The sequence below is a fragment of the Rutidosis leptorrhynchoides genome, chromosome 3 (genome assembly GCF_046630445.1).
Source record: "Rutidosis leptorrhynchoides isolate AG116_Rl617_1_P2 chromosome 3, CSIRO_AGI_Rlap_v1, whole genome shotgun sequence".
In the NCBI taxonomy this organism is placed as follows: Eukaryota; Viridiplantae; Streptophyta; class Magnoliopsida; order Asterales; family Asteraceae; genus Rutidosis; species Rutidosis leptorrhynchoides.
In genome coordinates, this window is record NC_092335.1 from 258,588,961 (window position 1) to 258,661,049 (window position 72,089).

At 33.1% G+C, this 72,089-nt stretch overlaps 2 protein-coding genes and 1 non-coding gene across 5 annotated transcripts; 1 reads left to right on the forward strand and 2 right to left on the reverse strand.

Annotated features, from left to right (window-relative positions):
• Positions 1 to 14,508: 14,508 nt before the first annotated feature.
• LOC139897371 (protein NUCLEAR FUSION DEFECTIVE 6, mitochondrial-like) lies at positions 14,509 to 20,746 on the forward strand. 3 transcript variants are annotated; one of them, XM_071880066.1, is made up of 3 exons: positions 14,509 to 14,717; positions 14,963 to 15,087; positions 20,382 to 20,746. In XM_071880066.1, the coding sequence occupies exons 1-3, from the start codon at positions 14,557 to 14,559 to the stop codon at positions 20,387 to 20,389; spliced, it is 294 nt and encodes a 97-aa protein (XP_071736167.1). In that variant the 5' UTR covers positions 14,509 to 14,556; the 3' UTR covers positions 20,390 to 20,746. The 3 variants fall into 3 exon arrangements, with proteins under 3 accessions (XP_071736167.1, XP_071736168.1, XP_071736166.1); XM_071880067.1 differs by having other exon boundaries at positions 20,468 to 20,745; XM_071880065.1 differs by lacking the exon at positions 20,382 to 20,746 and adding an exon at positions 20,136 to 20,366.
• A 1,504-nt stretch (positions 20,747 to 22,250) lies between these two features.
• On the reverse strand, positions 22,251 to 23,780 carry LOC139897372 (uncharacterized protein At4g28440-like). The gene is made up of 2 exons (XM_071880068.1): positions 23,480 to 23,780; positions 22,251 to 22,732 (listed from the first exon to the last, which is right to left on the reverse strand). The coding sequence occupies exons 1-2, from the start codon at positions 23,775 to 23,777 to the stop codon at positions 22,545 to 22,547; spliced, it is 486 nt and encodes a 161-aa protein (XP_071736169.1). The 5' UTR covers positions 23,778 to 23,780; the 3' UTR covers positions 22,251 to 22,544.
• A 33,454-nt stretch (positions 23,781 to 57,234) lies between these two features.
• Positions 57,235 to 57,341, reverse strand: LOC139903291 (small nucleolar RNA R71). Its single transcript, XR_011778121.1, has one exon. It is a non-coding gene; the product is annotated as a small nucleolar RNA R71 (small nucleolar RNA).
• Positions 57,342 to 72,089: the final 14,748 nt, after the last annotated feature.

Genomic DNA, 72,089 nt, shown 5'->3' on the forward strand with positions numbered 1-72,089 from the left:
TAAGTCTAACATAGTCAAACATCTAAATCTCGTTCCTGCAGTTCCTGTAACCACATACAAACATGGAATGGATAATAATGAGCAATCATTGTGGCCTGTAAACTGTTGTACCTGCAATGGACGTGGGTAGATGTCTAGAGACTTGCATAAAATGCATCAACAGAAGGTGTGAGTTGTAAGGAAATGAAGGAGGAGAATTTATAAGAAAATCTCCGATAGAACAATTAAAATGGACGATCGCATTTAAAGCGGATCCTAATTCCCTTGATTACCGGAGAGTCAAATCTTATTAAGAAGATTTTCTTCAAATCCCTTTAAATCTGGGAATCAATCATATATACGTCAAATGATAAGATGAATCTACACTTACTCATTTCACTCTTCTATGTTAGCTTCATTCGTACTCTTCATATAAATGGATTGTTTATCCAAAGTATTCGCTGATAATAAAACTCTAATTTTCAGCCCGTATGCATCATGAAAACATACTTATTATCATTCACGACCTTTCCACTCAAATTTCGGGACGAAATTTCTTTAACGGGTAGGTACCGTGACAACCCGGAAATTTCCAACCAAATTTAAACTTTAATCTTTATATGTTTCCGACACCGGAAATTTCCAACCAAATTTAAACTTTAATCTTTATATATGTTTCCGACACGATAAGCAATATTTGTTAAGTTAAATTTCAAGAATTTTAAACTATGTTCATACATTCATTCAACCTCGACCAAGTTCCAACGATTCACGAACCATTAAACGAATATGATTATATATGTATATGTGTATATATATATTATAACTTGAAACGTAAACAAAATATTAGATTAAATACTTTATATAATTGTATCTGTTTCAAAATGTTTATCAATGCAATTAGAAGATAAGATCAAATGATTGAATTATCAGATATATTGAATTATGATTACAAGTCTCTGTTGAAAGGCCCACGTTGATTTGAGAAATCTTTCCATTTTAACAATATTCGAAAAATGGTAAAGTGATTTATAAATAAGAACAAATTGTCAATCATTGAGAACTAGACAAAGGATAGTGGAAGATTGAATCTCATAAAGACTCGATTGATCTATTTAGTTTCAAACGTACAAAAACGTTTTCAGTTTAAAAAGAACTTTATTATTAAAACGTATATATCTTTTATAAATATCTAGAACCACTTTTGACAACTCATTACTTAACTAGTATGATAAAGATAACGATATTTATATTTTATTTTATTAAATATATATAACGATTTAAATTAATATTATATATATTTATACGCGTATTATACGTACATAGTTTTATACTTTTACTATACTTAAACTTTACCTTTACTTTATTTTTACTTTACTTTAACTTTAATAATTCACTTTAATAATTCATACTTTAATAATTCACTTTAATAATTCATACTTTAATAATTCACTTTAATAATTCATACTTTAATAATTCACTTTAATAATTCAAAAATCTATTATAAATAGAATTCAATAGGTTTCATTATTTCATAGAAACTTGAAAATATTTTTCTCTAAACTCTCTCAATCGATTTACATATATATATGTACTCCGTATTATTTCAAGATATTATTAGTATACATAAAATATTACGAAGGAGTGCTGTCCGAGTGATTTTGAAATTGTTTTTCGAGTAGGATAGGATTAAGGAAATTATGGGTTATAGCTATGGATGTGATTGATTATGGTTCATGGGTATGCTCGTGAGGTCAATATAGTGTTTATCATTTTTGTTGCGTCTACGTACCTTTCCTGCAATATTGAATCTCAATATTGATACGTGAGTACTCATAATTTAACTTTTACATACTAATAGTGTATCCCTGACTAGTGCTCGAGTATTTAGGATTATGCATGCTTGTACTTTTGATATTGCCCTTAGACAAGTTAGGTTGAATCTTGAATTAGTTACACTTGCGGTTGAGATAAGGTATAAGATATGCATGTCCTTGGAAAGCTAGCGAAAAATTAAGAACTTTTCCTTTAGATATCGAATGGTTTCGATGAATGGATTAGAAGTTATAATCAATTAAATTTTTGATATTTTTATTAAAAATGATTATTATTGTCGTCGTTTTTATCGTCGTTCTAGCTTTATCTTATTATTATCATTATTATTATCTTTATCAATAAAAGGGATTTATCATTAAAAATTATTATTTTTTTTATTATTACTATCGTTATTATCGTTAAAGTTATAATTAGTATTATTATTATTATTATCTAATTATTATTATTATTATTATTATTATTATTAGTATTATTATTATTATTATCATTATTAATATATATATCATTATTTAAAAATGGTTATTATTATTGTTATTATTATTATTACTATATTATCATTAAGATAATTATAATTATTAGTATTATCGTTAATAATGTTATAGTAACTATCATTATTAATATTATTGTAATTAAAACAAATATTTGTAACACCTAATTATTTTGATTACTATTATTATCATTATTATGAACACGATATAAAAGACAATTAAAAGCTATTAAACGAAACGATTAGGAAATAATGATTAAGAGTATCATGATGAAATTAAAATATTATAAGATATTGATTTAGATAAAATTATCGTTCTTATTATTTTTATCATTACTATTATTATTAAAAGTATCATTAGTATTAAAACTATCATTTTAACAAAAATTATCATTTTAATAGAAATGTCATTGTTACTATAAAATATCATTATTATTTTTATTTTAAATAGAATTATTATTTTAAAGATAATATTAAAAATTATCGTAAATATTAAAGTTATCATAATTAGAATTATCGTTTTATCATAATGTCATCTTAGTAATTATAAATATTGATATTTTTATAATAATAATTATTATTACAAAATAATACAACTTTTAATTACTATCATTATAGATATTATTTTATCAAATAAATATGTGATACAAACATATTTTACTACGTGTAATAACTTACTTTAATAATACCTCTCACATTATCTTTATGATATTAAATGAACCCTATAAATTTTATTACTTAATATATATAAAAGTATATTTTATTATATAAATTTAATATAAAATTTTATTTATTAATAAATAAATTATATTATTTACTCTAATAAATCTTTTAAAAATATTTAAAAATATAAAACGACGATATTTAAACTATATATTAATCATGTATAGATTTTTGGAAATTATTTTGAGTCAAATTTACTTTTGTTGACTTTTGCATATTAGTCTCGAGCATTAGGATTGTGGTACACTATGACTTGACCTAATTTGTTAGACAAATATTGACCAACACATAAATATATATAATTAATTTAGGTTCGTGAATCCGAGGCCAACCTTGCACTTGTTCAATGACGTTATATGTATTTTTACTACGAAATACAGTATGGTGAGTTTCATTTGCCTTTTTACCCTTTATATTTTTGGGACTGAGAATACATGCGCTTTTATAAATGTTTGACGAAATAGACACAAGTAATTGAAACTACATTTTATGGTTGAATTATCGAAATCGAATATGCCCCTTTTTATTAAAGTCTGGTAATCTAAGAATTAGGGAACAGACACCCCAATTGACGCGAATCCTAAAGATAGATCTATTGGGCCTAACAAACCCCATCCAAAGTACCGGATGCTTTAGTACTTCGAAATTTATATCATGTCCGAAGGAGGATCCCGGAATGATAGGGGATATTCTTATATGTATCTAGTTAATGTCGGTTACCAGGTGTTCACAATATGAATGATTATTTTTGTCTCTATGCATGGGACGTATATTTATGAGAACTGGAAATGAAATTCTTGTGGTCTATTAAAATGATGGAAATAAATGATTATGATAAACTATTGAACTCACCAACCTTTTGGTTGACACTTTAAAGCATGTTTATTCTCTGGTGTTAAAGAAATCTTCCGCTGTGCATTTACTCATTTTAAAGATATTACTTGGAGTCTTTCATAGCATATTTGGAAGAACGTTGCATTCGAGTCATTGAGTTCATCAAAGATTATTATTAAATCAATTTATAGTTGGATAGTGGATATTATGAAATGGTATGCATGCCTGTCAATTTTCGATGTAAAGAAAGTTTGTCTTTTAAAAACGAATGCAATGTTTGTAAAATGTATCATATAGAGGTCAAATACCTTGCAATGTAATCAACTATTGTGAATCGTTTATAATGTATATGAACGGGTCCTTTCAACCAGTATTCAACGGTTGCACAGTACTTCGTTTCGGTGACTACACTTGGTACGGTGTAGTAAGATTTCATAATAAAGGGAATATACGACGTTGATTAAATGTTAAGTATGGTTATCAAGTGCTCAACAACTTAGAATATTTTTATTAAAACATTTATATATGAAATCTTGTGGTCTATATTTATAACGCTGCCGGCATTAAACCTATATCTCACCAACTTTATGTTGACGTTTTAAGCATGTTTATTCTCAGGTGATAACTAAAAGCTTCCGCTGCAACATGTTGAATTTAAGCAAGATCTTGAGTATGCATATTTGTGTCAAAAATAAAACTGCATATCGGAGAAGTTGTAATGTAAAATACGTTGGAAATCGTGTTGTTATCATCACATGTAAAGTTTGTAAGGCTAAGATTATCGCTAAACGATAATCATTATTATGTTGTTTAAACTTTGTATTTTTAATAAAAGTTATGGTTTGTATTGTAAAAATGAATGCAGTTTTCTTTGAAAAATGTCGCATATAGAGGTCAATACCTCGCGATGAAATCATATGTTATTATATTTGTCCTTATGGTTTAGGACGAGTTATGACAAAAACTAGAACCCCGATGAACTTTATATGTATCGACAACATCCGTATTTTCTAAAATGTAACAATGACCCAGGAACCTCTAAACCACCAGGTTTTTCTAAACCATTATGGAAAACGACGGCTCGTATTAGAGGAACACCATATATTCCTAGAAAATTAGGAAAACGAACCAAGTCCGAAGAAGAAGAAAATAGTGATTCAGATTAGAGGGTTGTAATCATGTTGTGTATTATATGTATTGTAGTGTGCTTGTACTTTTATGTTCTATGTAAAAATTGCTTGTATTGTTTGTTAATTATCTTTTACGAATCTAATCCTTGTCTATTTTACAGTATAAAAACAAAATGGACGTTAAGGGTAGACAACCGAATATTTTAGAAGACCTACCAGAGGATATGATTGAGGAAATTTTGTCTAGAGTCGGTCAGAATTCATCAGCACATTTAGTTATGGCGAAATTAACTTGTCAAACATTTGAAAGACTTTCCAGAAATGCCATAGTTTATAAAAGGCTTTCCTTTGATAGGTGGGGTATATCACATTGGGGAGACCGTAAGTTACGCCGTGTTTTCTTTAAAGCATTAAATGCGGGGAACCCAAATGCAATTTTACGCTATGGGTTAAGAACCTATTTTTGACTCAACATATCCCAACATAGGATTTCGTGAATTAGAAAGAGCTTCTAACATGCAACATAAAGAAGCATGTTATGCTTACGGGTTAGTGATGTTCGCTTCTTACCAAAGTGAGAAAAGAACATCGGATTGAAACTTTTAAATAAAACCTTCCCACAAGTGACGGATTTAGTAGTTGGGGTGAGAAACAAGGTTTTTAGATTATTACGGGGCTGTTAGACATTACAAAACCCTCGTCCTTTTGACGACATTACAACATGCTGCCTAGCCAATGGTCATAACGGTTATTTTCCACAAGACCAATGATGGGAAGTCGTCTTAGTAAAACCAGAATGCATGACTTGTTTCTGGACTTATGAATTACGTGTCTTTATTTCCTTTGCTGAACAACTTGCGTATTAACTAGATTTATCTTCAAAACTGTCCTGTATCATAGTGTACTATATTTCATGTTATATGTAATATAGCGAAGTTGTAAGTTTGAAGAATATTTGTATGTGATATATTATTATAATCAGTTTTTCATATGGAATTGTAGTAGTTGAATTGTATATTAGCTACTAAGTATGAACTTAACGGGTAGGTAGTACCCGAATATAAACTTATAAAACGCTAATATGAAGAAAAAGCTTTTATAAATGAGTTAATATTATGCTACGAAATACTATTGACTACTCTTAATATTGTGTATGATTAACTCGATTCAGTTGGCTATTTTGAAGGAAATGGCACCGACTACTCGACACACCATGAATATGAGCGAAGAGGAATTTCGTACCTTTCTTGTTGCAAACATAGCTGCAGTACAGGCTGCGCTACATACCAACAATAACTGAATCTAGCAATGCAGCTAACGGCGCAAGAAATCGTGTAGGATGCTCCTACAAAGAATTCACTGCCTGCAAACCTTTGGAATTTGATGGAACCGAAGGACCAATTGGATTGAAACGGTGGACCGAGAAAGTCGAATTGGTGTTTTCCATAAGTAAGTGTACTGAAGAGGACAAAGTTAAGTACGCTACGCATACCTTCACAGGTACTGCGTTAACGTGGTGGAACACCTATCTTGAACAGGTAGGACAAAATGCTGCTTACGTACTACCGTGGTCGGCATTCAAGCAATTGATTAACGAGCAGTACCGTCCTAGAAACGAAGTCAATAAACTCAAGGCAGAACTTAGAGAGTTACGAACACAAGGGTTCGACGTTACCACATATGAACGACGATTCACAGAGTTGTGCCTATTGTGTCCGGGAGCATTCGAAGATGAAGAAGAAAAGATCGACGCATTTGTAAAAGGGTTACCAGTAAGGATTCAAGAAGATGTGAGTTCACACGAGCCCGCTTCTATACAGAAGGCAAGTCGAATGGCTCATAAACTCATAAATCAGATTGAGGGAAGAAATAAAGAGCAGGCGGCTGAAGAAGCCAACACGAAACAACTCAAGAGGAAGTGGGAGGAAAACGGTGACAAGAGCCACCAGTACAACAACAACAACAACAACAACAACAACAACAACAACAACAATTACAACTACAATCGCAACAACTATCCCAACAACCGCAACAGTAATCGCAACAATAACCGCAATCCTAACAATAACTACAACAAACATCCCAATAACAACAACAACTACAACAACCGTTTCAACAACAATAACAACCCCAACAACAACCTCAATAACAACAACGGCAACAAAAACCAAAAACAGCCATGTCATACGTGTGAAGAAAATCATCAGGGGTTTTGCACGACATTTTGCAACAGGTGTAAAAGAAATGGTCATAGCGTGACAAAGTGTGAGGTCTACGGACCAAAGTTTAACAGAACTAAAGGAACAAATAATGTCGGAACAAGTAATGCTGAAACGAATAGTGTCGGAGCAAGTAATACCAACGATGTTTGTTATAAATGTGGAAAACCGGGCCACATTATTAGAAATTGCCCGAATCAGGGGAATACTAATGGGCAGGGCTGTGGAAGAGTTTTCAATATTAATGCGGCAGAAGCACAGGAGACCCGGAGCTTGTTACGGGTACGTTTCTTATTGACGATAATTCTGCTTATGTTTTATTTGATTCGGGTGCGGATAGAAGCTATATGAGTAGAGAATTTTGTGCTAAATTAAGTTGCCCATTGACGCCTTTGGATAATAAATTTTTACTCGAATTAGCAAACGGTAAATTAATTTCAGCAGATAATATATGTCGGGAGAGAGAAATTAAACTGGGGGATGAAACGTTTAAAATTGATTTAATACCAGTCGAGTTAGGAAGTTTTGATGTAATAATTGGCATGGACTGGTTGAAAAAGGTGAGAGTAGAGGTTGTTTATTACAAAAATGCGATTCGCATTATGCGTGAAAAAGGAAAACCTTTAATGGTGTACGGAGAAAAGAACAACGTGAAATTAAATCTTATTAGTAGTTTGAAGGCGCAAAAACTAATAAGAAAAGGTTGTTACATCATTCTAGCACACATCGATGAAGTTAAACCTGAAGAAAAGAACATCAGTGATGTTCCCGTCGCAAAAGAGTTTCCCGATGTATTTCCGAAAGAATTACCGGGATTACCCCCACATTGATCCGTTGAATTTCAAATAGACCTTGTACCAGGAGCTGCACCAATAGCTCGTGCTCCATACAGACTCGCACCCAGCAAAATGAAAGAATTACAAAGTCAGTTACAGGAACTTTTAGAGCGTGGTTTCATTCGACCAAGCACATCACCATAGGGAGCTCCTGTTTTGTTTGTCAAGAAGAAAGATGGTACATTTAGGTTGTGTATCGACTACTGAGAGTTGAACAAACTTACCATCAAGAACCGCTACCCACTACCAAGAATCGACGACTTATTTGATCAACTACAAGGCTCGTCTATTTATTCGAAGATCGATTTACGTTCTGGATATCATCAAATGCGGGTGAAGGAGTATGATATTCCAAAGACTGCTTTTAGGACGCGTTACGGTCATTACGAGTTTATGGTTATGCCGTTTGGATTGACTAACGCACCAGCTGTGTTCATGGACCTCATGAACCGAGTGTGTGGGCTATATCTTGATAAGTTTGTCATTGTTTTTATCGATGACATACTTATTTACTCGAAGAATGATTAAGAGCACGAAGAACATTTGAGAAAAGTGCTAGAGTTGCTGAGAAAAGAAAAACTGTACGCTAAGTTTTCAAAGTGTGCATTTTGGTTGGAAGAAGTTAAATTCCTCGGTCACATAGTGAACAAAGAAGGTATTCAGGTGGATCCAGCAAAGACTGAAACCGTTGAAAAGTGGGAAACCCCGAAAACTCCGAAACACATACGCCAATTTTTAGGGCTAGCTGGTTATTACAGGAGATTCATCCAAGATTTTTCTAAAATAGCAAAACCCTTGACTGCATTAACGCATAAAGGGAGGAAATTTGAATGGAAAGATGAACAAGAAAAAGCGTTTCAATTGTTGAAGAAAAAGTTAACTACGGCACCTATATTGTCATTACCTAAAGGGAATGATGATTTTGTGATATATTGTGACGCCTCAAAGAAAGGTCTTGGTTGTGTATTAATGCAACGAATAAAAGTAATTGCTTATGCTTCTAGACAATTGAAGATTCACGAGCAGAATTATACGACGCATGATTTGGAGTTAGGCGCGGTTGTTTTTTGCATTAAAGACTTGGAGGCACTACTTATATGGGGACAAAAGTATTATATATACCGACCACAAAAGTCTTCAACACATATTTAATCAGAAACAACTGAACATGAGGCAGCGCAGATGGATTGAATTGTTGAATGATTACGACTTTGAGATTCGTTACCACTCAGGGAAGGCAAATGTGGTAGCCGACGCCTTGAGCAGAAAGGACAGAGAACCCATTCGTGTAAAATCTATGAATATAATGATTCACACTAACCTTACTACTCAAATAAAGGAGGCGCAACAAGGAGTTTTAAAAGAGGGAAACTTAAAGGATGAAATACCCCAAGGATCGGAGAAGCATCTTAATATTCGGGAAGACGGAACCCGGTATAGGGCTGAAAGAATTTGGGTATCAAAATTTGGAGATATGAGAGAAATGGTACTTAGAGAAGCTCATAAAACCAGATACTCAATACATCCTGGAACGGGGAAGATGTACAAGGATCTCAAGAAACATTTTTGGTGGCCAGGTATGAAAGCCGATGTTGCTAAATACGTAGGGGAATGTTTGACGTGTTCTAAGGTCAAAGCGGAGCATCAGAAACCATCGGGTCTACTTCAACAACCCGAAATCCCAGAATGGAAATGGGAAAACATTACCATGGATTTCATCACTAAATTTCCAAGGACTGCAAGTGGTTTTGATACTATTTGGGTAATAGTTGATCGTCTCACCAAATCAGCACACTTCCTGCCAATAAGAGAAGAAGACAAGATGGAGAAGTTAGTACGACTGTATTTGAAGAAAGTCGTCTCCAGACATGGAATACCAATCTCTATTATCTCTGATAGGGATGGCAGATTTATTTCAAGATTCTGGCAGACATTACAGCAGCATTAGGAACTCGTCTAGACATGAGTACTGCCTATCATCCACACTGATGGGCAGAGCGAAAGGACGATACAAACGCTTGAAGACATGCTACGAGCATGTGTTATTGATTTCGGAAACAGTTAGGATCGACATCTACCGTTAGCAGAATTATCCTACAACAACGGCTACCATTCAAGCATTGAGATGGCACCGTTTGAAGCACTTTATGGTAGAAAGTGCAGGTCTCCAATATGTTGGAGTGAAGTGGGGGATAGACAAATTACGGGTCCGGAGATAATACAAGAAACTACCGAGAAGATCATCCAAATTCAACAACGGTTGAAAACCGCACAAAGTCGACAAAAGAGCTACGCCGATATTAAAAGAAAAGATATAGAATTTGAAATTGGAGAGATGGTCATGCTTAAGGTTGCACCTTGGAAAGGCGTTGTTCGATTTGGTAAACGAGGGAAATTAAATCCAAGGTATATTGGACCATTCAAGATTATTGATCGTGTCGGACCACTAGCTTACCGACTTGAGTTACCTCAACAACTCGCGGCTGTACATAACACTTTCCACGTCTCGAATTTGAAAAAATGTTTTTCTAAAGAAGATCTCACTATTCCGTTAGACGAAATCCAAATCAACGAAAAACTTCAATTCATCGATGAACCCGTCGAAATAATGGATCGTGAGTTTAAAAGACTTAAACAAAACAAGATACCAATTGTTAAGGTTCGATGGAATGCTCGTAGAGGACCCGAGTTCACCTGGGAACAAGAACATCAGATGAAGAAGAAATACCCGCACTTATTTCCAGAAGATACGTCAACACCTCCAACTGCTTAAAATTTCGGGACGAAATTTATTTAACGGGTAGGTACTGTAGTGACCCGAACTTTTCCATGTTATATATATTAAATGAAATTGATATTTACATGATTAAGTGTTTCCAACATGTTAAGCAATCAAACTTGTTAAGACTTGATTAATTGAAATAGGTTTCATATAGACAATTGACCACCCAAGTTGACCGGTGATTCACGAATGTTAAAACTTGTAAAAACTATATGATGACATATATATGATTATATATATAATTAACATGATATTATGATAAGTAAGTATCTCATTAGGTATTTTAACAATGAGTTATATACATAAAATTGTGTTTATTGAATTAAGAAACTCGAAACGATGTATATATAACGATTATCGTTATAACAACGTCTTACTAATTACATATGATATCATATTAAGATATTGTTACACTATGTTTAATAATGATAAATGATAAGTAAACATGTCATTATGTATATTAACAATGAACTACATATGTAAAACAAGACTACTAACTTAAGAATTTCGAAACGAGACATATATGTAACGATTATCGTTGTAACAACATTTAACTGTATATATATCATACTAAGATATATTAATATATCATAATATCATGATAATGTAATAATTTAACATCTTTTTAGATATAATAAACAATAGGTTAACAACATTTAACAAGATCGTTAACCTAAAGGTTTCAAAACAACATTTACATGTAACGACTAACGATGACTTAACGACTCAGTTAAAATGTATATGCATGTAGTGTTTTAATATGTATTCATACACTTTTGAAAGACTTCAAGAAACTTATCAAAATACTTCTACTTAACAAAAATGCTTACAATTACATCCTCGTTCAGTTTCATCAACAATTCTACTCGTATGCACCCGTATTCGTACTCGTACAATACACAGCTTCTAAATGTATGTACTATTGGTATATACACTCCAATGATCAGCTCTTAGCAGTCCATGTGAGTCACCTAACACATGTGGGAACCATCATTTGGCAACTAGCATGAAATATCTCATAAAATTACAAAAATATTAGTAATCATTCATGACTTATTTACATGAAAACAAAATTACATATCCTTTATATCTAATCCATATACCAACGACCAAAAACACCTACAAACACTTTCATTCTTCAATTTTTTTCATCTAATTGATCTCTCTCAAGTTCCATCTTCAAGTTCTAAGTGTTCTTCATAAATTCTACAAGTTCTAGTTTCATAAAATCAAGAATACTTCCAAGTTTACTAGCTCACTTCCAATCTTGTAAAGTGATCATCCAACCTCAATAAATCCTTGTTGTTTACAGTAAGATATCATTCTAAATCAAGGTAATACTCATATACAAACTTTGATTCAATTCCTATAACTATAACTATCTTAATTCGAGTGATAATCTTACTTGAACTTGTTTTCGTGTTATGATTCTACTTCAAGAACTTTCAAGCCATCCAAGATCCTTTGAAGCTAGATCATTTCTTGTCACTTTCAGTAGGTTTACCTACTAAACTTGAGGTAGTAATGATGTTCATAACATCATTCGATTCATACATATAAAACTATCTTATTCGAAGATTTGAACATGTAATCACTAGAACATAGTTTAGTTAATTCTAAACTTGTTCGCAAACAAAAGTTAATCCTTCTAACTTGACTTTTAAAATCAACTAAACACATTTTCTATATCTATATGATATGCTAACTTAATGATTTAAAACCGAAAAACACGAAAAACACCGTAAAACCGGATATACGCCGTCGTAGTAACACCGCGGGCTGTTTTGGGTTAGTTAATTAAAAAACTATGATAAACTTTGATTTAAAAGTTGTTCTTCTGGGAAAATGATTTTTCTTATGAACATGAAACTATATTCAAAAATCATGGGTAAACTCAAAGTGGAAGTATGTTTTTCAAAATGGTCATCTAGACGTCGTTCTTTCGACTGAAATGACTACCTTTACAAAAACGACTTGTAACTTATTTTTCCGACTATAAACCTATACTTTTTATGTTTAGATTCATAAAATAGAGTTCAATATGAAACCATAGCAATTTGATTCACTCAAATCGGATTTAAAACGAAGAAGTTATGGGTAAAACAAGATTGGATATTTTTTGATTGTTGTAGCTACGGGAAATATTGTAACAATTTTATACAAATCACATCCTAGCTAACTTATATTGTATTATACATGTATTCTAATGTAATCTTGGGATACCATAGACACGTGTGCAAATGTTTTGACATATCATATCGACCCATGTATATATATTATTTGGAACAACCATAGACACTCTATATGCAGTAATGTTGGAGTTAGCTATACAGGGTTGAGGTTGATTCCAAAAATATATATACTTTGAGTTGTGATCTAGCCTGAGACGTGTATACACTGGGTCGTGGATTGATTCAAGATAATATATATCGATTTATTTCTGTACATCTAATTGTGGACAACTAGTTGTAGGTTACTAACGAGGACAACTGACTTAATAAACTTAAAACATTAAAACGTATTAAAAATGTTGTAAATATATTTTGAACATACTTTGATATATATGTACATATTTGTTATAGGTTCGTGAATCGACAAGTGGCCAAGTCTTACTTCCCGACGAAGTAAAGATCTGTGAAAGTGAGTTATAGTCCCACTTTTAAAATCTAATATTTTAGGATGAGAATACATGCAGTTTTATAAATGTTTTACGAAATAGACACAAGTAATTGAAACTACATTATATGGGTGAATGATCGAAGCCGAATATGCCCCTTTTGCTTGGTAACCTAAGAATCAGTAAACCGATCTACTAATTGACGCGAATCTTAAAGATAGATCTATTGAGCCTAACGAACCCCATCCAAAGTACCGGATGCTTTAGTACTTCGAATTCGTTTGTATCATGTCCGAAGGATTTCCTGGAATGATAGGGGATATTCTTATATGCATCTTGTTAATGTCGGTTACTAGGTGTTCACCATATGAATGATTTTTATCTCTATGTATGGGATGTATATTGAAATATGAAATCTTGTGGTCTATTATTATGATTTGATAATATATAGGTTAAACCTATAACTCACCAACATTTTTGTTGACGTTTTAAGCATGTTTATTCTCATGTGATTATTAAGAGCTTCCGCTGTTGCATACTAAAATAAGGACAAGATTTGGAGTCCATGCTTGTATGATATTATGTAAAAACTGCATTCAAGAAACTTATTTTTGATGTAATATATTCTTATTGTAAACCATTATGTAATGGACGTGTGTAAACGGTATATTTTAGATTATCATTATTTGATAATCTACGTAATGCTTTTTAAACCTTTATAGATAAAATAAAGGTTATGGTTGTTTTAAAAATGAATGCAGTCTTTGAAAAACGTCTCATATAGAGGTCAAAACCTCGCGACGAAATCAATTAATATGGAACGTTTATAATCAATATGAACGAGACATTTCAAGTGGCATGTTGGGTGATGTGTTAAAATCTGATTGGAAGTTGGGTGAAAAAGAGGATAAAAACTAACTAAAAGGGGGGGAATAATTGCACGCTGCAAACGTTCTACGTGCTGAGTGCCAACACACACCAACACGCGGTGTTGCCAACACACTCCTATCAAGCTGCGATAAATAGGGTCTAAAAATGGTCTAATTTCATTTTGAGGCCAAAAATCACAAAACCCCAACATACAATTTGTTTTCGCCGAACTCGGAACTACACATGGCAGCAGCCGTCGCAGCTAGGTCCGTCTTCCGTGCCTCCACCACCGTCCGTACAGCGGCTTCTAGAATCTCCGCCGGTGCTAAACCTAATACGTCGCCGTCAGCTCGTCCTTCCTTTCGTATCCCCTCACAAAATCCTCTTTCTCACCGCATTTTCAGGTTATTCTATATTTAAAATTCCCACAATTTTTATACACATCAGTATATAAACAAAAATATGTATAGCTAGGTTTTTTGATTAATTAATTGCCAGTTATATAGATTAAAACCTAGGTTTTTAGATTTCGTAGCTACGTTTTGACTGTTTTAGATGCATAACTAATTTAAAAAGACTTTCGTTCAATATATTTCGACATTTTGATGTGAATTACAGTAGTTGTTGTTATCAATGGATGTGAAATTAGGTCACCTGTTGAGATGAGCTGTGTGTCAGTAGAATCAATGCTCCCGTTCCACTCAGCGACTGCCTCTGCATTGCTTACGTCGATGCTCTCGGCTGCTCCTCGTACCTGTGGTTGGACTCTGGAAGGTATATATGATTTACTTCACTTATTAGTGTATCTGTTTTGTTATGCAATGTGCCAATACTCAGTTTTGCCATGTTAAGTTGTATGGAATTATATGTTATGTGACTCTTAAAAGTAGAATATCATAAATGATGAGATTCTAGGTTCTTAGAGTGATGCAAATGATGTTCAAAGAGTAGGATATCTATTTTTTTTTTTTTTTTTTTTTAACAATATTGACAATTGATGGTGATAGGGATGTAATTGAGCTTAGCTACTCGAGCTCGACTTATTAAAAACTCAATTTAAGCTAAACTTAAACAAGCTCAAGTCCGAGATTGAAATTTTTTTGGATATCGTTTAAAACACGATCTAAAGCTTTATATATCTTGCTCGAACAAGCTCGCGAACCTGGAGCAGACTTCTTTTATATACATTAATTATTAATATTATTGATTTATTTTTTTATATTAGTGCCCTTGGGTAGTGGGAGGGATGACTTCTTCTGCACTTGGCCGAAGAGTCTTGAGTTGAGAATCGACTTCCCTCTTATTGTAGAGGAATGATTGTCTGCAGCTCCCACTCACCCATACCTCTCATTTGTGGGATTGAGTATTATTGATGTTGTGTTTATTAATTTTATAATATGATATAATATGATATATATATTTATATTTATATTTATATATTAATAACTATTATATACATAAATGAGTCGAGCCAAGCTAGAACTGTTTTAATATCGAACGAGTTGTGGGCAAGCTCTTTAAATCTCAAACGAGCCTAGGTCAAGCTCGAGCTCATATTTTAAACTAGCCTAGTTCGAGCTCGAGCTCTTTAAATACAAAACTAGTCAAATTTGAGCCTCGACACCTCTACTATACCATGACTTGAGTTAATGAATATTGTATTATGTAGTGTTTTAACTATAGTGTCATTTATTTAGTTGTCGTTCATAATGTAGTAATGATAAAAGAGAGGCAAGTTTTCTTTATATTCAAATCATGTGCTTCTTAAAAAGTATGAACTTTAACGAAGTGGATAATTTGACTTCTAGAAATTATTGATTAAGCTTACAACAACAACAACAACAACAACAGTACCCAATACCACTTGAGTGGTGTATGGGGGAGGTGAGATGTAGACAATCCTTCCCTTATCCGAGAATAAAAACAAGTCATTTCTCCACCCAGAAAAGTAGAGAAAGTCATCCCTCTCTTTATTCGGCGGATAAAGAGATTGCTTCCGAGTGGACCTCCGGCCTTTTTTTTATTTATTTATAAAAAAAAAAAAAAAAAAAAAAAAAAAAAAAAAAAAAAAAAAAATATATATATATATATATATATATATATATATATATATATATATATATATATATAATGCGACGCCATGAAAATGATAGGATCAAAATTTCATGGGTTTAAAAGTCTCCCTGAAAATCAATTTAGGCTCTAAGCGGCTAAAAAATAAAAATACTAATACTAGTACTAGTGTTAGTAAAAAATAGTTAAAAGCAACAGTAATAATATTAATACCACAAATAATATTAATAATTAATATTAACACACCCATAATACAATAATAATAATAATAATAATAATAATAATAATAATAATAATAATAATAATAATAAAAATAATAATAATAAAAGTAATAGTAGTAGTCGTAATAGTACCAGTACTAGTAATACCAAGAGTATTATAGTAGTAGTAACAATAATAAAAATAATACTAATAGTAATAGTAATAATAATAATAATAATAGTAATAATAATAATAATAATAATAATAATAATAATAAAAATAATAGTAATAATAAAAATAATAATAATAAAAATAATAATAATAATAAAAACTTACATAAGTTATTTTACTAAAGGGTGGGAAGAGTATATTTAATGCGAAACGTAATGACCAAACAATCAACAATCGAAAATTGTAAGTTAAGATACGCACAAGTTAAATAAACCCAGAAAAATGGCTACGCCCTTTTTTATTCTATATTGATCAAAACGTAAAACTGAATACAAACGTAAAACCTATGTCCGTTTACATAGATAGATAGGACTAACAATTTTAAATAAGGAAACAAAATAAACTAATGGATATAAATATAAATATAAATATAAATATAAATATAAATATAAATATAAATATAAATTAAATATTAAATATCCTTATTAAATCAGAATCAGAAAATAGATAACTTCCTGCTTGTTTCTCAAGGCTGATCTTAACCATAATCACCATGACCATTACCCAGCCCATAAACTTGCAACCCATCATAATCTTGAAGTCCAGTTTGTTTTGGCCCCATTTGTTAATAGACTCGACACATGCATCATCCCCTCCCCCTTCGGAAAGACTCATCCTCGAGTCAATATCTTCCGTGTTGTCATCCATGAATGCTGTTACAAGTGGCCTGACTTCATCTGCTATTTTGGCAATTGTGTCATTAATTTCAGCCACTACCAGTGTGTCATCTACTATACTTGCTTTAATCTCATTCTCGAACCCGGTACGATTAAGTAACAAGTTTGGTTCCCCTTCACTCTTTCGTCTAGAATCCAATGGAGCAAGGAGATATTAGCACCATCTTTAATGAAACTATAGGTGTTAAGGTATCCGTCATGCTTCGTCTTTCGATCATATTGTGAAGGGCGTCCCAAAAGTAAATGACACGCGTCCATAGGAATAACCTCGCACCAAATCTCGTCATTTTATTTATTCCAATCGAAAAGTTCACCAAGCAACGCCAACGCTTATTAACTATTACATGATTACCTCTTTTGAGCCATGTTAATTGGTATGGTTCCGGATGAGCTTCGGCTGGTAATCCCAGCTGGTCCACCATCTCTGTCGATACCACGTTTTCACAACTCCCGCCGTCGATAATCATAGTGCAAACTTTTCCTTTAGCGGTAACTTTGGTGCGGAAGATATTATTGCGTAACCACATGTAATCATCATTATTATTAACAGATGCACTTAGTGCCCTGCTAACAACAAGTGACTCTCCCTGGTCCGCGTAAATAAACTCTGATCACCCGTCGCATCTTCTTCTGGCTCGGTATCATACACTGGTTCCTCCGTTTTTTCATATATGGTCTCACAGTCCTCTGATTAGGACAATCACGACTAAAGTGTCCCTTACCTTGACACTTAAAACATGTTGGAAGGCGAGGGTTCCCACTCCCTTGTGAAGAAGAAGTATCGTGCCCCTGCTGATCCGGGTTAACCTTATCCGCATGGGTGGCGACTGATTTGCTAGGTGTGGCAGTTTGGTTTCGAAAATAAGGGATCAGACCCTTCCCTTTTTCTTGCAGCTTTTCGACTTTTAACGCCCGCCCACATACATCTGAATAAGTCCAATAAGGTTGAAGGTGCACAACATTTGCGATCTCAGGTTTCAAAACCCCCAAGAAACGTGCAATTGTTTGTTCTTCTTCCTCTTGAATGTCAAAACGCATCCTCAATCGGTGAAATTCATTGATTATTTCTTCCACACTTTGATAATGTTGTCTTAAATTATGATAATCCAAGAAGGCTTGGCGAAAATCCCTTTGCTCATGCTCCAAGGGGTCCTCATAGGCGACAACATGAAGATCCCTTGCGCAGCCTGGGAATGAAGATTGAAATCCTGGAGTTTACGGGATAAATGCATCTAGACGATTTCCTAGATTGGATAAGTACAGTCGAACGAATTTGCGACATGAAGCTTTCTTGGATTATCATAATTTGCGACAAAATAATCAAAGTGTGGAAGAAATAATTAATGAATTCGATCGGTTGAGGATGCGTTGTGACATTCAAGAGGAAGAAGAACAAACAGTTGCTCGTTTTTTGGGAGTTTTGAAATCAGAGATTGATGATGTTGTGCACCTTCAACCATACTATACTTACACAGATGTATGTAGTTTGGCCTTAAAAGTTGATGTAGTTTGGCCTTAAAAGTTGATAAACAGCAAAAAAGGGGAAAGAACAGGTTCCTTTTGTTCGAAGTTCGCCCCTGCCACCCATGCAATCAGGCCCGCGAACAAAGAGAAAACTGAACATTGTAACTCCTCGAATCAGCTAGGCAGTAGCAGCAGGCTCCCGAAGTGTTACAAATGCGGGGGTACAGGGCATTTGTTGCGTGGCTGCCCAAAAATTACGATCAGGGAAGATACCGAAGAGCCTAGGTACGATACTGAGAATGAAGACGAACATGGTAACTACTTTGTGGACGATGACAGCGAAGTGGTATATGCTGATCAAGGTGAAGCACTATTTGTCCACCGATCCCTAAGTGCTTCAATCAATACGACTGAGTGCTTCTTAAAAAGTATCAACTTTAACGAAGTGGATAATTTGACTTCTTGAAAATATTGATTAAGCTGACATAAGTTATGTTACTAAAGGGCGGGAAGAGTATATCCCTTTGTTTCCGGGATTAGGCTATCAGAATGATAGTTGAATTATTTACGTGCCTGCTAGTTGTTTTTTTGTTTGAGATTTGTGCTAATATGATTCTCAAAGTGTCCTTAGACTGCAAATAACGTAATTTCAGCAGTTAAGAGTGAAGCGTTCACTGTTATGGGAAGATCACCTCTGACTAAAACTTATTAAAGTTCTAGGTTGTATTATCAGCTTCCACCAGAGTGATAAATTAGCCTTTTAAGGCTTAAGTCGTGATCCCAAAATTAATGTTTACCAATAATCTTCCGGATTTCTGTTTCCTCACATATGACCTGATAACTGTAGTGGATCTAATCTTCTAGTTATACTCGTCTTTGGTATGCTTTCTAATTCATATAGGTTGCTGGTGCTCTTTGATGGGATACGATGACTTGAAATATGATTGTTTTAAGAACTATTACATAGAAAACCTGCTGTATGTGTGTTAAAGCAATCTTGTATTCTTGTATTATAATTTATAATAATAATAATAATTGAATAACTACTCTTTTTATTAAAAGGAGTTCACTGTATATGCAAGTTTATCCTAGTAGCAAGACCATGTCTTCATGTGTACAATTTGATTAAGTTTATAAATTATAAAAGTATGATGCTGATTCAGTACTTTTAATCAGATCTGAATGACGATGTATGATGACTTGTTGGAAGGATCTGGACCTACAGAAGCAAGTCTGGATTCACTTACGATTTTACCCGAACCTTTAGGATGATAGGATTATAATATGACAATATGTGTTCATCATTAGTAAACTGATGTTTTCTACTTAATGTCATAAGCTTTAACAATAACTCTCTGTATGTTTTCATGCGACTGTGACTACTAGAGATTTATCCTTTGACGTGAACTTTTCTTTGTTTAGGGCTGTGATTGGCTCACTTTCGGCATATGAAGAATTACCATGTTTCTCTATGGTTTTCATTCCAGTACATTGTTTCTTAATTGTAGATGGATGAACTGTGTGCATTTGATTGCTAGCTCTCAAGATGTTAGCAGACATATAATGGTATTTACCGATTATTCTCATCGTTTGTACTTTTGGAAATGTGAAATCTAGTTGTCTTCAGGCCATTAATAATTTTTTCATTAAAGACGTTGATAGTGGTCTCAGTCTTGAACATATAGATCAATTTGTTTTTGATTCAAAATTGATGTGCGGTTAACAATAACTAATGCACAACGATGATGTGGTTTCTTACATATAGTTAGCTGTTATAATTATTGTCTAATGGACCTAAGTTTGTTATAACTGTTAAATATCGGGAAGCACATATGAGAAGGTGAAAGAAATTGTTAGGCTTTTGATAAGGGTGAACTTTACAATTTAATGTCTGTTAGACCATTCTCTACGGTAGAGGTAAATACTGTTGTATTGTGGGAGTGCTTTTTGCTGACGTGACACTGTTGTGGGATGAATGAGATACTATGGTAAATATATTGTTGTGATGTTGTGGGTAAAATATAATTGGTATTGAATTAACTGAAATTATTATATTTAAATAAAAAAAGAAGAAAAAAAAAAGTGATTGGCTTGCTCATCGTTGTAGTTATTGTGGTTTCTTCCCATCACACCACTACATTTTCTTTGATAACTAGCCCATAGTGCAATGGTGCCTCGTTGTGGGTTGCCATATCAACAATGATGCTCATCGTTGTCAAGCATAGGGAAAAGGGGTCTTATGCGAGGTGAAAAGTTTGTTCAATAAACATTTTTGGCAACGGCCAATGTCGCAACTTGTAACATGTTATAGGAAATGGTGTAAGCGGTAATGAAATTATATCAAATGTATGTGTTCGGTTTATTATCATTATTACAAATTTACAAATTATTACAATACGATAAAATGGACTACATTATAGGGGTGTATTTTTTTGCTTATCTAAAAATCTTATGTTGACTAAAACTACACGAAGAAAGACTAGTACGGAGTATCACGTATTTTGTTACTTGTGCAACCAACCAACACCATTTTCCCAAATCGTTCACTTTATCGTTCTTCAACAAATATTTGCAAATATAATTTAGAGTAGGCCATGGTTGTAAAAGTTCACCAACTAGTCCCGACTATGTGCCATGGTTGTAAAAGTTCACCACCTAGTCCCGATACGCCGATTTATATCTAATTTAGTCCGTTCAATGTAGTCAAAGTTGGTCAGAGTTGGCCAAATAAAATAAAGTTGATTGATCAACATTCGACTAGTCTCCAATTTGACCGATTAGTCACTACAAGTTCCTGGCCAATTGGTCTTCAACTAGCGACCTTTACAACCTTAGAGTGCGGACATAAGTAGTCTCGTTCAATGTAGGTGTTGGTAATATTCATGAAAAGCCCAACCAAGTAATTATTTCGACTCTTCGAGAGACCTCACGTAAATCAGATAATTTTCAACGATATTGTTGACAGGTCAAACGTTGTATATGACTTGGTCAATTGACCTTCCATCTACAAAAAACACCAGGTTTAAAAAAAAAATTATGATCCAGTCTAACTTGGCATATATCCAACCAACCTGAGTTAATAAACCAAATGGTTGTGCCACTTAAACAGCTGTTCACCTCTCATGATTCTGGGTTGAAATATTAACCCTAATTCAAAAACTTAAGGCAACATGGATTCTCAACACTACAAAGTAAACGCTATAACAAGAGGTTCAACGCACAACTTTTCTAAAAAATGTAAAATGACTAACAATAGTCAAATGCATTTTGTAACCGAACGAAACAATAGCAAACAATTAAACCAAAACATCGAACAAATTAAAAGACTATTTTTACAGTTACTAGCCACAATACGATATGATAAACCAATATAAGCACGAAGCCGAACAAGGAATCATGATAATTCGAAGGACAATCATTTTTACAAAGGTAATCACTTAGAAGGCCAATGCACTTAGTTCTAATACATGTTAAAATTACATCAACATGAAAAGACTAAACTGACCTTAATAACAGTTGTATATCAAAACCCCACGAGTCAAAAGAAACTTTATACCTCATACCATGCCACCAGGTATTAAGTCATCATTCAGCAACATTCACTAACTCGTACTCCACTAAAGACAAATTGTTATCTTCCTTAACAGTGAAATTTGCAGGATTAGTAACCTCAATACGTCCCCATTTATCAACCGCTAGTCTCATGGACCCTTTGAACATATCAATCTTTGCATTTCGTATTATCACAGTATTTCCGGCCTTCATCAAGTCAACTGAGATACAAACTTAAATATCAGTGCACACAAAAAGAATATAATTACACTAAGAGTAAAATATAGTATCTTGCAGTTGACCACCCTGTAACAAATTATAGAAAACTACAGGCACAAGGTGAAGTGAGTTCGAAGTGTTAAGATAATTACGCAGACAATGACTTCTCTTCAATTGCCATTAAAATGTTCTAAACACCAAACGAGAAATTTTTTTGTTAAAATTTCAACAACATATAGAAAGCACTTTAGAAATATGACAAATGATTGATGCAGGTAATAGTTTTTTTTTTTTCCCCCTTTTTTTATTTGCTAAAGCTAAATTCATGATTTAACTAACAGGTGATACTCCATTTTCTGCTTCTTTTAAACAAAAACAAATACAAAAACCCCATGAAATTACACATATTATTATACAATAACAACAAATGATAAATACCAGTATCACATATGCCTAGAAATGCAATACGTTACATCAAATCTACAATAGCATACATGCGATCAGTTATACGAAATATACAACTTACAAAAACTACACAAACGCTAAATATCACAAATACCTAAAATTTCAAAGTTACACATACTTATTTCATTTTTACAAATTTAAAATCATAGAGAAACTTCCACAGAATAGATTAATCAACCAGAATATAATACTACAATTTAAAACAAATGATTTCCACCGTAACATGTATCACAATTCAATAAAACATCGTAATCACAAACAAGTGTTAGAAGAAAAAGAGAGACCTTGCTCGTTACGAGCAGTAAACAGAATAGTGCCAGTTTCATCACCAATCAAACACTCAGCGATACGAGTATTAGCAGCACCACCAGGCCGACTACTAAACGACGACGTACTACGAGATTTCTTATCCAAAACCGTCGTAGACGACAGTACCTTCACGGCGAGTGTATGACCGTTAGTTCCAGGTTTCAGTTCACCTACTTTCACAAACACCGGCTTTCGTTTCACAACCGGTCTTCCTTCTTGTTCCGTCGGTCGGTTATCTACCTCCGTCGCAGTTGTATCGTTCACTGTCGCCATCTTCGCCGTAATGAATGAAAATTGATTTTGTATTTGCCCTAATTCGTTGATAAACCCTAATCCTGAAATCCTGAAATTGTAATTTGAACTACTTTTTGTTGTCGCGTTTTTGTTGGATGTTAAGTTTGGAGATATTATCAGTTTTAGTACCTCTAGATTTAAAATTTAACAGGTTTATAGTGTTTCAATTCAACCCCTCTCTCGCTCCAACACCAAAGTAGGCCCGGATAGACAAGGGCACGTAAATTTAGAGGTGCAAATAAAACCCGGACCCAAAATGTTCCTAACCTAATACCCGGGTCCATAAAAAATGGGGTATTGAAAACCAGGCGATCCAGGTAGGACTGGGTTTCTGTTTCTGAAATCAACGGGTTAAGCTCGGGTACGTAAGGGTAAATATGATGTGTTAAGTGCTTAGTGTACTGCCTTTACTACCAGCACAAGATAATCCAAAGATTCAAGGTTACTTCTGACCAGCGCAGGATGTATGCAGAACCAGCACGAGCCATCTAAGAAGAACCAGTAAAAATGTATTTTGATGTGTTTGTTTAGAAAATGTGATTAAACAGGACAAAAACAGGAAAAAAGTAGAAAAACGGCCAGAGCCGCCAGCTGGGATTGAAGGAGCCGCCGGCTTGAGTGAAATATTTCATAATGTTCCAGAAAATGAAGCCAAAAATCGAAGAACTTGGAGCTCAAAGCCGCCGGCTAGACTATTTATTACTTGTAAGTGAAGCCTAAGTTAGAGAAAAATTGTAACACCCCGCCAAAAATCGCCATTGATGCGGATGTTAACTATGGTCCCAGTGCTTGGTTTGACTTATAATTAACAGCAGAGTTCTAAAGCGGAAGCAAAATATCTAAGTACCTGAGACAAAACATGCTTAAAGTGTCAACCAAAATGGTTGAGTGAACAACATAGGTTTAATAATCATAATAAGTTTTTAGACCACAAGATTTAATTCAAAATATCAAAATATCAATATGCCATGAGTTATAATATCGAACTAAACATTAACCCCTGACACTGTACGGGTGTCGGCAATCATTATTATGTACCCCCTTGACGATCACGCCAATGTGTAAAGACGTCACTCTCAATAGGCATACTCACAATAATTAAGCTTGCAAAATTTTAATTCCAGCAATTAACGATATTATGGCGGGGATTTGCATGTAAAAATAAATACATGTTTAATAAAAGTCTTACGAAATTGCATATCAAATAGTTTAGGTACTTGTGTCTAAATTGTAAATCATTTAAAAGCAAGCATGTGTCTCACCCCAAAGTTTATAAAACAGTTAAGAAATAGTAGAAAGTGTGACAACCCGAAAATTTCCGATCAAATTTAAACTTAATCTTTAAATGATTTAATGTTTCCGACACGATAAGCAAAGTCTGTAATGTTGAAATCTCAAAAACTTTGAAATTTGTTCATACATTCATTTAACCTCGACCAAATTTCAATAATTCACGAACCATTATATGAACGGATATGATTATATATGTGTATATATATATTATAACTTGGAAATATTAACAAAGTGTTAAACGTATAATACTTTACATGAACGTATTTGCTTCAATATGTTTATCGATGGAATTAGAAGATAATATCAAACGATTGATTTATCAGATACATTGTATGATTACAAGTCTCTGTTGAGAGGTCCACTTTGATTTAGGAAACCATTCTTTTTAACGGTATTCGGAATATTTAGTAAAGTGATTCATAAATAAGAACAAAAGTGTCATTTACAAGACATAGACGAAAATTAGTGGAAGACTAACTTACATAAGAATCAATTAACTTAATTTCAAATGTACGAAAACATTTTTCGATATAATAGAACTAAAATATTAGTGTCTTTGTTTAACTAACGTACGTTGGAATATGAGTTATTAGATATGCGAATAACTTGCAGCGTATATTAAAACATGTTTATGTGTATTAGATATATATGATTTTAAATTAATTAAGTAAACAATTGTAACACTCGCTTATTGATTCGATTAATATTTGGACATGTCAAATAATACGTTAAGAAGTTAAAGTAAACGCTAGTACAAATAAACTATATCTATTTAAGTTTTAGAACGTAAACGTTGTATGGTAAAATATTTTCTAAACGGTTATACTTTGGAAAATAAATATCGTTTGAAAGACTAAATATTATATTACTAAATAAAAATGTCTAATATGGATAAGTTACACTTCTAAAATATATTTTACAAAACGATAGAATATAATATTTTACTCATAAAACGTTTTGATATAAAATAATATCATTAAATATATTTTAATAAACAACGAGACATTGATTTATAGAATCAAATGACCAAAACACTCAAATGATTAAGATATATTTTGAGTGATATAGTTTACTAAATACTCTAAGTCTATATTTTGTAAAGGGTACAAAACGCGAAACATAAAATACCAGTTTTCTCCGCGTACGAAACGTTGTTCGAAAAACCGGAAGCGGGACATGAGTCGAGTGTCATTGTACAAGTCGTTAAAATTAAGTTTACAAGTTAACTGTACACGTAAATATAATATAATATATAATTAATTATATAGATTAAATATTAAATTATATATAATAATAATTAAGAAAGTGTCGGCAGCCAAATGTAATTGAATGTGAGCTGTCTTGTGGAATCATGTGAACGCATGGTTTAATCACTTAATCCCCATGCGATCGAATGGGGGTTAGGTGGTGGTAACATGTTTAAATTCGTTCTATTTCACTGGTTCCAGTTTCATTATATATCTCCCAAGTCTCTCCCTCTCATCTCTTATACTCCGTAATATCTATGTAATTTATTTATTATTATTATTATTATTATTATTATTATTATTATTATTATTATTATTATTATTATTATTATTATTATTATTATTATTATTATTATTATTATTATTATTATTATTATTATTATTATTAATATTATTATTATTATTATTATTATTATTATTATTATTATTATTATTATTATTATTAATATTATTAATAATAATATTATTATTATTATTATTATTATTATTATTATTATTATTATTATTATTATTAATATTAATATTAATATTATTATTAGTAGTATTAGTGTTAGTATAAATACTATTAATTATACATAAAATACTACGACGAGGTCATGAGCGAATTATTTCAAGACGGGTTTTTCGAGTAGGATAGTGCTAAGGAAATTATGGGTTATAGCTATGGAGGTTATGGGTAATGTTCGAGGGCATGCTCGTAAGGACAAACTAGTATTTATCATCTCCGTCGCGTCTATGTACCTTCCTGCAATATTGAATCTCAATATTGATATGTGAGCACTCATAACTTAACTTTTATATATTATTAGTGTATCTCTGACTAGTACTCGAGTAGATATGATTATGCATGCATGCATGTATGTTTAATCTAATCGTTAGATAGTTTTGATGAATCATAAGTTAGTTACATATGCGGTTGAGATAAGATATATGATATGCATGTCTTTGGAAAGCTAGCGAAAAATTAAGAACTTTTCATTTAGATATCGAATGGTTTCGATGAACGTATTAGAAGTTATAGTCAATTGAATTTTTGTATTATTATAAAAAAATGATTATTATTATCGTCGTTATTATCGTCGTTATTATTATTATTATTATTATTATTATTATTATTATTATTATTATTATTATTATTATTATTATTATTATTATTATTATTATTATTATTATCATTATCGTTATTAATAAAAGGTATTATCATTAAAAATTGTTATTTTTATTATTATTACTATCGTTATTATCGTTAAAAGTTATAATTAGTATTATTATTATTATCATTAAAATAGTTATTAGTATTATCATAATATTTATTATCATTAGTATTATTATAATTAAAACTAATATTAGTAACACCTAATTATTATGATTACTATTATTAATATGGACGCGATATAAAAGACGACTAAAAGCTATTAACAAATTGATTAGGAAATAATGAGTATATGTATCATAATGAAATTAAAATCGAAAGGTATTGATTTAGATAAAAATATCGTTTTCATTATTTTTATCATTATTATTATTAAAAGTATTATTAATATTAAAACTATCATTTTTACAAAAATTATTATTTATAGGAATATCATTGTTAATATAAAATATCATTATTATTATCATTTTAGTATTATTATTAATAAAAAAATTATTATTTTATCATAATATCATTTTTAGTAAATATAAATATTGTTATTATTATTAGTAGAATAATAATTATTATTATTATTACAAAATAATACAACTTTTACATACTATTGTTATTATCGATATTATTTTATCAAATAAAAATGTGATACAAAAATATTTTACTACGCGTAATATAATTACTTTAATAATACATATCATATCATTTTATGATATTAAATGAACTTTATAAATTTTATTACTTAAGATATATAAAAGTATATTTTTATTATATAAATTTTAATATAAAATTTTATTTATTAATAAATGAATTATATTATATTATTTACTCTAATAAAATCTGTCGAATATATTAAATATATAAAACGACTATAATTAAACTATATAATAATCATGTATAAATTTTGGAGGTCATTTTGGTCAAGGTGACTTTTGTTGACTTTTGCATGTTAGTCTCGAGCATTAGAATTGTGGTACACTATGACTTGACCTAAATAGTTAGACAGATATTGATCAACATATAAATATATATAATTAATATAGGTTTGTGAATTCGAGGCCAACCTTGTACTTGTTCAATGCCATCATATGCTTAATTACTACGAAATACAATATAGTGAGTTCATTTGATTCCCTTTTACTCTTTACATTTTTGGACTGAGAATATATGCGCTGTTTTTATAAATGCTTTATTAAATGTTTTTGAGATATATTTTTGAACTGAGAATACATGAACTGCTTTTATAAATGATTGTCGATATAGACACAAGTATTCAAAACTACATTCTATGATAGAATTATTTGGATTCAGAGGTTCGATTTCTATGGGATTGTATTATCAACCATCGGTGAGATGATTTTGTCATTGCACTGCGCATTAGCTACCGAAATGGTTCGATTTTGTAGTTAGTAACAGTGAGATGATTTTGCATTGCACTACGCACTAGCTACCGTTTTAGCTACCATCGGTGAGATGATTTTGCATTGCACTACGCACTAGCTATCGATGTATTGTATTTTATTGTATTCGATTTAGTAGTTAGTAACTGTGAGATGATTTTGCATTGCACTACGCACTAGCTACCGTTTTAACTACCCTCGGTGAGATGATTTTGCATTGCACTACGCACTAGCTACAGTTGTAAAATTATATTGTATTAACTACCACGGTGAGATGATTTTGTCATTGCACTACGCATTAGCTACCGTTGGTGAGTTGTTTGAAAGATTCCGGTGTTCTTCATATGAATGATTTTACAGCAGGAGTAGACCTGCACATATTGTTTTCTAAATATGAGTACCTTGTGGTCTATTATACTATTAAAAATGATTATTTATGATAAACTAATGAACTCACCAACCTTTTGATTGACACTTTAAAGCATGTATATTCTCAGGTATTAAAAGAAATCTTCTGCAGTGCATTAGCTCATTTTAAGGATATTACTTGGAGTCATTCATGGCATATTTCGAAAGACGTTGCATTCGAGTCGTTGTGTTCATCAAGATTATTATTAAGTCAATTATAGTTGAATGTATTATGAAATGGTATGCATGCTGTCAATTTTCGATGAAAAGAAAGCTTGTCTTTTAAAAACGAATGCAATGTTTGTAAAATGTATCATATAGAGGTCAAATACCTCTCGATGTAATCATATGTTATTGTATTCGTTCTTATGGATTAGGACAGGTCTTTACATGTGGTATCAGAGCGGTGGTCTTAGCGAACCAGGTCTGTATTAGTGTGTCTAACTGATAGTTGTCAGGATGCATTAGTGAGTCTGGACTTCGACCTTAGTTGCATGTCAAAAGTTTTTGCTTATCATTCTTATCGGAAATTACCTGCCTATCATTCTTAAGTCTAGACACATCTTACTGCATTGATTGCATGAATAGTGTATAGACAAAATCCATATCTTAGCGTATCTGCTAATTCATATCTTAGTGTATCTATTACTGTAAACTTTGCCTGACATATTCCGTAAATTCCTCCGTAATCTACGAAGTCTTTTGCTCTATATATATAGATATTCTATGTAATTAGAATACCATCCGATAGCCGGAAAATCATTCCATATCGAAAAATCCTTTATTCAATTGTACGAAATAGAATTCGTCATTAGTTCAAGTCCCTCGGATTCTGAAATGGAATCCCACTCAAGCTCCGAAAGCAGTGTGACTGGAATGGATCAACCAATCAGCCATCATCTATTCTGGATGAATTGGGGATGGGTTCGTAGCCTCCTCAATCATTGGAGACAAGAAGAAGGTGATCCCTTCCATCCACCACATTGCCCTCTTGGTGAAGAACCTGAAGCACTTACCGGCAAACCTGTTCGAGACACCATTTTTTCTCTCATTTTCAGAGTATCTCGTCACGACAACATATTATCTTACATTTTGGATCTTATTCATCCGCTCGTCCGAACTGCCAATCATCCTGGTGTAACAGAAGAAGTCAACGAGCTTCGCGCTCGGGTAGTGGCTTTGGAGAATATGGTGCAAAGGTTACAAACACCAGCAGCAGCACCAGCAGCACCAGCAGCATAACCAGTACCACCATCAGCAACACCAACAGTACCATCACCACCACCAACAGTAACATCCGCATCCCACACTTCAATATCACAACCTATATCCCACGAGCACCAATGTCATACGCTCTATAGATACCAATGAATACCAACAACAACAAACGATGAAGTATTGATTCATAACTTCATTGGAGAAACACTCCGTGGCGATTAGGTAACCTCCAAAGTCTTAGAGATTAACTATTCTAGCCTTAACCATAAATCAGATGAGTGAACCAAAATGATAGAAGGAAGAGTAGAAACCCTGACAAGAATGGTGCGTGATTTACAAGCTATACTTGTTTTACCAGCAGCATCATCAACACTCGATAACATCACAAGTTCCATCAATTCAAGAATCACCGTGGACATCATTATAAATCAACAACAAGTATGTCATATCAACAAGTTATGAAGTATTAACTCATTTCCACTTAAGGATTTATATTTATATCTTATATATATAAATATTTAAACCATAATAAATCTTTCCGTACTAAGCTATTATGTGTGAATCTTAACTACTTGGTTAATTCATATTACTAATATGCTATGGTGTACATCCTTCGTCCGTGACTCAATCATCGTTAACTACACTCTATGTCTCAATTTCAATAAATTCCAATTCATAATAAATCAAGTGTATTATTCGAATAAATGTTTGATTTTACACTTTCATCATCGATGTACTCGTGACTTTTCAAATAACATCATTCGTACCTTACGAAGTTCACAAGAATTTCACGAACACCAACATCATGCATCATCAAATAACGAAGTATTGATTCATAATTTCAATTTCATTGAAGAAATACTTCGTAAAAGTTATGTAATTTCTAAAGTTTTAGGGATTATTCAATCTAATTTCAACCGTAAATCAAACGAGTTTAATTTAATATTAACTCATTAAATCTATGTTACATCTGAAGAAAATATACACCTATATATTTTCATAAAGACTGTAATAAAATTTTTGTACAAAATATTAACTGTGAAATTTTTTTTAACGGGTAGGTAATACCCGAGAGATATATATAAATTCACAATTAATATGTTACAATCTTCGAATCTGATTCAGCCATCACCAACTATACTCACTACTTTCACAACAATATACATTCGTTTATAAAAATCAAAACAACCATTCTCATCAAAAATTGATTACATATTCTGATTTTGAAATCTCAGAATTCAACTCGAGATATAACCAAAATCATCACTCTTAAATCCTTACATCTTTCAAAGCTATACTTTGACTTCAAAACTGTGCTAGAACATCATGTGTATATTAACGATTACAATCGGTGTTCAAACCCTTCGAACTTCCTTAGGACACTTCAAATAATGAACAATCGAGATGATGATCCAACTAGATGTTACCCACAGTTATGTACCTGAAAAACTCTTGAAACCAAAGTAAAAGTTTAAACACGTATCCGCGTCAGATTCTTTGGCATTTATTAGCAAAAATAACTTTGCGATTCCTTTTCAAAGTAGCCAGTTTTGTCACAGCTCCAGCAAGTCAACTTCGACTTTTCAGTTGAAACATCTTATTATAACCTCGATATATACGTTGCCCTTTCACCATCGTTACCGGGGAACCGTTTATGTTCCACCACATTAGCAATAAACTTACCAACAACTCCACTGATCTTTGATTTTTCCAAAAAATCATTATATTTATCAAAACCCCATCATTTATTCATCTGTATCTTGTAACGAGAATTGCCATGCCAATCATTGGGAATTAGCAATCAGTATTTTGAAAGCTCGCAGCATGTCTACGCCAACAGTTATATGTGTACATATAACGGACTTACATACTTCGAATGTGAAGTTTCTGAGAAACATCCCGAACTACGAAATAGTTCTCGAAATGCTGATGAAGCAGCAAAAACTATAAACGACCTTAATAGTAAAAATTTTGATGATAAAGAATAGTGTGTTGGCAAAGCTCAGAAAAAGAGAAGGTTTGGAACTGGAAAACGGATTGAGCAAAGTATGACGGAGGCTGTGGACAAATCACAAAGACTAAACCTGCCTTCAAAGAATCCAAATGATTCAGTATCTGCTGAAGTCATTAACGAATACCTTAATCCTTACTCTAAAACCCTTGCGGACAATATTCTTCATCATCCTATGATCTTAGATATTCTAAGATATCATCGTATCTTTCATTATAAATATCTTCGATATTTCTGAAGATATCTTCATAACTATTGTTATCCGAAATCATTTACCTCTTTGCGCTATCTATGTTATATCATAAAAGAAACTATTTTAGTTTCTAAATTCTGAAACCTTCGAGTTTAAAGTAAGAATGTTTTAGAAGTAGTGTTGGGAACTAAAGCATGAGTTAGTATAATATAATGACACTTGATCAACGTGATTATATTACCGTAAGTCATGCTGAGTTTCTAATGGAACGTGATGATTCACAGACCAAAACGTCATCATGTGCCCTGTACACAACTCTTACATTCTACCTAACCTCTAAACATATCAAGAAAATATTTTCTTGATGATTCGGTCTTTTCCAAGGTATTCTGGTAATTTGACAAATCAAGATCGTACCATTACAATTTTCTTCTTAGAACATTAACTATGTTCATTCCGAAATTCATATCTGCGAATTCTGGACCATTACAAGCGGCGCTTAATCGCAAGAAGAGGAAACGAAAGAATGAAGTTCCGAAATAGAAATGGGAGTATAAATCGCAGCAAATAGGAGATAGCATTAATTGTGGATGTCAATGATTATAGAAAAACAGAATCAAAGACATCGAAATATAAGGGAAGATATAAAGCCAACAACAACCTAGAAATTACAAACCGTGTATATCGATGCATATAGCAATATAAAGACACGGGAGAACTAAAAACACTATAAAACTAAGAGTATAGTAGAAGTGAATAGATTCTTCTGGCGGCAGATGAAAAAGGAGAATGACAGATATGAAGGTTAGGAGTATATCGAGAACCAGAACTGGATGGAGCATATTGAAAAATGATTCAAAGTACGAATTAAAGGAGTAAGAATAGAAGGTGTGAGTTGTAAGGAAACGAAGGGGGTGGATTTATAGTAAAATATCCGACAAAGCAATCAAAACGGATGATCGCATTTAAAGCGAATCCTAAATTCCTTAATTATCGAAGAATCAAATCTTATTACTAAGATCTTCCCCAAATCCCTTGAACTCTGGAAATCAATCCTGTCTGCGTCAAAAGATATGACGAATCTACACTTACTCATTTCACTCTTTTGTAATAGCTTCACTCGTACTCTTCACAAAATTAAATGGTTTTATCTATATTACTCAATGATGATAAAACTCTAATTTTCAACTTGTATGTGTCATGAAAACATACTTATTGTCAGCCATGACCATCAACAATCAAATTTCGGGACGAAATTTCATTAACGGGTAGGTACTGTGACAACCCGGAAATTTCCGATCAAATTTAAACTTAATCTTTAAATGATTTAATGTTTTCGACACGATAAGCAAAGTCTGTAATGTTGAAATCTCAAAAACTTTGAAATTTGTTCATACATTCATTTAACCTCGACCAAATTCCAATGATTTATGAACCATTATATGAACGGATATGATTATATATATGTGTATATATATTATAACTTGGAAATATTAACAAAGTGTTAAACGTATAATACTTTACATGAACGAATTTGCTTCAATATGTTTATCGATGAAATTAGAAGATAATATCAAATGATTGATTTATCAGATACACTGTTGAGAGGTCCAATTTGATTTAGGAAACCTTTCTTTTTAACGTTATTCGGAATATTTAGTAAAGTGATTCATAAATAAGAACAAAAGTGTCATTTACAAGACTTAGACGAAAATTAGTGGAAGACTAACTTACATAAGAATCAATTGACTTAATTTCAAATGTACGAAAACATTTTTCGATATAATAGAACTAAATTATTAGTGTCTTTGTTTAACTAACGTACGTTGGAATATGAGCTATTAGATATGTGAATAACTTACAGCGTATATTAATATTAGATATATATGATTTTAAATTAATTAAGTAAACAATTGTAACACTCGGTTATTGATTCGATTAATATTTGGACATGTCAAATAATACGTTAAGAAGTTAAAGTAAACGCTAGTACAAATAAACTATATCTATTTAAGTTTTAGAACGAAAACGTTGTATGGTAAAATATTTTCTAGACGGTTATACTTTGAAAAATAAATATCGTTTGAAAAACTAAATATTATATTACTAAATAAAAATGTCTAATATGGATAAGTTACATTTCTAAAATATATTTTACAAAACGATAGAATATAATATTTTACTCATAAAACGTTTTGATATAAAATAATATCATTAAATATATTTTAATAAACAACGAGACATTGATTTATAGAAGCAAATGACCAAAATACTTAAATGATTAAGATATATTTTGAGTGATATAGTTTACTAAATACTCTAAGTCTATATTTTGTAAAAGGTGCAAAACGCGAAACATAAAATACCAGTTTTCTCCGCGTACGAAACGTTGTTCGAAAAACCGGAAGCGGGACATGAGTCGAGTGTCATTGTACAAGTCGTTAAAATTAAGTTTACAAGTTAACTGTACACGTAAATATAATATAATATATTGTGACGACCCGAAAATTTCCGACCTAATTTAAACCTAATCTTTATATGATTCCAACATGATAAGCAAAGTATGTAATGTTGAATCTCAAAATTTTGAAACTATATTCATGTAATCAATTATTCTTTGACCAATCCCGATGATTCACGAACAATTGTTTGAAAATATATATATTATGTAAAAATAAATATAAGTATACATAATAACTTGAATCAATAAAATACAACTAAATCATTTGAATTGAAAATGTAAACTAATTTACAGAATAATTAAAGTGCTATAAAAAATGAACATATATATATATATATATGAATATGAATATGATTTTTATGAATGATTGATGATTATATATATATATATATATATATATATATATATATATATATATATATATATATATATATATATATATATATATATATATATATATAATGTATAAATAATAAATATTCAATAAAAGTTGTTATGTTACATGTAATTTCAAGATAAAGTATAAAGGATATATTAATAATATGACCATTAATTTCTGTATTATTATTAATAGTAACATTAATATTTGTATTACTAATAATATTATATCTAATATATATATATATATATATATATATATATATATATATATATATATATATATATATATATATATATATATATATATATATATATATATATAAACTTGATTTATATAAGTGATAATATTATTAATACTATTATTATCAGTAATAGTATCAATATTATTATAACAAATAAGATTATTATTATCATTGATATTATTATTACTAGTGATTAAAATTATTAAAATTATCATTATTATTAATATTATCATATGATTAGTTATCATTTATTATTATTAATCTTTATCAATAATAATATTATTATTATTATTAATATTATTATTAGTATTATTAATATTAATAGTATTAATATTAGTTAATTAAAAAAAATAAGAAATGTGATATATATGTACACAGATATATCTAACCAAATTATAAAATACAAATATATATATATATATATATATATATATATATATATATATATATATATATATATATATATATATATATATATATATATATATATATATATATATACGGATTTATATATAAATGAATAAAACTGCATACGTATTTCTGTTCTCAATCGTTTTCTAACTGCATCATAATTTGATTTTTGTCAACCATCCAGTACAAATCGATTCCTTATGTTTCTATAACAAACAAAAATCAGATTGGAGCCGATTAAATTTTTTTTATATTATTAGTTCTGACAGAATATTTGGTGTCGAGGAAATTGAACTACAAAGCAAACGTTAATTGAATCATATTAGCTGTAATTAAGTCTATTAATATCTATATATACTCTGCAAATACAATTTGAGGAAAAATAACAAAAATCAAAACGTATTTTGAAGAACACATCTCTTTTTCTCTGTTTTGGTTTCATTTTTCAAAAACTTCGAAAACGAATCAATTTTCAAAAAGTGTTAATGCAGTATCATTAAAAATCATTCGTTTAAACTGTCTGCAAAATTTTAGAACTCAATTTTTCCTATGGAGTTTCAATTTTGAAGTCAAAGTTAATTTTTCAAAAGTCAAAGAATTTGTTCTTGAGGAAATTCGAAGTCAATTTGATGTTTCAAGTTAAATTAAAGGTTCATAAAGTTTCTAATGATGATTTAAAACATTTTTCATTCAGGAATCATAACCTAAAACGTTCTAAAAGTTTGAGTTTGATTTTGAGTTCAAAAAGGTGTTCATACGATCTGCTGCTGTATATAATTTTATTTTTTTTTTTGTATTGACAATCCAAATGTTTCACAATCAAATCGTTTCTGTATCTCTTTTAAATCTTAAAATTTAATTTTTAATTTCACTGATATGGGTATGGAACTTTGGTCGATCGAATTGGGAAGAAGAAGGAGGGAAAGGAGTTAGAAAATAATACGAATTATATTTAATTTAAATGAGTTTAACCCAGAAAGATTGAAATGGTCGAGTGGTTTGATATGCTTGCGGGTTAGCGAGTGGTCAGGGGTTCGAACCTGGGCATGGGCTGTGATTATTTTTGGAACTAATTCTTTTTGAGGTAGTCTTCAAATATCTACTTATTATTATTATTATTACTTATTGTTATTAATTATTATTATTAGTAATATTAATATGATTATTATTGTTACGATTATTATTGTTATTGTTATTGCTATTATAAGTAATTACTATTATATACTGAGATTAATAATATAAATATTGTTATTACAAATATTATTAACATTATCATTATTAGTATTATCAGTAAATATTAATATTATTAACATTGTTGTTAGTTTTAGTAAATTATTATTGTTACTATTATTATTATTATTACTATTATTATTATTATTATTATTATTATTATTATTATTATTATTATTATTATTATTATTATTATTATTATTATTAATGTTATTATTATTATTATTGTTATTATTTTTATTATTATTATTATTATTATTATTATTATTATTATTATTATTATTATTATTATTATTATTATTATTATTATTATTATTATTATTATTATTATTATTATTATTATTATTATTATTCTTATTCTTATTCTTATGAACATGGTTATAATCTTAAGTTATAGGAACTATAGATATAGGTTACAAATTAACACGAAATTATGATAAAACTTATTATTACTAACACTGTTATTATTTTTATCATTAAATTATTAAAGTAAAGTATCATTATATTTAAAAATTATCAAAGATATTATTTTTAATAAAACTATTATTTTTATCAAAAATTAGTAAAGATATTATCTTTATCAGTAATAAATTAACACGGTTATTGTTATTAATATTACTATCAATAGTATTAACATTCTTATCATGTTAGTATTATTATGAATAGATATTTTTATACATTATAATAATATTAATATTACATATCACTATATTTTTGCTATTAAATGATATTAACTAAACTATATGTAAAATATAACAATTAAAATATAAATATATATATATATATATATATATATATATATATATATATATATATATATATATATATATATATATATATATATATATATATATATATATATATATATATATATATATATATATATATATATATATTCTTTTATTATATATAAACCTTAATATAAATTGGTATTATTAATATGTTATAATAAGTATTAGTGATATAAAATATATAAATTAAATATATTAAATTTATCTATATAACACATAATTTAGCAAGTATAATTAATAATAATAATAATAATAATAATAATAATAATAATAATAATATATATATAAAAACTTATTCAAATACGATTATATGTTTTAATATATATACCAATGATATAGGTTCGTGAATCGGAGGCCAACCTTGCACTTATTCAATGACGTCATATGTATTTTTATTACGAAATACAGTATTGTGAGTTTCATTTGCTCCCTTTTTAAATGCTTTTGCAATATATTTTTTTGGGACTGAGAATACATGCACTGCTTTATAAATGTTTTACAAATTAGACACAAGTAATCGAAACTACATTCTATGGTTGGATTATCGAATCGAATATGCCCCTTTTGAGCTTGGTAGCCTAAGAATTAGGGAAATGACCCCTAATTGACACGAATCCTAAAGATAGATCTATGGACCTTGACATGTCCCATTCGGGTTACGAATACTTTAGTACTTCGATTATCATGTCTGATGAGAGTTCCAGAATGATGGGGATATTCTATATGCATCCTGTTAGTTCGGTTATCAAGCGTTCACCATATGAATGATTTTTATCTCTATGCAGTTTGCGAAATGCCTGATATGAGATGATGTTTATGAAAAATGAATTGAAAATCTTATGGTCTATTAAATTAATGGAAATAATTGTTATGATAAACTAATGAACTCACCAACCTTTTGGTTAACACTTGAAAGCATGTTTATTCTCAGGTTTGAAAGAAATCTTCTGCTGTGCAAATTGCTCATTTTAGAGATATTACTTGGAGTCATTCATGGCATATTTCAAAATACGTTGCATTCGAGTCATTAAGTTCATCAAGATTGATAAGAAGTCATTGATAGATTGATATATTAGGAAATGGTATGCATGCCTGTTTAACTTTCGATGTAATGAAGGTTGTCTTTTAAAAACGAATGCAATGTTTGTAAAATGTATCATTTAGAGGTTAAATACCTCGCGATGTAATCAACTATTGTGAATCGTTTATAAGTATATGAACGGGGCATTTCATATATAATTAATTATATAGATTAAATATTAAATTATATATAATAATAATTAAGAAAGTGTCGGCAGCCAAATGTAATTGAATGTGAGCTGTCTTGTGGAATCATGCGAACGCATGGTTTAATTACTTAATCCCCATGCGATCGCATGGGGGTTAGGTGGTGGTAACATGTTTAAATTCGTTTGATTTCACTGGTTCCAGTTTCATTATATATCTCCCAAGTCTCTCCCTCTGATCTCTTATACTCCGTAATATCTATGTAATTTATTATTATTATTATTATTATTATTATTATTATTATTATTATTATTATTATTATTATTATTATTATTATTATTATTATTATTATTAGTATTATTAATCTTAATATTATTATTAGTAGTATTAGTGTTAGTATAAATACTATTAATTATACATAAAATACTACGACGAGGTCATGAGCGAATTATTTCAAGACGGATTTTTCGAGTAGGATAGGGCTAGGGAAATTATAGGTTATAGCTATGGAGGTTATGGGTAATGTTCGAGGGCATGCTCGTAAGGACAAACTAGTGTTTATCATCTCCGTCGCGTCTATGTACCTTCCTGCAATATTGAATCTCAATATTGATAGGTGAGCACTCATAACTTAACTTTTATATATTATTAGTGTATCCCTGACTAGTGCTCGAGTAGATATGATTATGCATGCATGTACGTTTAATTTAATCGTTAGATAGTTTTGATGAATCATAAGTTAGTTACATATGCGGTTGAGATAAGATATATGATATGCATGTCGTTGGAAAGCTAGCGAAAATTAAGAACTTTTCATTTAGATATCGAATGGTTTCGATGAACGGATTAGAAGTTATAGTCAATTGAATTTTTGTATTATTATAATAAAAAAATGATTATTATTATCATCGTTATTATCGTCGTTATTATCGTCGTTATTATTATTATTATTATTATTATTATTATTATTATTATTATTATTATTATTATTATTATTATTATCATTATCGTTATTAATAAAAGGTATTATCATTAAAAATTGTTATTTGTATTATTATTACAATCGTTATTATCGTTAAAAGTTATAATTAGTATTATTATTATTATTATCATTAAAATATTTATTAGTATTATCATTAACATTATCATAATATTTATTATCATTAGTATTATTATAATTAAAACTAATATTAGTAACACCTAATTATTATGATTACTATTATTAATATGGATGCGATATAAAAGACGACTAAAAGCTATTAACAAATTGATTAGGAAATAATGAGTATATTGATAGTGCTCCAAATGAACATATATTTAGGCACAATATCCTTCCAATATGTAAAGCTTTTAGTTGTAATTGTTCTATTTTTATGTAATATTCATTTAAATAAATAAGTGCGAAGACAAAAGAAGAAAACGACGGTTTGAAGACGCAAATGACCAAAAAGCCAAAAAGTACAAAGTACAATCCAAGTGGTTCGAAATATTGATGTGAAACGTCTAAAAATTACAAGAGTACGAGGCCGCGGAACGCAAAGTACAAGATATTAAATAGTACGAAAGGACGTTCGAAAATCCGGAACCGGGACACGAACCAACTCTCAACGCGCGATGCAACGGAGCTAAAATTACAAGTCAACTATGCACATAAATATAATATAATATATAAATAATTCTTAAAATTATATATATATTATATTATATAATAAAACGTCGGCAAAACTAGAAAATAAAGTAATTGGGCTGGATCCAGCTGGCCATGCGATCGCATGGCCAGGATGCCTAAAATCCATGCGATCGCATGGAGGGAAAATCCTGGCCAGGTCTATAAATCGAGCAGTTTTTGGATGAATTTTACACACATCTTTTTCTTTTCCTTCTCTGTAATAATAATATATATATATATATTTATAATTTAAAGTTTAATTTAAGTTTAATAATAATTGGGTTATTGTAAGAAATGTTTTAAGGTTTTATAAGACTGAACTCTGTCCGTTTAACGCTACGCGATTAATCACCACTGTAAGCTATGTTCTTCCTTTTTAAATTAATGTCTCGTAACTAATTTATTATTATGCTTATTTGAGCCGAAGTAAGCATGATGTTAGACTAAAAATTAAGATTGGGTTATTAGATTTTGTACCATAATTAAGGTTTGGACAAAAGACCGACACTTGTGGATATTGGACTATGACTATTAATAGATAAGGGGTATTGTCTAATTGAGCGACAACTCATTGGAACCTGTCGAACCTATCTTCAAATTAGTTAATCTAATAATTATTAAAATAATTATGTATGTCCTATTTAATGACGTTTATACGACATCTTTTACGATCATTTAATTAATTATTTGGGTTGGGTAATTGATTATTCATTCTGATCAAGTGGGTAAATTAATATTCATATCTCATTAAAATAGGGGTGGATTACATACAAGGATAATTGGTGTAATTGTTAACAAAGTATTAAAACCTTGGATTACGCGCAGTCGATAACCTGGTGTAATTATTAACAAAGTATTAAAACCTTGTTATAGTTCGAAACCCTAATTAGTTGGAATATTTGACTTCGGGAATAAGGTTAATTTGACGAGTATTTTATAATTATGACCGATAGACTATTATGGACAAAAACCAAATAGGTATCAAATAATCCAGGATAAAGGACAATTAACCCGGGTAATAAATTAAAATCAACACGTCGAACATCATGATTACGGAAGTTTAAATAAGCATAATACTTTTATTTCATATTTCATCGTACCTTTATTTACTGTCATTTTAATTACTGCAATTTACTTTATCGCAATTTAAATTCTGTCATCATTTATCTTTACGCTTAAAATATAAAATCGACAAACCGGTCACTAAACGGTAAAACCCCCTTTTATAATAATAATAATAATAATAATATTACTTATATATATATTTATATAAATATAGTTTAAAATACATATATCGTTAAACTCAGCTAGCTCCCTGTGGAACGAACCGGACTTACTAAAAACAACACTACTGTACGATTAGGTACACTGCCTATAGTGTTGTAGCAATGTTTGGGTATATCCACTCTATAAATAAATAAATAACTTGTGTAAAATTGTATCGTTTTTAATAGTATTTTATAATAAATATATAACTATTTCGTATACACCGCTGCACACATCAAGTTTTTGGCGCCGCTGCCGGGGACTCTCTTAACCGCCGAAGCGAAACGCTGTAGAAAAAAAAGATTTTTATTAAGTTTTAATTTCTTTTTGTAAAAATACGTTTTAAATATTAAAAAAACAAAATATATATATTTTTAAGAGTTTATTTAAAATATATAAAATTATAAAGTATTTTTTTATTTCAGTTTTAGTTTTTAAATATAAGTTTTATTTAATTTATATAAATATTTTATTTAAATTAAAAACAGAAATTTTAAAAAATAAATAAAAACGGGCTGATCACTGTAGAAGCCCAACTACTTGGCCTGAAAACTGAAGCCATGCGACCGCATGAAAATCCTACACACAATCCATGCGATCGCATGAATTGATTTGACAGGGCCGGTGCCTCGGTTTGCAGGTTAGGGTTACGAATTTAATTATTATTAATATTAATTAATTACCTAATTAGGGTTTATTTTAATAATAATTTAGTTTAGTTTTTATTTAAATTGTATTTTTAGGTTTTAATTAGTTTTATTAAATTATAAACTTAACACTTTTATAAAAAATAATAAAAAATAATATTTTTATAAAAATTAGTAATTTTATCATTTTTGTATCTTTTTATTATTTAGTACGTAGTTTATTTTTATCGTTCGTAATTAATTTAAACTTAGTTTGTGCCATAGTTATTTTTATTTCTAAAATTTTAGGCCTTGCCGTAAAATCCCTTAAGTGCTTTTTCTTTATATTAAGACTTAGGCGCTTTAAAATTTTACGACGTTGCTTATCGCTTTAGTTTTAAATGAATTTTAGTGCCTTTTTAAGTTATTGCCGTTTTGGATATAGAATTCCTTTTAAGCTTTAATACCTTTAGACGCAACTTTTTAGATTTAGTTTTTAGATTTTTAAGTTTTGACGTTTTACTATCTTATTTTTATTTTTTGACTGTTTGTTTTTCGACGCTTATTTTTTGACCTTTTATTTTTCGACGTGTTTTGACGCGCTCTTTTTCTTTCTTATTTCTCGACTCTCTAGTTTTTTTTAGGACATAGAATTTTCTATTTCTTCTCTAAAATTTCAAAACGAAAAATTATTTTAATCGGTTAAATTGATAGACATCCAAAATTTTCTGATTCGTAGTAATAGTTGGATTTGTTAGTGGCGAGTTGTGGGCTTCCGATTTAAAGGGTCCTGGCTACCTGCTGCATCTATTGGCTATTCGAAACGTGGGCAAAATCAGAAAAGTCTATTAATTTGATAACTTGTATAATTTTTATTTTTTTAACTAATAGGATATTCAGTGAATGCACCGAGCAAAACGTTCACCACCTTTCATACGTTCACCACCTGTAACTCGATCAAGACATCTAGCCAACATTGTCGCCGTTGATTTTTCTCTAGAATCGTCATCAAGTCGACCAAGTACTCCAATTCAAATTTTCGATAATCCATTTTTTGAACCCAACCTCACAATTGAGAACCCGGAGGATATTCAAATACAATTCAGAGATCCTGGACTACTAATATTTCCTCCGGAACCATAAATCATTCAACCAGAGATTGTCGAGGAAGAAACCATTAAATCAGAATCCTCTAGTGATTCAGATTCAACAAATTCAATTATGGAAGTAACAGAACCTCTAAGTATGGAAGACCGAATGAGAGCCACACGCACGGGCCAAGGTCACGCCATTATTAAGCCAGAAATCAATGCGCCAGATTATGAAATCAAGGGACAAATCATACACATGGTAACTAATCAATGCCAATATAGTGGTATGCCAAAAGAAGATCCAAATGAACATCTTCGAACATTTAATAGGATCTGTACTCTATTCAAAATCTGAGAAGTTGAGGATGAACAGATCTATCTCATGTTATTTCCCTGGACTTTAAAGGGAGAAGCCAAAGATTGGTTAGAATCGTTACCTGAAGGGGCGATTGATACATGAGATGTCTTAGTTGAAAAATTTCTTAAACAATTCTTTCCGGCATCTAAAGCCGTGAGACTTCAAGGAGAAATAGTTACGTTCACACAAAAGCCAAATGAAACTCTATATGAGGCGTGGATAAGATTTGGAAAGTTGTTAAGAGGATGTCCTCAACATGGTTTAGATACTTATCAAATAGTACAAATATTCTACCAAGGATGCGACATTTCTACACAAAAGACATCGACATAACAGCTGGTGGTTCCATTATGAAGAAAACCGCAACTGAAGCTTACAAAATTATTGATAACACAGCATCCCACTCACGTGAGTGGCATCAAGAAAAAGATATTTTTCGATCATCTAAAGCGGCTAGAGCCGATTCTAGCCATGACTTTGATTCTGTTTCCACAAAAATAGATGCTTTCGAGAGATGAATAGAAAAGATGACTAAAGATATTCACGCAATACGAATCAGTTGTGAGCAATGCGGTGGACCACACTTAACAAAAGATTGTCACATTGAACAAACCATGGAACAACGAGAGAATGTTTCCTACATGAACCAAAGGCCAGAAAATAATTATCAAAATAATTATCAACCGCCAAGGCCAAACTTCAATCGAAATCAAAACATTCTTTACAATCCAAATGGACCCAATAATAACTCGTATAACTAACAAGGTCCGAATAACCAACCAACTCAAAACAACACTTTCAATCAACAAAGAGCTAGCTTGTATAAACCACCACAACAAATCGAAGAGAAAAAGCTAAATCTGGAAGAAATGATGGCAAAGCTGATGGAATCTCAAACACAATTTATTACATCTCAAACCCAAACAAATGAGAGGTTTGATCAGTCATTAAGAACTCAACAAGCTTCCATTTTGAATCTAGAAAAACACGTAGGTACTCTTGCTAGCATGATGAGTGAGAGGGAACAAGGAAAGCTACCAAGTAATACTGAAGTAAATCCTCGGAATGAGAATGTTAATATGGTTTCAACGAATTCTGAAAAACCAGCATCAGAAGATCGGAAGGTTTTTGATGTAAGTAACAATGAAGAAGTTACAACACCACCACCACCCGAGTATGTAAAGCCAGTGGTGACACCATACAGACCACCCATCCCGTTTCCAAGAAAAGGAGTTGAGTATGAGCAAGTAATAGGTAATAAAGTTTGTGATACCCCTGGAAAGAAGAAGAAGAAGAATAATAAAGTACAAGAAACAAAAACCGTAAAGATAAACCCGGTGAAGATAGTTCCACCAAAACCTCCACCCAGGTTGGGTGATCCGGGTGAATTTATTGTTCCTTGTCTACTTAGTGATTGTGTCATGTATGATGCACTAGCAGATTTAGGTGCGAGTGTGAGTGTTATTCCTCTTTCATTATATAAGAGATTAGGAGTAGGTGAGCTAAGTCCAACAGAAATGAGTGTTTGACTATTTGATAAAACCATTAGGCACCCAGTTGGAATTGCTGACAACCTACCCATTCAAGTGGGTAATTTAACATTTGTAGTCGAATTTATTGTCATTGACATAGAAGAGGACTCAAACATTCCTCTAATTTTAGGTCGACCATTCTTAGTGTCCACCGGGGCGTTATTTGATGTAAGAGAGGGTAGAATGACACTTAGTGATGGTGCAAAATCGATCACCTTTGTGAGTCAAAAGTCTAAATCTCCACCAACCAAAACATTTGAATCGATAAAAATGATCGATGAGAAGCATATTGTTTTACCAACTCCAACGGTAGTGCTTAACAATAATAAAATGTCTAAGTGTGGGAAAGATGAGGTAACACCTAATGATGACTTGATAACAAAGAACCCCGTTGTTGATACGAAATTAAATGACCCCGTTATTAACAGTTCAATGAAGAAACTTATTAAACGGATTCGCGATGCTAGAACCAAGGGGAACTTTAAGTTATGTAACCGGTTAGTATCCAATCTGTCGCCTAAAGAAAAGGCAAAACTAGTTGAATTTGTAGATATTACACAGGAATCCGACCAATGGCTTAAAGAAAAAGTCACAGATATGCAAGTTGATTATGGTCCAAAAGAAATTGACAATGAAGTTAATCACAATTTTGACACCACAGCTACCTAAGTGTGGGAAGATTCAAATGTTCTAAAAAGAAGACGCTGTCTAGAGTTAGTTGTTATGTTCTCATGTAGTTCCGAAAATAGAATCCGATTGGTCTTTTCCGCTAGCAGACACTAAAGAACTAGTTTTCTCCCCCCATTCTAATTTTTTTTTTTTTTGTAGGTTTAGTATGAAATTAATACGCTTTTTCAATTTAAGTTTTGTGTGAATTTAAAAACAAAGTTTACTTTATTTCATTAAGTTTAAAAAATGATTTCTAAAATTCATCGTAAGTTGAAGACTAGGTCATGGAACCGAAATTGCTTTACCCGAAGGCAGGGCGAAAAATTTTATTATCATTATTTTTAATTTTATTGATCTAATTTATACCAAAAAAAAAATTAAAAAACCAAAAAATCTTTGCTTTTAAAACAATCACTTTAAAAACGACAAATTTTAAATTTTGTCGAGGGACGGACTAGGTAAACATACCGAAACTACCTAAAGTAAAAGGAAACAAAATTTTAAAAAAAATTATTCATTTAAATTGTTTTAATAAATAAAGGTTTTATATAAAAAAAAATATATATATATTTATATATATATTATGTATATTTGTAGTTTATCTTATGTACAAAATAGGGTAAAACATCGTACTTTCAAAGACTGACATTAAGTTCAGCAAAAGCTACTAATTTTAACGATACGACGCAAAACATATGTAAAATTACAACAAAAGAAATGAACGATGAGGCGTGCCATCTATCATTCGACGAGCTTAGAAATTTCAAACTGGGTATTTTTAATCATTTTTCTACACTAATCACCCTCATGAATTTATAATTATAGTCTGATTTCATGCAAATGAGGGTATTGCATGATCTCAAGTGTGGGGAAGGGTTATAAATTCTCTCGGGTTTACACTTAGTTTAATTGCCAAATTTTGTGAAAATTTAAAAAATTTTCAACTAAATGAATTCAAAATCATGTTTATACATATTTATGAACGATAAAACTAGGTGTTAATGCCGAAATTATTATTACCTCGGAGAGAACAAAAATGGAGAAACAACCCAAAACGTTAGAATTCATTTAAAATGGAATAGAGGAGAATAAAAAGGCAAAGAAAAAAAATAAATAAAAGCTAAGTGTGGGAAGAATTACCAAGTTATTTAAAACACATATCACATATGTTTGTACAAGATTATTACATGTACTTTTGTTTTGGACGATTTTAATCAGTTTTACCTAATTTACTGTAATATATATTTGAAAGAAAGATGGATCTGCACGATGAATCAATTCCATCATTAAAAGGAAGTAAAGTCTTCCGAAAAAGACACGCGCTTCTTGATTTAGGTCAGGAAGTTGTCGTCCAGACCAGTTGTAGAGTCTACGAAAAACCTTGAAAAGTTTTCTCGAAAATCAGGTGGAAATCCACGGACCTCAGCATCAAATAGGGTCGCCAAGTGGTCAGACTTATCCTAACCATGAGAGGATCTGTCTCGTAAAATGCGGAGGGTGCCGTGCAAATTAGGTTGATAAGACTAATGAATCAGACCCCCAGAAAAGGATAATCTCCTTAAAAGATTAAAAATCAGCTTTTAAGCCTGATATTACTCAATCCTTGAGATTGACCTTAAAGATTGAGAATTCAAACTCATGGAATTCAATGATATCTAAACTCGAGCTTGAACGAGAAAATATTTTGATTAAATTAAAACCGATTTGTTTTCTGAAAACCTATTTTCAATGCGTTCATTACCATTGAATGTAAAATCCTAAGAATTCACCGAAATTCATTAGGTCACCTGAACCAAATTGGGTGTCAATCGTAAGAACGGTGGTTACATAGCATGGTCGAAGACAGGACCTTGTGCCAGACTGAAAAACTATAGGGTGATCTTTGCTACTGCTCCTACAAAGGATAGTAATTGCATCCAACATGTTCCGGACCATGAACATCTGCATGTCATTAGACATTGCCTTAACAGTTGCTTGTTCAACACTTTCCTTTACAACCGGACGGTAGTTTACCGAAAGGTAATATACGAAGCAAGTATACTGGACGTGTTGCTTTCCTAATACAAGGTTAGCAAGTGGGTGACACAAAACCATAAGCTTTGAGCTAAAATTTTAAAATATGAAACCCACAAAAACATTTTGCAAACACCGGTGAAGGGTTATTCCGGAAAACTTATCTAGGGTAAAAGATAGATTGAATTTTTAAAAGATCAAATATTTTCATAAAGATCCAATTTCCTTAAGGATCTAAATTTTTATAGTCATGTGGGACTGTAAACCACATCATTACTATCATTGTTTATACCGCTGTATCAAAATCACTGATGTATAAAGTGTGAGAATAAAAAAAGTGATTCGAGTGAAGTGTAATTTTATTTTAAGTTCTGTATTGCTTGAGGACAAGCAACGATCAAGTGTGGGGATATTTGATAGTGCTCCAAATGAACATATATTTAGGCACAATATCCTTCCAATATGTAAAGCTTTTAGTTGTAATTGTTCTATTTTTATGTAATATTCGTTTAAATAAATAAGTGCGAAGACAAAAGAAGAAAACGACGATTTGAAGACGCAAATGACCAAAAAGCCAAAAAGTACAAAGTACAATCCAAGTGGTTCGAAATATTGATATGAAACGTCTAAAAATTACAAGAGTACGAGCTGCGGAACGCAAAGTACAAGATATTAAATAGTACGAAAGGACGTTCGAAAATCCAGAACCGGGACATGAACCAACTCTCAACGCACGACGCAACGGAGCTAAAATTACAAGTCAACTATGCACATAAATATAATATAATATATAAATAATTCTTAAAATTATATATATATATATATATATATTATATTATATAATAAAACGTCGGCAAAACTAGAAAACAAAGTAATTGGGCTGGATCCAGCTGGCCATGCGATTGCATGGCCAAGATGCCTAAAATCCATGCGATCGCATGGAGGGAAAATCCTGGCCAAGTCTATAAATCGAGCAATTTTTGGACGAATTTTACACACATCTTTTTCTTTTCCTTCTCTGTAATAATAATATATATATATATTTTTATAATTTAAAGTTTAATTTAAGTTTAATAATAATTGGGTTTTTGTAAGAAATGTTTTAAGGTTTTATAAGACGGAACTCTGTCCGTTTAACGCTATGCGATTAATCACCACTGTAAGCTATGTTCTTCCTTTTTAAATTAATGTCTCGTAACTAAGTTATTATTATGCTTATTTGAGCCGAAGTAATCATGCTGTTAGACTAAAAATTAAGATTGGGTTATTAGATTTTGTACCATAATTAAGGTTTGGACAAAAGACCGACACTTGTGAATATTGGACTATGACTATTAATAGATAAGGGGTATTGTCTAATTGAGCGATAACTCATTGGAACCTGTCGAACCTATCTTCAAATTAGTTAATCTAATAATTATTAAAATGATTATGTATGTCCTATTTAGTGACATTTATACGACATCTTTTACGATCATTTAATTAATTATTCGGGTTGGGTAATTGATTATTCATTCTGATCAAGTGGGTAAATTAATATTCATATCTCATTAAAATAGGGGTGGATTACATACAAGGATAATTGGTGTAATTGTTAACAAAGTATTAAAACCTTGGATTACGCGCAGTCGATAACCTGGTATAATTATTAACAAAGTATTAAAATCTTGTTACAGTTCGAATCCCTAATAAGTTGGAATATTTGACTTCGGGAATAAGGTTAATTTGACGAGCATTTTATAATTATGACCGATGGACTATTATGAACAAAAACCAAATAGGTATCAAATAATCCAGGACAAAGGACAATTAACCCGGGTAATAAATTAAAATCAACACGTCGAACATCATGATTACGAAAGTTTAAATAAGCATAATACTTTTATTTCATATTTCATCGTACCTTTATTTACTGCTATTTTAATTACTGCAATTTACTTTATCGCAATTTAAATTCTGTCATCATTTATCTTTACGCTTAAAATATAAAATCGACAAACCGGTCACTAAAAGGTAAAACCCCCTTTTATAATAATAATAATATTACTTATATATATATATATATATATATATATATATATATATATATATATATATATATATATATATATATATATATATATATATATATATATATATATATATATATATATATATATATATATATATATATATATATATATATATATATTTATTTATTTAAATATATTTTAAAATACATATAGCATTAAACTCAGCTAGCTCCCTGTGGAACGAACCGGACTTACTAAAAACTACACTACTGTATGATTAGGTACACTGCCTATAGTGTTGTAGCAAGGTTTAGGTATATCCACTCTATAAATAAATAAATAACTTGTGTAAAATTATATCGTATTAAATAGTATTTCATAATAAATATATAACTATTTCGTATACACCGCTGCACACATCATATATGTATCATAATGAAATTAAATTTGAAAGGTATTGATTTAGATAAAAATATAATTTTCATTATTTTTATCATTATTATTATTAAAAGTATTATTAATATTAAAACTATCATTTTTATAAAAATTATTATTTATAGGAATATCATTGTTAATATAAAATATTATTATTATTATTATTATTATTATTATTATTATTATTATTATTATTATCATTTTAGTATTATTATTAATAAAAAATTATCATTTTATCATAATATCATTTTTAGTATATATAAATATTGTTATTATTATTAGTACAATAATAATAATTATTATTACAAAATTATATAACTTTTACTTACTATTGTTATTATCGATATTATTTTATCAAATAAAAATGAGATACAAAAATATTTTACTACGCGTAATATAATTACTTTAATAATACCTATCATATCATTTTATGATATTAAATGAACTTTATAAATTTTATTACTTAAGATATTTAAAACTATATTTTTATTATATAAATTTTAATATAAAATTTTATTTATTAATAAATGAATTATATTATATTATTTACTCTAATAAAATCTGTCGAATATATTAAATATATAAAATGACTATAATTAAACTATATAATAATCATGTATAAATTTTGGAGGTCATTTTGGTCAAGGTGACTTTTGTTGACTTTTGCATATTAGTCTCGAGCATTAGGATTGTGGTACACTATGACTTGACCTAAATTGTTAGACAAATATTGATCAACATATAAATATATATAATTAATATAGGTTCGTGAATCCGAGGCCAACCTTGTACTTGTTCAATGCCATCATATGCTTAATTACTACGAAATACAATATAATGAGTTCATTTGATTCCCTTTTACTCTTTACATTTTTGGGACTGAGAATACATGCGCTATTTTTATAAATGCTTTATTAAATGTTTTTAAGATATATTTTTGAACTGAGAATACATGAACTGCTGTTATAAATGATTGACGAAATAGACACAAGTATTCAAAACTACATTCTATGATAGAATTATTTGGATTCAGAGGTTCGATTTCTATGGGATTGTATTATCGACCATTGGTGAGATGATTTTGTCATTGCACTATGCATTAGCTACCGAAATGGTTCAATTTTGTAGTTAGTAACGGTGAGATGATTTTGCATTGCACTACGCACTAGCTACCGTTTTAGCTACCATCAGTGAGATGATTTTGCAGTGCACTACGCACTAGCTACCGATGTATTGTATTGTATTGTATTCGATTTAGTAGTTAGTAACGGTGAGATGATTTTGCATTGCACTACGCACTATCTACCGTTTTAACTACCCTCGGTGAGATATTTTGCATTGCACTACGCACTAGCTACTGTTGTAAAATTATATTGTATTAACTACCACGGTGAGATGATTTTGTCATTGCACTACACATTAGCTACCGTTGGTGAGTTGTTTGAAAGATTCCGGTGTTCTTCATATGAATGATTTTACAGTAGGAGTAGACCTGCACAGATTGTTTTCTAAATAAGAGTATGTTGTGGTCTATTATACTATTGGAAATGATTATTTATGATAAACTAATGAACTCACCAACCTTTTGGTTGACACTTTAAAGGATGTTTATTCTCAGGTATTAAAAGAAATCTTCTGCTGTGCATTATCTCATTTTAAGGATATTACTTGGAGTCATTCATGACATATTTCGAAAGACGTTGCATTCGAGTCGTTGAGTTCATCAAGATTATTATTAAGTCAATTATAGTTGGATGTATTATGAAATGGTATGCATGCTGTCAATTTTCGATGAAAAGAAAGCTTGTCTTTTAAAAACGAATGCAATGTTTGTAAAATGTATCATATAGAGGTCAAATACCTCGCGATGTAATCATATGTTATTGTATTCGTTCTTATGGATTAGGACAGGTCTTTACAGAAAGAGGGGCTATGAAGTTCACCTTAGTAGCAAATAAGTAATTCCACGCAAGAAGTATGAACGGAGTAAGTGATCGGAGATCTCAACCTAGAGATATAACCTTTGATTAGTTAATGTCTAATAGACATAAAGTTAGTTTATTAATATAGCAAACTATATTAACAGTGATGATTTTCGAGAAAAGTTCCTATTTCTCAAAAGTTTCTATTTTTGGAAATCTACTATTTATGGAAAGCTTCCACTTATAGTAAGCTTCTAGTTTAGGAAGTTCGGGTTATAATTCTTAACAAAGATGTTGTACAATCTTGCCCAAACTTCGTTGCTAACATGCAAGTCACTCGAATGATCTATTGTTACCGGGCTCCCAGGATTCTTGACCAGAATCTAAGTCATGGCATTCGAAATCCACAAGCGGTTCCCATAATGGTAACAAGGATCACCCTAGACCACAAGTAGCGGTGATGTTTGTAGTCTTTGTATGTTATCTTTCGATTATAACCTTCACATTAAGTTTAAGTCATAATCTAGGTTATTATATTATATTTATTAATGACCTAATATTTATTTAATTCATACTCATAATAAAAGTATTAATAATTATCCTATAATTACTTATTAATAATGTATTACTATAGTTAGTATTATAAACTTTTAATTAGTATATAATAACTAAAGTATTCTATTAATAGTTAAATATAATTACTATATTTATTTATCTATTTATTTATTTATTTATAATCCATAATTATCTTATTATTTCTAATTACTTTTAGATTAAGTAAATACCTAAATTATATTAAAATAATATTCCTTATTTATCTATTGATTAAAATAGGTAAGATAATCATATAAAAACTTTAGATAATATTTTATCTTATTTAATATTTATCTATATATTTATTTCCTTATTTATCTAAGTTTACATTTAATACAAACTTAATTATGGAATAAATACAAATTCGACTCAAAAATATAATTTTATAATTTTTACAGCTTTCTACAAGTTTATCAAACATAAAAAAATTTCATATATATTTTTATTATTATTCTATATTTTTATTACGAATTTTATCCCTTTTACAAGACTAATTACTAGGAAATTCGTATTTAATTATAAATAATATTCTAAAAATTACAAAAATTATTTTTATGAGTCATAACACTGTTCTAAACAGTTTTAAATTAATTATTACTGATTTTTATATTTTAAATAATTTCTATCTCTTTTTATATGTATATAGCGATCGATAATACAATTGATATCGTCTAAAAAGTCACGTTTTCACCCCGGTATTAAGGCCCAAAAACAAGAAAGATTCGAACTTTGTCGGCAAAATACCCACTTTGTCAGTTAGAATTGAAGAACAAGTAATTATAAAGATGGTGCAAAAAGAATCAAGAGAATCGGAGCTAAAACAAAGATTCTAGAGCGAAAACGGTGAAAGACAAGAAATCAAGTTACGATACAAGGAATTCAGGCTGACCAGCAAGCCAAACGGCCTACCATACGGCCTGCCATATGGCCTGCCATATGGCCTGCCATACGGCCTGCCAGTATGGAAACGGCCTGCCATATACGTGCCACCACACGAGCCACCAAACGGCCTGCCTTGCATACGGCCTGCCATACGGCCTGCCAAACGGCCTGTCAGGCGTATTTGGAAATTTTCAAGTCTATTTAAAGGGTCTTTTTCATTCATTCCAACACACACTTCAATTCACTTCTTTCTCTCTCTTGTACAATATTAGTCATACTTTCAAGGCCTTCTCACCTCTGAGCGGGAAATTAAGTACCCGGAGGTGAACGCTGAAGATTGTATTAGGAGCGGTCTGGAGTCTTGAAGTTGTCACTTTTGTATTCGGAACTCGTTTAATCTACTGGTACTTCTATCCTTTATCTTATATAATGTTTTATGATATTATTGCCATGATTAGCGAGTAGTTATCTTTAGTGTATGCTATGATGTAAGCAGTTATAATGCCAAAATAATATTATGGTTTGTGTATGTTGTCGAAATACTTTCTGATTATGCTTTAAACTCAATCGCTTTTCCAACTAATAGAACGTAGTTATAGGCTCTGTTATTGGGAAGTTGCGAACCCCGATTCAGAGTACACTATCTGTGTCACCCCTTGGTAAGAGAAGTCTATCGGATACAACGTAAGATCGACCGAGGCACACCGGTTGTAGTAAGTCTATCGAGCTTTGGATTCCGACTAAGGACTCTTTCATAGTGAAACATCTGACTAGACCCCTAGTACATTGTCGGTCCTAGACCATGCTAGTGTAGTCACCATGCATATAAACTTCGTACGTGCACGCTGAAGCACAGCGGTTGTTGTAAGCTGTACCTCTGCTAAGTAAGGCCATGGAACACGGTTAGTGTTGACCAGTACACTGCACCATAACGCGGTCTCAAGCATTGCACCCCGCTTGAGGGATTCTTAGTTAATTAAGGAACTGTTTGTTTAGGCACATAAAGGATTGGACCATTAGGATAACCGAACGTGTTCATGGAAGTCATCTTGACTTGGCCATGGTGTTCTTTATGGTTGAACTCTTTTTAAGGGCCTAACTATCTTTTACTAATCATTAACGAAAGAATTGAAGCACATCACGTCTCTCGGATATGGTAAACCATGTATTCTATTATGCTTAAGAAAGTTTAGACTATTTTGGAATGTTAATACGTCACCAAACCGAGTCGCTCAATTGGATGAGCCGTCTGAACGTGTATGCCTGTAGTCAGACTGCACGGGCGTCGGGGGTAAGGGACGTTGCTGTCTATTTAGAATCTTCAAGCCTAAAGCAGTACCCAGTGACATGTCTTATGACAGGGGCGTTTAGGACCAGTGTAATGAATACAGGGCCTCTGCCTATTCGTGATCCAGCATTCCATAATCTCGGCAGAATAACTGATAAAGTCATAGTATGCACTTACTTTAACCTTATCTGAATTACAAATTTTATTGCATTTACTTTATCTATCTTATAAATTAGAAAATCCCAAAATAAATATTCACTACTCCCTAACTATCTTAGGCTACAATATAGGTTCGATGTTACTGATATCTCAAAAATACGCTCTAGGTCATACTTCCCTTACTTATAAGGAGTAGTAAGATTTAGGTCCCGCTAAATATAAATTTAAAACAGTACCCTCTCCCACGAGTGGCTGATCCTGGCGAGCCGCGGCCTAACGACACCGCGCAAATAAAAACCGTCCGTTTCGGCCGTATCAGGAGAACTACCTAGTTTTTGGCGCCGCTGCCGGGGAACTGGTATCAGGCAATACTGTTTTCAATCAAACTTATTCACAAGCATTTAGTGGTGTCTAAGAAAGACAATTAAACACGGACTTGGTTATTGGATTTTCCGAACAGTCGACAATTATATTGGGACCAAAAGGATCCTGCCTCTCCGTAGTCGGCCTGGCCACTTGGATTGTTGAATAGTTTGTACGGAACTTTGTTACCGAAATACCAGGGAATCAGTAGCCAGAACCAAAAACATATTCCACCATAGGATAGTTAGTTAATTAGATTAGATTACTTTAGATTACTCTAGTTTACCTTAGATTAGACCACCTTAGATTACCTTAGATTGCCTTAGATTAAATTAGATTACCTTAGAATTAGATTAGTTTAGTTTAGCTTATTATAATTTAGCTTATTTGCGAAAAATTAAAAACAAAAGGCATACCTAGTGTATGACCCAAACCCGATCTAGACCAGGGCCGTTGTTATTCGTACCTGATCCAGACGCAATAATCTCTAAAGCACGCAAGGAAGCACGAATCAGAAACCAAATGGCGTTACGCGTTACTTTAGCAGAAAACACCAAACCCTCGATTGAAGGTCGTGGAGGACCAATCATATTTCCAGAGATTCAAGGACACTCGTTCGAGTTAGAACATCACATCATCCAGCTCATTCAGAATATCTGTCAGTTTCATGGATTACCGAATGACGATCCTAATTCTCACCTTGATAAATTCATATCTCTTTCGAACTCTTATAAACAGCCAGGGATAGGACAAGATATAGTCCGGCTATACTTGTTCCCCTATTCTCTCACTCATCATGCTCAAACTTGGTTTGAAGGACTGGAAAAAGATTCCATCACGTCATGGACGGAGATGGCGACTAAATTCCTAACCAAATATTTCCCTCCTTCTAAACAAACCAAACTGAAGAATGACATCATTAACTTCAAACAAAGTTATGATGAATCTCTTTACACTGCATGTGAGCGTTTCAAAACCTTGCTGAAGAAGTGCCCTAATCACCAGTTAGAACGGTCAGCCCAAATCTGTACTTTCTACAATGGTCTTACGATAAATCATAGGATGACGATCGATGCAGCAGCTCAAGGGAATCTGATGAACCAAACCGCAGATGAAGCATGGGAATTGCTCGAGAACATGACGATGCACCATCATGACTGGAACAGTGGTGAAACAACTTCATCATCTGCCCTACTCTCTGCACTTAACAATCAAACGGAGGCCATCAAATCCCTCACAGATAAGATGGAATCTCTTGCTAAACAACTTGGAGAATTGAAGACGCAACCGCGGCAGGTTAACCAAGCTCAGGCTTGTGTTAATTGTTCCAACCCGCAACCCACTAAAGACTATCAAGTTGAGTACGAAAACCCTGACGGTTCAGTCTGTTACGTTCAATACCCAGCTCGTCCACCAAATCCCGGATTCAATCAACCACCAAGGGTTAATCAATTTCAGCGAAGCAATCAACCTTTCCGCTATCGCTATCCACCTTATCCAGCCCAACAATCTCAATTGACCTACGATCAACCACTTCCACTCACTGGTCCCCCAGTTGAGGAAAATTCCCCTACCACCCAGATTACAAAAACAGCTAACCCCACTCTCGAAGCTGATGATCAGTTAACTCAGTTCATCCAAGGACAACAACAGTTAAATCAGAGAACTGAAACCAGACAAGATCAGACGGAGATACTAATGAGAAATCAATTGGCTCTGCTCAAAAGTTTGGAAACGCAGCTCGGACAGTTATCACAACGCCTTAAAACCCGACCGCAGGGAAGATTGCCAAGTAATACTATCCAGAATCCCCACATAGAAGAAGCAAAGCAAATGGATTCCGTAATCCCAGAGGAAGAACCACGGAGAAGGTCAACTAGGCTCAAGAACAAATCAACATATACTCAGAAGCTGACCCCTGAAACTCCAGTTCGTGTACCTTATCCTGGAAGGCTACAAGAAGAACCATCCAAGCTTGATTCCTTCAAACTAGATGGAAGATTCTTGGACACTATGTCCAAAGTTCCCAACCAGAAGAGATACATCCGAAGGTTCTTTCTACAAAGGAGAGGATACCAGACTCTAACAAAATTCCACTGAGTGAAGAATGCTCCGCATTACTCAGAAACTCTCTACCACCTAAGCTAGGAGATACGGGTCGATTCATTTTCCCGTATTCAATCTACCAATCTGGAACCATTCATGCACTAGCAGATTTAGGAGCAAGTATCAACCTAATCCCCTACTCTCTCTACAAGATATTAGAGTTACGAGACTTGTCACCAACTAAAATGACAATCCAACTTGCCGATCATACAATTTGATATCCTAAAGGCATAGTTGAGAACATCTTGGTGAAAGTCGACAAATTCTTATATCCTACGGATTTCGTAATAATGGATATTAAGGAAGACCTACACACCCCAGTAGTGTTAGGGAGACCTTTCAAGTAGTGTTAGGGAGACCTTTCATGAATACGGCTAGAAATAGAGGAAAAGGAGGAATCTGAAGAGAAAGAGGAAATGGAAGACGTAAAAGAAACTGCGACAACACCCGTTCCAAGCACTGAGCGTCATGAAGAAATAATGAGGCTTGAAACGGCAGATCACAGTTTAATCATTCGCTTCAAGAAGAAGACCGACAAGGCTGAGGTTAAGGATATAGAAATTGATCCTGTAAGTATCAAAGTGGAGAATCAGAATACTGAAGAAACCCGTTCATCAGACGCATCCTCAGAGGAACCGGATACCGATGATGACGAGGAAGAGCATCACGAAGACATTCTGACTAACTCACACTCTCCAACCGAAGTAGATCAAAGGGAGCCGGACTCTTCTTCAGATCAAATTCCGGTTATATCCACACATGCAGACATGATTACCTTCATCAATGATACCGATGAATTTGAAGACATTCTCGAAGCCATCCGAAAGTCAACCATTGATTTTTCGCTATGCTTAACAGAACGAATCATGGCTATCAGAGAAGAGCACCACCTCTATCTCCGAAGAGAAGACAATGATGTTGAAATCCTAGAAGAAAGCATTCAAGACTTTATCAATTCTCTTCACGATCATATCTATCACGAAGAAAGGCAACGAGAGCATAATTCAGTGGTTCGCACTATTCTCGAGACAAGATTCTGTTGAGATCAGAAGATCATTTACTCTAAGGTTTATAATGCCTTAGCCGGATCTACACTTTCGTTCTCACGAAACGAACGAGCACTACTGACTCTCATCTGGAAGCATATGGATATTTCCACCGGCCGCCCGACTTATCACTCTGATTTGCAAATGATCGAGGATATTCACAGTCTTTTCGCTCTTCTGGATAGAGATAACTTCGAAAGCACACCAGATAGACTAGTGATTTACGTAACAATTGATCACCACGCTGATCTGATTATCAAAGAGTTACAAGACGCTGTTATGGAGGAAGCAAGACGAAATAATCCGTTTTCTCATCTTGAACCAGATCGAGTCAACATTGCCACCTATGTTACGAAGCAGCTATCATGTATCTTCCACGAATCTACATATCCTAGTTTCATATTTAAAGCTGGATGTCGAGAGATATACTCAAAGACGGTGAAATTAATACTCGGATCAGGATTGCTGTTCACTTCTTTCCAGCTTCATCTCTTAAATAATCTGTGCAAAGCTACAGACTCTTACTGTGGAGATCACCGTTCTGAAGACTTCGAAATTCTAAAGATACAGTTTCTTACATTGTTTGAAGACCTTCGAAATGAGCATCCAGTCAGAGAAATCATCAACACCAGCACTGCAACCATGATTGACATTCATGGGTCAACCAGCAGAGCTGTAGATCATATTCTCATCGGGCTTCAAGACTTATCAAGAGCAGAAACTGCGCACTACTTATCGTTCAGAAGATCTTCAAGAGAAGTACCGGACTTGCTACTACTATTGGTCCGACACTTTCTCAGAACTTATCCACCAAGACTCACATTCCCTCAAGAAGACCAAGATCATAACCATCAACGAGGAATGTTTGCTTTTTGAAGAATCACTACGGTCGAGCCAACGACCTTAAACAAAAGCGCTTCTCAGGAGGCAACCCGTGCAATAAAGTAGAGTAGAAGAATAAAGGATGACAAATGAGCCGATAAAGAAGCAAGGAAACCAGCCGCATCTGCTAGGGGTATTTCTTTCTTTTCGCTACTAGCTCAAGATTCAAACTATACCGCATCCTAGCTTATCACTAAGTGTGGGATAACACCCAATCAAAACACTAGACAAACACTCCCAAATCTTCAACTAAAACTTCTAAGTGTGGGATACACTAGGAACATTGAGGACAATGTTCGTCTAAGTGTGGGATGTTGATATCTTTTTATGCTATATCATAATAAACCATTACGAAGATTCCAAGTCCTTAAGCCAAATTTCAAATTTTTTTTTCAAAAGAAACCCTTTTCGAAAAAGTATTTTTGAAAACCTAAAATGTTTGTCAATAAAAATAAGGCTTAAGTAAGGTGGAAATATTGTTAGATTGAAATCTCTAATAGAGCATTGCATGACTAAGGCATTATCGACCTAAATTGATTATGGTGAGGCACCCCAAATAAGACCAGCATTCATCTTTAATGCTTCACTATTTTCCGTTGAGAGTGCCGATGTCTGTGCTCAGAATCAGAACTTGCTTTAGATCTACATCTCCAAGCAGCAAAGCTGTAGCGACCCGACCAAATCGTCATTGACGGCGCCGTCTACTTAGGTCCCGTTACGTGGTCATAAGTCTTTAAAACAACGTTTGACCAAAAGATATGTCGCATTCATTTCAAATGTAAAGGTTGTTCAAGTTTTACAAGAATAGTTCCACCACAAGTTACGATACCAAGTTTTAAGTACAAATGAAACTTATGCGACACAATTTAAAAGTATCCAAAAGACGCTCCATGTATGCATGTATACTCGACATCCAATGCAAGTATCAAAATAATGAGCGGAAGCATGTATCATGTATCGTTCAAGGACCTGAGAAAAACATAGAAATCTGTCAACGAAAACGTTGGTGAAATCATAGGTTTAAGTAAGTAAGTACAAGTGAACCACAAGATTTGCATCAATGAAATAATAGTAAAACATCCCAAAAGTTTGTTTCACGAGCACCCAATTATCAATGCTTAACATTCCTTCCATAGAACCCCATCACTTAGTGCTAGAACATACACTGTTTCTCGAAAATATATTTCATTCGTAAACGGTAGCGAACCGTTTGAATGAGGGTTTGTCAAACCCATATGGATCCATACAACATAAGTTCTCGCTTACACCCGGCAAGTGTAACTAATGATAATCGAATTGAGTATTTTGTTCTAAACTTGTATGTAGAATGTTTGTTTTTCCTGTACTTGTGTTCACTTAGTAAAGAAATGTTTATGTTTTCTCATCCCAAATGTAAGTTCAAAAAGAGTAAAAGTGGGACTATGATCTCACCTTGAGTGCACGAGTAGTAAAGTACTTCAACAAGTAAACGTGTGCAAAGAACAATGCTAGTCTTGACCTAAACAATAGGTTTGTATCAATAACGGTAAACACGATAGGTCAAAGATGTTCAATTAGTCCTATGGCTCGTTACGACTCGATTATTTAGCATGTGAAATCAAATTGTCAGTTTTCATGCAAGATACAAGTATATAAACAAGTTAGGAAGGTTGCAAAATCATTTGGTTAAGTTTGACAAAAAGTCAAACTTTGGTCGGTCAAAGTCAACGAAAAAGTCAACACGTTCGGGTCGTGTCCCGAACTATTTTTCTGAGGTTTTTAATCATATATGAGTATGTTAGAACAAGTTTCATGTGAATCGGAGGTCCATAGTACGCCAAACATTTTTCGTAATTTGGACATGGTGGTCAGAACCTGACCACGGCTTATGTCGCGCCGCGACATAGTCTGGCCGCGCCGCGGCATTGGCCGTGCGCTGGTACCTGGTCAGTCTCAATTGTTCAAGTCCCAAATCAAAACTCTTTCAAGCATAAATTACAAACCGCTAACATTTAGAACTCGCACCTTATATCGTTGGAAAGGTAATTTGACGAGGAAAACACCTAGACACATTTCATCAAGCAATTCAACACTTACACACCCCAAAACCGCATTTAAACGTCCATAATCAAGGTTCAAGTTCCAAATATGCATTTCATGATTCGGGCAACCAATTTACATGTATGATATGCCGTTTCGAAGGTAATCATACACACATTGCAACAAAATTCTCATCTACAATATTTCATAGCATTTGGTGCATCAAAAGTTCATCTAAAGCTTATCAAACCCTAATCCAAGTTCACAAAATCACTAATCATGTTCTTGGAGTTTCCTTAATCAACCTATACATCAAAACGAAGCTAATGATACTAGGAACACAATTAGAACATGAACTTTTAACATCTAACAACATATGATCATCCAAAATTCAAGAACAACACACCAAAATTCAAGTTCATGCTAGTTACACTAAAACAACGAGATCGAGCATACAAATTACATACACGACATCACAATGAGCCATAGACACTAACTAACACCATTTCAAGTCAAAAACACGAATTTAGAGAAATCTAGAGTTTTAGAAATGTTACCCAAACGAGATGAAGTTGGTACCAAAATGAAGAGGATGAAGAGAGGATCACAAATATGTAGTTTATTTTGTTGTAAGCCTCCTAGATCGAATTTAGATGATGATTGAATGAATTTGGTTTTGGGTGTGTGTTCTTGCTAGAGAGAAAGAGAGAGAGATGGAGGTGGAAATGAATGGGTGAAAGGGGTTTGACTCTTTGACCTAGTCAAGGGTTTGATCCCTTGTCAAGTTTAGTCCCTCAACTTTCGTTCGGGTGCGGGAATTACCTAAACGAGATAATTTAAAACGCGTATCAACGGGAGATGTTATAAACATATAACGGACTTTATATTAGTATAACGGAAAAGTAAATGGAAAAAGGCGGGATGTTACATTACCTACTCCTTAAAAGAAATTTCGTCCCGAAATTTAAGTAGGCGTAGTAGTCGTTGTTTCTTCCTCGAGATCTTGCGTTTCTGAATTCACAAATAGATGAGGATACTTCCTTTGCATTTGATCTTGTCTTTCCCAAGTAAACTCGGGTCCTCTTTTGGCATTCCAACGAACCTTGACAATCGGGATTCGGCTTTGTTTCAATGTCTTGACGGAGGTGTCCACAATTTCAACCGGTTCCTCCACAAAATGAAGTTTGTCATCAATAGTAAGTTCTTCGAGAGGGATGACGATATCGGGTTCGGCAAGACACTTTTTCAAGTTAGATACATGGAAGGTAGGATGAACGGAGTTCAATTGAGGCGGAAGATCTAAACGATAAGCAACGGTTCCAATACGCTCCAAGATTTCGAAAGGACCAATATACCGCGGATTTAGCTTCCCGCGTTTCCCAAAACGGATTACACCCTTCCAAGGTGCGACTTTTAACATTACTCGATCACCGACTTGAAATTCAAGATCGTTGCGTCGTTTGTCGGTATAGCTCTTTTGACGACTTCGGGCCGTCCTAAGCCTATCTCGGATTTGAACGATTTTCTCGGTGGTTTCGTGAATGAGTTCGGGTCCGGTGATTTGCACGTCGCCTACCTCGGCCCAACAAAGAGGTGAACGACATTTGCGGCCATATAGCGCTTCAAAAGGTGCGACTTTAATACTCGCGTGATAACTATTGTTATAAGAGAACTCGGCGAGAGGTAAGTGCTTGTCCCAAGCTTTTCCGAAATCAACCACGCAAGCTCGTAACATGTCCTCTAAGGTTTGAATTGTACGTTCGCTTTGTCCATCGGTTTGAGGATGATATGCGGTGCTCATGTCTAAACGTGTTCCCAACGCTTCTTGCAATGTACGCCAAAATCTAGAAACGAAACGGCCATCTCGGTCGGAGATAATCGATAAAGGTACACCGTGTTGGGCTACGATCTCCTTAATGTAAAGTTGTGCAAGTTTCTCCATTTTGTCCGTTTCTTTCATGGCCAGGAAGTGTGCGGATTTGGTGAGACGGTCAACAATAACCCAAATGGTATCATAACCGCCCGTCGTTTTTGGTAGTTTGGTGATAAAATCCATCGTTATCCTTTCCCACTTCCATTGCGGGATCTCGGGTTGTCGAAGTAGTCCGGACGGTCTTTGGTGTTCGGCTTTGACTTTGGAACATGTCAAACACTTGGAAACATAAGTAGCTACGTCCCTTTTGATGTTCGGCCACCAATATAGTTGTTTAAGGTCGTGGTACATCTTATTGGCACCGGGGTGGATCGAGTATCGTGACTTATGGGCTTCATCTAAAATAAGGCTTCGTAGGTCCCCATAACTAGGCACCCAAATCCTTCCAGCGTAATATCGGAGTCCGGTCTCCCTAATTTCGAATCGAGAGACGAGAATGTTCAAGAGTTCGTGTGAAAGGTTTTCATCCTTGAGGGCCTCATCTTGGGCTACACGGATTTGACTATTGAGGTTGATGTGAATGGTGATGTTTAAAGCTCGGACACGAAGAGGCACCGCTCTTTCTTTTCGACTTAAGGCATCGGCTACTACATTTGCCTTCCCGGGATGGTAACGAAGCTCGCAATCGTAATCGTTCAAAGTTTCAATCCACCGTCGTTGTCTCATGTTTAGTTGCTTTTGATCGAAAATGTGTTGGAGACTTTTGTGGTCGGTGAAGATAGTACTCTTGGTTCCATAAAGATAGTGTCTCCACATTTTAAGTGCGAAGACAACGGCTCCAAGTTCGAGATCATGAGTCGTGTAATTCCGTTCATGAATTTTTAGTTGTCGAGAGGCATAAGCAATGACTTTCTTCCGTTGCATCAATACACATCCAAAACCATGTTTCGAGGCATCGCAATATACAACAAAATCATCATTGCCTTCGGGAAGTGACAAGATAGGAGCGGTGGTTAGCTTTGTCTTCAAGATTTGAAACGCGGATTCTTGCTCGGTCGCCCAAATGAATTTCCTTCCCTTGTGAGTTAAAGCGGTTAGAGGACGAGCAACCAAAGAAAAATCCTTGATGAATCTACGGTAGTATCCGGCGAGACCCAAGAATTGACGAATGTGAGTAGGAGTAGTAGGAGTCTCCCATTTACTAATGGCTTCGATCTTCGTGGGATCGACTTTAATACCTTGATCACTTACAACATGACCAAGAAATTGAACTTCCTTCAACCAAAATTCACACTTGGAGAATTTGGCATAAAGTCGTTCTTGTCTCAAGAGTTCAAGCACAAGTCGGAGATGTTGTTCGTGCTCTTCTTCATTTTTAGAATAGATCAATATATCATCGATGAACACAATAACGAATTTATCGAGATACGGTTTGCACACGCGGTTCATAAGATCCATGAACACCGCCGGTGCGTTAGTGAGACCAAATGGCATGACGAGGAATTCATAACTACCATAACGAGTCCGGAAAGCAGTTTTGGAGACATCCTCCCCCTTAACCCTTAATTGATGATAACCCGAGCGGAGATCGATTTTCGAATATACACAAGACCCTTGTAGTTGATCAAAGAGGTCATCGATGCGAGGAAGAGGATATCGGTTCTTAACCGTCAATTTATTTAGTTCCCGATAATCAATGCACATTCGTAGGGATCCGTCTTTCTTTTTAACAAACAAGATCGGAGCGCCCCAAGGTGAATGGCTAGGTTGGATAAAACCACGATCAAGTAGTTCTTGGATTTGACTTTGCAATTCTTGCATTTCGGATGGAGCGAGTCTATATGGTGCACGTGCTACGGGTGCGGCTCCCGGAATAAGATCGATTTGGAATTCAACCGGTCGATGAGGCGGAAGACCCGGCAATTCATCGGGAAATACATCGGAATAGTCACTAACAATTGGCACATCATCGATGTGCTTCTCATCGGACTCGACTTTCTTAACGTGGGCAAGGATCGCAAAACAACCCTTACGGAGTAGTTTTCTAACTTTAAGGCACGAAACGAGGTTGAGTCTGGTGCAACTCTTATCGCCATAAACAATCAAAGGTTCACCATTCTCGATAGGAATTCGGATTGCGTTAAGATCACAAAGGATGTGAGATTTAGTTTTGACTAACCAATTCATACCGATTATTACATCAAAGCTTCCTAGTTCCATGGGTATCAAGTCAATTTCAAATTCCTTACCCAAAATGTTTAACGCACACCCCCGGTAATATGTGTCGGCACTTAATAGTTTCCCGTTAGCCACTTCAATGGTATAAGGGGTATCTAATGGAAGAGGTGGAGTGCTAAAAGAATGAGTCAAAGTCTTGGATACAAAGCATTTATCGGCACCCGAATCGAATAAGCAAGAGACATAAGAATTGTTGAGAAGAAACGTACCCGTGACTAGTTCAGTGTCATCCCGGGCTTCCTCGGTGTTTATGTTGAAAGCTCGGCCGCGCGTATTGGGGTTATCTTTCCTCTTCGGGCATGCATTTTTATAATGGCCCGTTTGGCCACATTCATAACAAGTGCCCGTCTTTGGTGCATTGGGCCATTTTCGAGCGACGGGAGTGGCACTTTTACAATCGTTGGCCTTATGACCAATTCCTTGGCACCGGTGGCAAATTAACTTACTACATTCGCCAAAGTGATGTTTGTTGCATTTGTTGCAAAGAGGTAGGTTCCCGGCATAACCTTTCTTGCCGTCGGAGGTGTAAGGCTTCTTAGCAAAGTTGTTGTTGCTTGATTGGGAGGGTTCCCACTTTCTTTTGTTTCCGCCCGATTTATCCTCGGCCTTAGGTGCCGGAACTACGATTTCGTCAACCGTTTCAATTAGTTGGCGAGCCATGTTCATAGCGGCTTGATGAGTAGTGGGTTTGGATGACATCACCCCTTGTTTGATGCTTTTTGGAAGACCGAGCATGTAGAGCTCAATCCTTTGAGATTCGGGGTTAACAAGATTAGGACACATCAAGGATAGTTCGGCGAAGCGTTGATTATAAGCTTTAAGATCGTTCCCGACCGCTTTCAAAGCTCTTAGTTCTTCCTCAAGCTTTCGGGTTTCTTCGCGCGGAAAATATTCAACAATCATCTTTTCCTTTAGATCGGCCCAAGAGAGGGCATGAGCTTCATCGGTACCCACCGATTGAACATAGGTGTTCCACCATGTTAGAGCAATTCCGGAGAAAGTGTGAGTGGAGTATTTGACCTTGTCTTGGTCCCGACAACCGCTTATGCTAAAGACGGCTTCCGTTTGCTCAAACCATCGGGTGAGCACGACCGGTCCCCCGGTTCCATCAAAAGTGTGAGGTTTGCACCCCATGAAAGCTTTATAGGAGCATCCCTCGTTTGAGTTTCCGGCTCCATTGTTGTTGTTGTTGTTGTTGTTGTTATTATTATTATTGTTGTTAGATGAGTGACCGGCCATGGCCGCATCTACGGCGGTAGCTATCATCCGTTCGAGAGCTTGTTCGGGAGTTTCATTGCGGCGTACACGACGAGGAGCCATTGTTCCTTCAAGACACAAGAATATCATTGATTAGTATTCTCAATAATACTAACCATGATATAGAATAAAGATAAAGAGAAGTTTTTCCTCGACTCGCCTTAAATTCTTTATGTCATAATGTCGGAACGTTCATATGAGTCACCGTAATATAATCCCGGAAATTATATTACCCTGATTCATATGTGCATTCGACATCATTTCATATAGTCAAGGTGGCGTGTCAATCAAATTAAACAACGTGAGATTAAGATGAACTAAGAGTAGATATGAGTAGAAGCGTTCGAGTATAAATGCACAAGTAGTCAAGTAATTCCTACTTCAAGTCTATATGCCGGTTGTAGTCTAGACTCACCAATGTACCCTATGACTCGGGGTTGACACTAATGAACTCTAAATCCCTACAACCAACGCTCTGATACCATCTGTAGCGACCCGACCAAATCGTCATTGACGGCGCCGTCTACTTAGGTCCCGTTACGTGGTCATAAGTCTTTAAAACAACGTTTGACCAAAAGATATGTCGCATTCATTTCAAATGTAAAGGTTGTTCAAGTTTTACAAGAATAGTTCCACCACAAGTTACGATACCAAGTTTTAAGTACAAATGAAACTTATGCGACACAATTTAAAAGTATCCAAAAGACGCTCCATGTATGCATGTATACTCGACATCCAATGCAAGTATCAAAATAATGAGCGGAAGCATGTATCATGTATCGTTCAAGGACCTGAGAAAAACATAGAAATCTGTCAACGAAAACGTTGGTGAAATCATAGGTTTAAGTAAGTAAGTACAAGTGAACCACAAGATTTGCATCAATGAAATAATAGTAAAACATCCCAAAAGTTTGTTTCACGAGCACCCAATTATCAATGCTTAACATTCCTTCCATAGAACCTCATCACTTAGTGCTAGAACATACACTGTTTCTCGAAAATATATTTCATTCGTAAACGGTAGCGAACCGTTTGAATGAGGGTTTGTCAAACCCATATGGATCCATACAACATAAGTTCTCGCTTACACCCGGCAAGTGTAACTAATGATAATCGAATTGAGGATTTTGTTCTAAACTCGTATGTAGAATGTTTGTTTTTCCTGTACTTGTGTTCACTTAGTAAAGAAATGTTTATGTTTTCTCATCCCAAATGTAAGTTCAAAAAGAGTAAAAGTGGGACTATGATCTCACCTTGAGTGCACGAGTAGTAAAGTACTTCAACAAGTAAACGTGTGCAAAGAACAATGCTAGTCTTGACCTAAACAATAGGTTTGTATCAATAACGGTAAACACGATAGGTCAAAGATGTTCAATTAGTCCTATGGCTCGTTACGACTCGATTATTTAGCATGTGAAATCAAATTGTCAGTTTTCATGCAAGATACAAGTATATAAACAAGTTAGGAAGGTTGCAAAATCATTTGGTTAAGTTTGACAAAAAGTCAAACTTTGGTCGGTCAAAGTCAACGAAAAAGTCAACACGTTCGGGTCGTGTCCCGAACTATTTTTCTGAGGTTTTTAATCATATATGAGTATGTTAGAACAAGTTTCATGTGAATCGGAGGTCCATAGTACGCCAAACATTTTTCGTAATTTGGACATGGTGGTCAGAACCTGACCACGGCTTATGTCGCGCCGCGACATAGTCTGGCCGCGCCGCGGCATTGGCCGTGCGCTGGTACCTGGTCAGTCTCAATTGTTCAAGTCCCAAATCAAAACTCTTTCAAGCATAAATTACAAACCGCTAACATTTAGAACTCGCACCTTATATCGTTGGAAAGGTAATTTGACGAGGAAAACACCTAGACACATTTCATCAAGCAATTCAACACTTACACACCCCAAAACCGCATTTAAACGTCCATAATCAAGGTTCAAGTTCCAAATATGCATTTCATGATTCGGGCAACCAATTTACATGTATGATATGCCGTTTCGAAGGTAATCATACACACATTGCAACAAAATTCTCATCTACAATATTTCATAGCATTTGGTGCATCAAAAGTTCATCTAAAGCTTATCAAACCCTAATCCAAGTTCACAAAATCACTAATCATGTTCTTGGAGTTTCCTTAATCAACCTATACATCAAAACGAAGCTAATGATACTAGGAACACAATTAGAACATGAACTTTTAACATCTAACAACATATGATCATCCAAAATTCAAGAACAACACACCAAAATTCAAGTTCATGCTAGTTACTCTAAAACAACGAGATCGAGCATACAAATTACATACACGACATCACAATGAGCCATAGACACTAACTAACACCATTTCAAGTCAAAAACACGAATTTAGAGAAATCTAGAGTTTTAGAAATGTTACCCAAACGAGATGAAGTTGGTACCAAAATGAAGAGGATGAAGAGAGGATCACAAATATGTAGTTTATTTTGTTGTAAGCCTCCTAGATCGAATTTAGATGATGATTGAATGAATTTGGTTTTGGGTGTGTGTTCTTGCTAGAGAGAAAGAGAGAAAGATGGAGGTGGAAATGAATGGGTGAAAGGGGTTTGACCCTTTGACCTAGTCAAGGGTTTGATCCCTTGTCAAGTTTAGTCCCTCAACTTTCGTTCGGGTGCGGGAATTACCTAAACGAGATAATTTAAAACGCGTATCAACGGGAGATGTTATAAACATATAACGGACTTTATATTAGTATAACGGAAAAGTAAATGGAAAAAGGCGGGATGTTACAAAAGCGTGGTTCGATTGTAATCAAAATAGCTACCCATTTGTCAAACATAAGCCTTCCACACCTCCACTACTTCTACTCCACCATCACATCCATATCACCTTTACCATTTCTCAGAAAACCCAGAAAATGAGATTCCTTCCGAAAACCCAATGTTATAAACCTCTTAAGTATCATGGCAAAGGTCTTGAAAAAGTTTACAGGCAAAAAGTTTCTCGAGATGAAGTCTCCAAAAAAAAAAATGATGAAGTTCTGAAAAAAGGAGCAGAACTAAATAAGAGAAATGCCGAAGAGAACTCGACCGAAAATGATTATCAAATGAAGAAAAGTTCAAAAGTGCTTCTCAAAATACTTCAGCACTCCTATCTATCTGAATAAAAGTCTGTATAAAGACTATATTACCCTTTTATCTCACCCTTCAAAAACAACTTCACTACCACTCCAAAATTCCTTCTCCATCATTGACAAATAACCCATAAAGCAGAGGTTACTACCGTTCTAGCGTTAGCAGCAAGGATTTGAGTCTTTATCAAACCTATGACGATGGGTGCAGCATGACTGGCTATGAACGTATTCATTTCTTAGATCTGTAGGGAACCCTAAACACTTGAGTGATTTGAGTGACCCGTGAAAGCTAGCCAATGTCATGTAACCTCCTCGCATGCTTGCAGAGATAATTTCAATCCTAACATAGATGACTCACCTTATCTTTTTGCTCTTATAATAAAAGCAAACCGCTTAGGCTATTAGAAAAGAAACGCCGAAAAGATTCTTTAAAATGAGAAGTTTGCTTGTCCAAAAGTCTGTATAAAGACTATATTACCCTTTTATCTCACCCTTCAAAAACAACTTCACTACCACTCCAAAATTCCTTCTCCATCATTGAAAAATAACCCATAAAGCAGAGATTACTACCGTTCTCGCGTTAGCAGCAAGGATTTGAGTCTTTATCAAGCCTATGACGATGGGTGCAGCATGACTGGCTATGAGCGTATTCATTTCTTAGATCTGTAGGGAACCCTAAACACTTAAGTGATTTGAGTGACCCGTGAAAGCTAGCCGATGTCATGTAACCTCCTCGCATGCTTGCAGAGATAATTTCAATCCTAACATAGATGACTCACCTTATCTTTTTGCTCTTATAATAAAAGCAAACCGCTTAGGCTATTAGAAAAGAAACGCTGAAAAGATTCTTTAAAATGAGAAGTTTGCTTGAGGACAAGTAAAGTCTAAGTGTGGGATATTTGATATCGGCTAAAAAGTCACATTTTCACCCCGGTATTAAGGCCCAAAAACAAGAAAGATTCGAACTTTGTCGGCAAAATACCCGATTCTTTGGTTAGAATTGAAGAACAAGTAATTACAAAGACGGTGCAAAAAGAATCAAGAGAATCGGAGCTAAAACGAAGATTCTAGAGCGAAAACGGTGAAAGACAAGAAATCAAGTTACGATCCAAGGAATTCAGGCTGACTAGCAAGCCAAACGGCCTGCCATACGGCCTGCCAGTATGGAAATGGCCTGTCATATATGTGCCACCACACGAGCCACCAAACGGCCTGCCTTGCA

Coding starts and splice junctions, on each gene's coding strand:
- LOC139897371 (XM_071880065.1), top strand. CDS start 14,557: ATGGCAGCAGCCGTCGCAGCTAGGTCCGTCTTCCGTGCCTCCACCACC. Junction 14,718..14,962: donor CTTTCTCACCGCATTTTCAG/GTTATTCTATAT, acceptor ATGTGAAATTAG/GTCACCTGTTGAGATGAGCT. Junction 15,088..20,135: donor CTGTGGTTGGACTCTGGAAG/GTATATATGATT, acceptor ACTTTTAATCAG/ATCTGAATGACGATGTATGA.
- LOC139897372 (XM_071880068.1), bottom strand. CDS start 23,777: ATGGCGACAGTGAACGATACAACTGCGACGGAGGTAGATAACCGACCG. Junction 22,733..23,479: donor TACTGCTCGTAACGAGCAAG/GTCTCTCTTTTT, acceptor TTTGTATCTCAG/TTGACTTGATGAAGGCCGGA.